This window comes from Diceros bicornis, chromosome 11 (assembly GCF_020826845.1).
Source record: "Diceros bicornis minor isolate mBicDic1 chromosome 11, mDicBic1.mat.cur, whole genome shotgun sequence".
NCBI classification, from domain to species: domain Eukaryota; kingdom Metazoa; phylum Chordata; class Mammalia; order Perissodactyla; family Rhinocerotidae; genus Diceros; species Diceros bicornis.
The window spans coordinates 51,546,380-51,618,468 of NC_080750.1; the positions used below are offsets into that span (position 1 = coordinate 51,546,380).

The 72,089-nt window shown below is 37.4% G+C and overlaps 1 long non-coding RNA gene across 1 annotated transcript; it reads right to left on the reverse strand.

Annotated features, from left to right (window-relative positions):
• Window positions 1-10,082: 10,082 nt before the first annotated feature.
• LOC131411153 (uncharacterized) lies at window positions 10,083-36,014 on the reverse strand. Its single transcript, XR_009221509.1, has 3 exons — window positions 35,952-36,014; window positions 28,982-29,018; window positions 10,083-10,512 (listed from the first exon to the last, which is right to left on the reverse strand). It is a non-coding gene; the product is annotated as an uncharacterized LOC131411153 (long non-coding RNA).
• Window positions 36,015-72,089: the final 36,075 nt, after the last annotated feature.

Genomic DNA, 72,089 nt, shown 5'->3' on the forward strand with positions numbered 1-72,089 from the left:
TCATTGTGAAGGTAATATTACATTAAGGAAACACATACCTAAAAAAAAAGTTTATAAAGTTCTGTATCTTTTAAAAAAGATTTACAACCACATTTCACAGAACCCAAAATCTTTATATTTCAAGTGATAGAGTCTACAGAATATTTATTTGTTTATTTGGATTCAACTCTCAGTAAAACCTAAAGAAGAAAGAATTCAGTTCCTCTTAGTAGAGATTCATGAGATATAAACATACCAATATGATATTATAATGACCAAGTGATCAAGGGAAATATTGTGACTATCAGAATGTATCAGGAATTATGTTCTAAAAATATTAAACCAATGTATTTTCCTTCTTATTAATCCAGTTATTTCCCTTACTCTTTCTGTCACTAAGGCTACACCATGAAGGTTATTATCTAGAAAAAGTATGAATGGAGGTTGCCTAGACCCCAGCATATAGTATAAGTAAAGAAGATGGTAAAATAACGTGGAAGAAGAGTTCTCAACAGAATAAGGTGGATATCTAAAAGAGAGAGGTATTTCTTTCTTGGGATGAGAAAGATGAAACTAAAAAGAATATATTCAGTATCCCCTCACCCTTGGCTTGGGTTGAGAAGATAGGGACCTCATTGAACATCTGATTCGGAGGGCTCCTGCATCCTGATCCCACCTCATAGAAGACACCTCTTAGAATGGTGCTCCATACCAATACGAGGTAATAATATAAGAGGAGTACTATGGCATATTTAGACAGAGGATGGGAGGTAACATTCCAAAATCTTTCTAGGTTCATGTGTGGTATGAAAAGTATCCAAAATCTCATGGATTCTAGGTGGAACTCTAGAAGAAAGCAGATGCTACTTGGCTAGTAAGCTTGCTAAGGGGTGGGGGTAGTTGTGGTCACCGTGGCAGAGATAAAATGATCTTATACTGAAAACTAGTGGGTGGGCCACCAGACCAGGACTAAATGGAAGTCCCATCCAGAACAAGAGGGATCTTTAGTGCCAGCCAGAGCCAAAATGGGATCTTACTTAGCAGAGGGCAAGGTCCAAACTTCCCAGGACTTTTACCAATTCAGAAAGGACAAGTCATGATTTTCAGTACTAATATATATATACAGCACATTCCAACAGCATGCCCAGTGACAGAGGGAGTAGGGACACTTCCACAGATGTAAGTGAAAAGTACACTAAGACTAACATGCAGACCAGCCTTTCTGTTGTCCCTTAATCCATCACCATAAACTTACTCCTACATTTAAATACCATCTCTTGACGAAGAGGTGAGGAAAGGGTAAAATTTTTAGAGAAACAAAACTGGTTATTGAACCTTGAATTTTATTAAATAGTTATGTAAAACATTAAAAAAACTATTCCAGGGCCGGCCCCGTGGCTTAGCGGTTAAGCGTGTGCGCTCCGCTGCTGGAGGCCCAGGTTCGGATCCCGGGCGCGCACCGACGCACCGCTTCTACGCCCATGCTGAGGCCGTGTCCCACATACAGCAACTAGAAGGATGTGCAACTATGACATACAGCTATCTACTGGGGCTTTGGGGGAAAAAAATAAATAAATAAATAAAAATTAAAAAAAAAAAACCTACCTAATAAAGACAGCTCTTTAAAAAAAAAAAAAAACGCTATTCTAAACTTGAAGAGCTCGATTTAAATTTAATTGTCAAGTTTTAGCTCTTCTTCCCTCCCCCAATTCCCATTAGTGGGGTGGTGGTTCATTAACAATAAGAGAACTTTTATAAACAAAAAAGAAAACTAAGTTTTTGCACATATGAGTATAGTGTGTAAATATTTTGACTTCATGTATCAATATTTTTAGAAAGATTTAATGAAAGATATTCAACAGAGATTAAGTGAAATTAAACAGTATGTGAATGTTAAATGGTAATAAAGCAATCTAAAAGTTGAGGTCCCAGTGAAACCCACTTGTATTAGTCAGGGGTCTCCAGAGAAACAGAGCCAATAGGATGCGCATATATATAGAGAGAAAGGGATGTATTGAAAGGAACTGACTCGTGATCGTGGAGACTGACAAGTCCCAAATCTGCAGGGTAGTTCAGCAGGCAGGAGGCCCAGGAGAGCCAGTGTTCCAAGTTGAGTCTGAAGGCAGTCTGCTGTAAAACCAGGAATTGCTGATGCTGCAATTGAAGGCAATCTGCTGGAGAATTCATTCTCTCTTGCCTGGGGGAGGCCAATCTTTTTGTTTTATTCAAGCCTTCAACTGATTGGATGAGGCTTGCCCACATTATGGAGAGCAATCTGCTTTACTAAAAGTTCATTGATTTAAATGTTAATCTCATACAAAAACACCCTCACAGAAATACTCAGAATAATGTTCAACCAAATATCTTGGCACCTCATGGCCTAGCCAAGTTGATACATAAAATTAACTATCACGCCACTGTAAAACACTTCTTGGATATAGCTACTATATTAGAAGGGGAAAGTTAACTAGGAATGAAAGAACGGAAATGAGCAAGTATCTGTTATGCATATTTAGGACCTATATAGTTATGGAGTAGCCCTGTAGGGGATCAGAGTAGATGGGATTGAGTGACCAGACTATGGCCTGGTGCAGAATGAGAATGTTTTGGGTCAGGAGGTACCAAGTACTTGCTCTAGGGAACTTTTTGCAGATATTCTACCAAGAATAATTCTTTAATTATACATTCCCTTCGGTCTTCACTATTCTTTTCAAATCCAATGAAAGTTTTAAATTGGGTAAAGATCGTGTTAATAAAATAATAAAAATTTAGAAGAAATTTTTTATCTCATTTCTGTAGTTGACAGAGGCAGTCGATCCTTTCTTCATGTTTTCATTATTACTGCTCTTAAACTGGGTGTCTCATACCACAGCACTTTGTTAATATCTAATGGTCAATCAGGTATCTCACTTGGTAAAGGTTTTTAGAAAAAGAAATGTTTTTTCTCCTCACTGTAGCCATTTCTATGGCACCAAAAGTCACACTAATTAAAATTCCCTTATTTTAGAAGTCAGATCACAGAAAGTGTTAGGCTAGTAAAGTTCTGATTGTTATCTAAAGTTGTGCCGTTAATAAAAAAGTTTAGGCAAAAATAGTCTGCCCTAAATCTGAAGGGAATAGAAGAGCAAAAAAAAAGAAAGGAAAACTGGCACATCCATAGTGAACAGAGAAGGAAGTGATTAGAAGGGAAAGATGAGTAGAAGGACGAGTCATTCCCCCCAATGGCAGCAATTTTAGCCCCCTTATTAATGTGTTTTTTTCTTCTTAACGTTCTATTTGAATAATTTACAATTAAAAGTGGTTTAATGTAAAAATGGTACATTTCTTTCACTAAACAAATTGATGATACATTCAGATAATGTCCCAGAATAGGAAGGAAGATCAAATGTTCCCAGGGTCAGAAGGACAAGGCCACTCTGAAAGTGTAGTCTGTGCCATTCATGAGACCATCTTCACCGGCCAGGGAAGGCCCACTCACGTACTTAGGATGACATCTGACTGTGCTGTGATCATGCAGACCCTCTGAGGTATTATAGAACTGTGGGTGTGTTTTCATATTCCTGTATTTAGATCAAATTTACAACTTAGAAAGTGAATGGCTCTTGTGAAATTTATAGGCAAGGGGACAAGTGAAATCAACTTACTGCTTCTGCATATTTTATTATTTATCATAAAAGTAAAATATGAGAGAACAACTAAAACTGAATGGTTAAATAAGAATAGGTCATTCTTACAAACTTGATTTTAGTCCCATATAATTGAGAAGCATATTTTCATGAAAGATTTCAGAAGGATTAGCCCAGCTGGTTGTTTCTGTTTCAGAGGAAGGTGTGATCTGCCTAGAGGTTTGAACTTAGAGTTCAGGGTACCATTGTCATTTTCATAGACACTGAGTTCATCTCCTCCATCAACCTGCATCTAAATATGAATAAACCTAAGTTACACTGGACAGATAAATATACGCGTATATTTCTCAAGCCTCCAGAAGTCTGGGTCAAAGTAGAAGTGAGGGAGGTAGGTTAGGAAACTTTACATTAAGCTTGACAGGAAGGTGACAGGAAGAAAGATGTACTGTGTGGGGGGCTCCAAGTAGATGAAGACCTGAAAAGGGAGTAAGGGCTACATGCAAATATTAACTTTCATCCCAAATGTCATTCATATATCCAGGTGATGCTGTCTTCTGAGATGGTGACCACCTTACAAGCCGTAGCTTACCTAAACCACAAAATCACCACTTGGAGAAGTCAATCATAAGTCCTTACATCTAGAAAATATTAACATTCCACCCATTTGAATACCAAATCCAGCATTCTTAGTTTGAGCTCACTTTTAACTTTCTCAGGTAAGGCCTCGTGCTATTTAAAAAGATGTGGCAAGGAGTGACAAGGAATCTCACCAACTATGCAAAAAGGAAAAAATCAATCCTTTTCATGCCTGTGTGGGCAGGAAAGAGCATAGATCTCAGAGTCAGGGATGACAGAGGCTTCAGGAGAGGACGAAAAGAAACAACCCTTCACTGACTCCATACTTTTTTTTTTTTTCTGAGGAAGACCAGCCCTGATTTAACATCCATGCCAATCCTCCTCTTTTTTGCTAAGGAAGACTGGCCCTGGGCTAACATCTGTGCCTGTCTTCCTCCACTTTATGTGGGACGCCACCACAGCACGGCCTGACAAGCAGTGTGTCGGTGCACACCCGGGATCTGAACCCGGGCTGCCAGCAGCAGAGCGCTCGCACTTAACCGCTACGCCACCGGTCCAGCCCCTTCCATACTTTTCTTTATTACAGAATTTCTCTCCATCATTCTTTGTCTACTGTTGCCTCAGGAGGTCTGAGTATTCCCAGTGAAGGCTTAAAGGTCACCAAGGACCTCAACCATACGGAGAGAGGCTAGTGTCGCTGAGAGATTGAATTTCCTATATGCTGGTACTATGTGAGTAAAGAATTCCCAGAAATAAGGTCTGTGGTGGTTTGTATAGCTGCAGAGTTGTTATGAAGTCCTAGAGGAGCCCTAGCACAGGAGAGGGCAAAGGAAGAAGAGCAAGCCTTTCCAGAATGTGCTGTGCCCACTAGAGTGACTGGCAGAAGATGCTGATCTTTTGAAAAGACGAAGTAAAGCTTGGTTACCAATATCTGGATCATGATTTATTTTTTGAAAATGAACTGTCACATATTAAAAGTGGCTGAAAATTCTAACAATCTTCTTATCAAGAGTTGGGGTCTATGTCTCTCCCCTGAATCTAAGTGGGCTCTGTGACTGCTTGACCCCAATAACATATGGGAGGAAAGATGCTGTGCCGAATTTTTGAGCCCAGGCATTAGGTGACCGGTAGTTTCCATTCTTGTCTTGTGGAATACTCACTCTTAGAACCCAGCACCCAAGCTTTGAAGAAGCTTAAGCAACCTATGGTAAGACTCATATGGAAAGCAAATTAGGCCCCTGGCCAACAGTCCAGCTGACCTCCCAGCCATCAGCCAGCACCTAACTTGGCAGCCCTGTGAGTGACCCATCATGGAAGTAGCTCCACCAACCCAATTGTAGGGGAGGAAGACTATCCTCTTCCCACCCTGGGTCCTTTCTGGCTGAGCTAAAAATTAAATTGACATGAGGCTGAATAGCAGGAGAAAATCAATCAAAGCTTTATAACGTGTATACACGGGAGAGACCTGGAAAAACTAGGTCACTTGACAAAATGGTGGAGGGTCTCATCTTAAATACCCTCTTCAGCTAAAGACAAAGAAGGCTGTTGGGGGTGGGAGGAGTCAGCTATGGGAGATTACTAGAAAAGCACAGTAAACAAGAGTAAGGTTATTATGCAGATTTAAGGCCTCGTCTTCAGCATTGATAAGTTTCTAGAGATGAGGTCATCTCCCCCTTCCCATATATAGAGAGAAATACCTTTACAAATGGAGAATTCCCTTACAAATATAAATGTTTGGTAAACAGAATTTTGATAAGAATGGGCTTAGCAAGGACCCTCCCAGTCTATCCATACCCAGAGTTATCTATGGTGATGGCCTGTCCTTGGGACAGGCCTTCTATCTTAAATGCTTTTAGGCAGTTAATAAGGGCGAGGTCTAAGTTTCTTTCAGAGTCTTCTGAGCCTTTATTGTCTTCTGCTTGAAATAATTCACATACAAGAGTGGCACATCTTGGGGCAGCCTGCCCTGAATTCCATCGTGGTCAAGATGCCCTATAGACACCACACAGAGATGCAGTAATAAATAACCAAATCAAAGATTTACTTAGTCAGTTATTTTGGGAAGAGGAGTGGGGTAAGCACAGCTGTTAAAAGAGGTTCAAAAATCTATATACACAATAAGCATTGTCCAAAGTTGGAATAAATAAAAATGAAACTTTTATCATGTGGAGAGGGTACTTAAAATTACTTGGTAACAAAAATTGATTCGTATCCTTGAAATGGCTGAAAATCACTATTTTGTCAGAGAAATATATTTTAATTTATATAGCTAATCAAATATAAAGTACTGTAACAATTATGTATATATACACACACACATATGTGTATATATAACACACACATTATTATTGTCATCTTCAAATACAACAAATGTTTCTAAACTGAATTCTGAGAGAAAACATTATATTTAGTTTGCCCTTAGCCCTTTTGTGAAAGAGGGCTGCAGGAAACCTGAGAGTCCTCATTGAAAGTCACTAGCACCGAGGCCACATAAGATTTGTTAAAAAAAGGACCAATAGGCCCAAAATGGAGTCACTTGCCCCCACAATGACAAATCAAAACTTTATCATAGTTTCAGCCACTCCTAGGAATGTGACCTTTAACCAGTCAATGTGGAATTACCTGATCAGCACTGGTGATGTAATCTGCATGATAAACTTCAGTCCTTCCCCCAAAGGAAGAGGACCTTGCCTGAAAGAATCCTTTCTTTTGTTTATGACTTTATCATCCCACCCCCCTTCAGCCTTTAAAAGTCTTCTGTTTTGCACAGCTCCTCAGAGCTCCTTTCTACTTGCTAGATGGGATGTTGCCTGTTTCATGAATCATTAGATAAAGCCAATTAGATCTTCAAATTTACTGAGTTGAATTTTGTTTTTTAACAGGTTTTAAAGATCAAAGTAACATATGCAAACTCCACTGACTTCAGATGTTAAATCAAAACAAGAAAACCTTTTTATTCTTGAAAAACTCCATTAAATTTTGTCAGAGAATTTGCGAAGGACTTTCCTGTCTCTGTTTTAATTATTAGAGGTATTTACATGAAAACAGGATGTCTATTTTTAAGAGTTCATCTGTTCCTGCTGTTTTTCCCTCACTTGAAGTCATAATCTGGTAAAAGATAAATAACAGCAGGAGGAGATAAACTCCTAAAAGACAAAGATCTTGTTTTCACGCAAATGATTCAAATAACGTTTTTGAAGTCAAACATAAGATTGATGGTATGCAAATAACATTGTCTGTAATGTATTTTTTTGTATATTCTAGCATATTTTTTCCAATATGCTTGCTGTTAAAGAAAACTTAGCATTCATATAAAGTGATAAACATTTTACTTTTCAAATGCCAAGATATATTAGCAAGCAATTCAGATATAATTGAAATATGGCAAGGTAAATCAAATGTCACTTTGAATAAGGTTCACATCATGTTTAACCAACACTTTCGAAAGTCAAATCTTTCTATTTTGTCTTTGGAAAATTCCCAAACTGAGCACAGGATCCCTTACAATAATGTGTCATTGTCTCATGCTTTTATATTTCCAGGTTTAAAGTTCTTTGTTCTGCAATCATATTCTCTCAAGTGCATTGAGAGAATGGTTACTTCTTAGCCCACTATCCATATGCTACCTTCAATGTACAGTGTCAAAAATTTACAATGCATAAATACTTAAGAACTGTTGAGAAGATTTTAAGGAGGGGTCTTTTAGTTATAATTTCAGATATTTTATTATTTACTCTAAATTGCCAGGTGTTATTAATAACAATTAATACTTTTTCATACATTGGTTCTTCAAAAATCCTTTGAAGAAAACAGAGAAGATATTACTAAGCCCATGTTTTAAAGCAAAAACTAATAAGAGATGTTAAATTATTTACTTGTAAGTCATGTGACTAGGCGATATTACATCTGGGTCTAGAGTTCAGGTATTCTGGCTTTTAGATTCAGTATTTACCCATATTATGCATATGGAAACGATCCTTGGAATACCTATAAAATATGAATTAACAAAGTAACAAAATTATAATAAAATATATACTTTACTATACAAGTGTCAGTGTTAGGGCCTGTCCAGTGGCTTAGTGGCTGTTTGCACGGTGCACTTTGGTGGCCTGGGGTTCGCAGGTTCGGATCCCAGACGCGGACCTATGCACTGCTTATCAAACCATGCTGTGGCAGGCGTGCCACATATAAAGTAGAGGAAGATGGGCATGGATATTAGCCCAGGGCCAATTTTCCTCAGCAAAAAGAGGAGGATTGGCAACAGGTGTTAGTAAGCTCAGGGCTAATCTCCCTCACACACACACAAAAAAAGTGTCAGGGTTATCATAAGTCTGAATCAAGATAAAAGACATTCATTAGGAGTGAGGTCATTTGTTTTGAGAATGATAAGGACAGTTAGTTTATAGCTGGGCTAGGGATTTTGAAATTATAGAATAAATGTCACTTAAATATAAATGACATTTACATTTTGTTTCTAGATGTCCTAAAAGTGCTTCAAGATGTAACACTAGGAAACACTGATATAGAAAGCGGATTATCATGATAGAAAAGCAAATGGGGACCCACTTCTTCCTGCTTCGCAAATTAATTCCATCTACTGGAAATATCTAGTAGCTTCCCACCACCATCTTTCACTAATGGAATAAACACCCGAAGGGAACTCTTAGAAAACAGGCAAATGGCCTGGTGAGTTGTATGATTGGTTCCTCAGTATTTGCTTCTTAAAAATATAGCCGGAATGACAATCTCATTCTCTCATGTGTGTGCTCGCTCTTGCTCTCTCTCTCATCTTAGATTTTAGCTTCCACTAAAGTACCTGAAATTTAAAAACAAAATACTTAACTTTTATTATGATACATTTTTCTATAATTTAAAAAGTGATATTACATGGATAGGCTCCTAATACAGTCAACCAAAGTGTCAGTCTCTGGTCCAAGTTTACACAGCGCACAAATCTAATTGTTAATTTTTTCCTCTAATTTCTAGCAGCCAAACACATAAAAGAGGAACTAAGTTTTTTGGCTAAGGTGATATTAAAGTTTAAGGAGAAAAGTAAAGCTTAGCTATCTTTTTATTCTATCCCTTACTATGAAAAAAATATATAATTCATACACATAAAAGAAGTTCATATATGAGTGTGTGTATCTGTTATCTATGGCTAAGTAACAAAATGACCCCAAAACTTACTAGTGTAAAACATAATGATTTATTATTTCTCATGACTCTGGTTCTTCTATTGACCTCACCTAGACTCACATAATCAGCTGTCTTTAACTGGATGGTTCCTGGGGGCTGGGCTCAGCTGGGATAGCTGGGAAAGCTGGGCCCTTCTCTCCATGTGACCTTTCATCCTTAAGGAAGCTAGTCTAAGCCTCCTGTAGTGGTAGCAGCAGCATTCAAAAAGAGCAGGGTCCAATGTGTAAATATATATTGAGTTCCTGCTTGCCATGTGTTTGCTGATGTCCCATTGACCAAAGCAAATTATCTGGCCAAACTCAGTGGCAATGTGGGAGGGGACAATCACCATGCAAGAGCATGGCTACCAGGAGGCATGGTTCCCTGAGGGCCACTAGTGTAATCATGTTCCATGCTGGGAAAAAATTGCTGCTTTGAAATAAAACAATTTGTGTGTTTAGATAAAATTATTCTAGAGAAGTATAATCAGATTATCTGAGTACCTTTACAGTGGGGCAGCTTTCAGCTCAGAGAAAGGACCTATTACACTACTTTGTAATGATATTTGTAATAAAAATAAGTAGCAAGAGCTTTATAAAGAAAACACCGTGCCTTTATTTAGGAGGATAATATAATTATTATTGAACACTCACTGTGTACTTGGCACTTAACCAGGGAAACTATATATGTTCTCATTTAATTTAATATAAAAGACAACACTGAATAATTTTTTATTAAATTTAGTTAATGCAAAATATAATCTTGAATGCTCACTTAAGTATTGTGCTCAAGTATTTTCATCATTTTGACTAATATTCTGAGGACATAAGTTCTAAATAAAACCAACAGTAGTTCATAGAGACATTCACACTCTTTGCTTTATAAATCAGTTAGGATTGGTTCACCCTTGAGTAAAAAAGGCCCAGAATAAAAGTGGCTTAAGCAAGACAGGAGTTAATTTCTTTCTCAGGGAGGAGGCTGGAGGTTGGCAAAGCAGGGTTGGGCGGTCTTGCTCTGAGGCTTCAGGTAACCAGGGTCCTTGCAGTTTATCACTCCCATCCCTACAGTATAGCTTTGGACATGTGACCACACTGTGCTGCACGGAAAGCTGGGTAATGCTGTCCTAGGCTTTTTCCTTGATGTTTATTTACTCTTCCTGTGGAGGAAATAGAGAATGGATATCAGGGAACAAGGGCAATCTTTGCTTAATCTTATATGCAATGGAATGCTCCATCCCTGGGGTCAGAGATATAATCCCTGATGGTACCCTTAGAATGGACGATTTCTCTGAGTGATACCAATTAACCTATACGAGGATAAGCCCACTTGGCCTTATTAACACCATATTCTAACCATCGTATTCCATGAAAGTTGATGCATTTGTAACTACAGAACCAGCTGCATGTTGAGCTGTTATAATAAGCACAGTCAGTGTGACTCATTGAAATTCACACGAAGAGGCAAGAAGGCATCAAGTGGAAAGTCAGTCAGGCAAGCAGTATCTCAGGGGATGAGACAAGAAAGCGGGGGAGGGGCGAGTAGTCAGCAGGGGAAGTTGGCTTAGAAAGGAAAGGGCTGTCTTAAATTTGGGCATTATAAAGGAGAATTTAAAAAAAAAAGAAAAAGACAATTTTCTAGCAAATTAAAAGTAAGGGAAAATATTATTATCTACCTTTGCGGTAAAGGTGGCCCGTTGGTTTTTAGATATTCATTTTACGTTGACTAAATTACCACATGACTCATTAACTTTTTTTTTTTACCCCCTTTCCTACACATTTCTTCTGAAATTCCTACAAACAGTGACACATTTGGTTCTCCTTGTGCCCGTATCCAGGGCTGGCTCAGCACCAGCATTCTTCCTGAGCATCCAGGATCCACCAGCACCACCGAAGGAGACCAGCTGGTGCTGACTCAGGCCACCTCAAGGACCCACTGCAGGGAGGAAGCCAAAACAATTCCAAGAAGTTGAGGTAGACCATCTTTTCAAGAAGGCTCTGCCGCAAATTACAGCTGTAGCATTTCCCAATTCATCTCAGCTACTTCCAAACTTTCTCTGGTCAACTTGATGTATTCAATACACTTGATTGGATCAAACTGGTTCCGACTGTTTTATTTACTCAAATTTTGCCCATAGTTTTATGAATACTGAACACTGGTCTCTGTCTAAATAACTTCATTTAGCCAGTTAGTGACATAACCGGGCCCTGAATAAGGGAAATTTAGCTGCTGACTCCAGATCCATGCACTGACTGATTCTAAAGAAAATACTTAGTTTCTACAATAAATCTCAGTTCTTCTGTCAACTACAATGACTGGAACTCTTGTATATTTCTTCAAAGCGGCCCTGTCACACACCCTGCTGTGCTGATTGTTTCAGATTAGAGATCTGCGGCTTCGCTGTGGGCATCCTGTTGGAACATATAGATTTTCTATTGAGCTGCTAGGGGTTCACTTCAGTTTTGCACAGTAGCCAATTTAAGCAGATTGGAGCAATATATGCAACCCTGCTGCATGGTCGGAATTGGAATTGTCTTACCAGAATGAATATGTTGAGGAAGAAGTCATATCCTCTGTCTCACAGAATGAACCAGAGTGACAGGCAAGAAAGAATGGAGGCTGGGGAGCTTACTACATTACCTGGCCATTCTAACTCTCACCTTCCTCATCTGTAAAACTGGGACAATAACACCTAACTTTCATGGTAACATGAAGTAGAGATAATGCATGTAAAATACCTACAATAGTATCTGATATAAAATACTACTCAGTTATTATTATTAATATAAAACGTGAAAGATCCTTGGTTTAGAAAATGTAGAAAATGAAACATTTTTCTTTAACACTGATATTCAAAATTGAGTTCCATTAAGGCCTTTAGTGACCCTAATATTATTGTGCCCTCTTAAATAATTAAAAGTAAAACCAATAAGAAACATTAAGATGAGTTTCAAGAAGTTTAAAAAATTTCTGACTTTTTCCATCAGGATTACATTTTTTTCTTTTCAGGAAATGTCAATATTCAAAATCTTTTGCCTGAAGCACATTTTTAATTTGCCTTCGGATAATCCAGCACTACTTAAATGTACTTTAATCTCTTTCACTCAAAAATGTCCATTCCTCTCTGATCTTTTTACTAAAGATTTCAAATAGTGCCTGAGAAATTATTACTAAGAAAAACTGAGATATTGCCTAAAAAGAAAACAAAATGTAAATGTCTATGTTGAACATATTGGCTATTCCTAATGGAGCCATGAGGCAAATATTGAATTTTTGTGACATGAAAATGAAATCAAAATGTGTCTAAAAGCATAATGGCACAGTGTAAAGAGCCCAGGCTTGGAACTGGAAGACTCGTGTAAGATTTATTCATCCACTTGAAAAACATTTATGGAGTGTGTGCATTACGATGGACAATATAAATATTATGGTGAACATGACTGTATTTCCTGCTTTCATGTAGTCTATGTCTTATGGGGAAGATAGTCAGTATATACATAATTGTGGGGAGTTAAAAAAAAAAGTAAAATGTGCTGTGGACTCATGACAGATATAGCTAAATGACTGTAAGAAATCAAGAAAGTTCTTCTGAAGAAGTGTCTTCTAAACTAAGACTTGAATGTTCAGAAGTATGGGGTAAGGCAGGAGGTAGCAGAGGAAGTAGAATGGGAAGGTAGGTGTTTATTCTATAGAAGGATATTTCAAAAGGAAGTGACATGAACATATTGGCATTTTTCTGGCTATAGATTGGAGCACAGGTCAGAGGGCAGCAAAGGTGGATATAAAGAGATACTTTAAAAGCCCCTTGAATAGATGCAGGAAAAATGTTTGACAAAATTCAACATCTCTTTATGATAAAAATTCTCAACAAAGTGGATATAGATGAGGAACATACCACAACCTAATAAAGGCCATAAATGACAAGCCCACAGCTAACATCATACTCAATGGTGAAAAGCTGAAAGTTTTTCCTCTAAGATCACAAATAAGACAAGGATGCCTACTCTCACCACTTTTATTCAACATAATATTGGAAGTCCTAGCCAGAGCAATTAGGCAAGAAAAAGAAGTAAAAGTCCTCTAAATTAAAAAGGAAGAAGTAAAACTGTCACTATTTGCAGATGACATATTATATACAGAAAATCTTAAAAAGTCCACCAAAAAACTGTTAGAACTAATAAAAGAATTCAGTAAAGTCACAGGACACAAAATCAATATAAAAAAATCTGTTGCATTTCTATACACTAATAACAATCAGAAAGAGAAATTAAGAAAATAATCCTATTTACAATTGCATCAAAAAGAATAAAATACCTAGGAATAAATTTAACCAAAGAGATGAAAGACCTGTATACTGAAAACTACAAGAAATTAATGAAAGAAATTGAAGAAGACATAAATAAGTGGAAAGATATTCTATGCTCACGGATTGGAAGAATTAATATTGTTAAAATGTCCATACTGCCCAAAGCAACCTACAGAATCAGTGCACTCCTGTCAAAATTCCAACGGCATTTTTCACAGAAATAGAACAAACAATCCTAAAATTTGTATGGAACCACAAAGATCCCAGATAGTCAAAACAATCTTGAGAAAGAACAGACCCAGAGGCATCACGCTCCCTGATTTCAAACTATACCGGCTATAGTAATCAAAATAGTATGGTAGTGGCATAAAAACAGGCACATAGATCAATGGAAGAGAATAGAGAGCCCAGAAATAAACCCATACTTATATGGTCAATTAATCTATAACAAAGGAGGTAAGAATATACAATGGGGAAAAGATAGTCTGTTCAGTAAATGGTGTTGGGAAAACCAGAGAGCTACCTGCAAAAGAGTGAAACTGGACCACTTTCTTACACCATACACGAAAGTTACCTCAAAATGGATTAAAAACTTGAATGTAAGACCTGAAACCATAAAACTCCTGGAAGAAAACAGTAGGCAGTAAGCTCCTTGACATAGGTCTTGGTGATGATTTTTTTTAATCTGACACAAGTGCAAAAATAAATAAGTGAGACAACTTATTAAACTAAAAACCGTCTGCAACAGCAAAGGAAACTATCAAAAAATGAAAAAGCAATCTACCGAATAGGAGAAAATAATTGCAAATCACATATCTGGTAAGGGGTTAATATCCAAAATATATAAAGAACACATATAACTCCATTGCAAAAAAACAAACAATCCAATTAAAAAAAGGGACAGAAGATCTGAATAGACATTTTTCCAAAGAAGACATACAGATGGCCAACAGGTACATGAAAAGATGCTCAACATCACTAATCCTCAGGGAAATGCAAATCAAAACAACAATGAGATATCACCTCACACCTGTTAGAACGGCTGTTTTCAAAAAGACAAGAAATAACAACTGATGGTCAGGATGTGGAGTAAAGGGAACCCTTGTGCACTGCTGGTAGGAACGTGAAATGGTACAGCCGCTGTGGAAACATGGAGGTTCCTCAAAAAATGAAAAATATAACTATCATATGATCCAGCAATTCCACTTCTGGGCATTTATCCAAAGAAAACAAAAATACTAACTTGAAAAGGTATGTGTACCCCCATGTTCATTGCAACCTTATTTACAAGCCAAGATATGGAAACAACCTAAGTGTCCATCAATGGATGAATGGATAAAGATGTAGTATATATATACAGTGAAATATTATTCAGCCACAAAAGAGAAGGAAATCTTGTCATTTGCTACAACATGAATGGACCTTGAAGGTGTGATCTTAAGCGAAATAAACAGAGAAAGACAAATACCATATGATCTCATTTACATGTGGAAACTAATTAAAGAAAAAGAACAAGCTCATGGTTACAGAGAAGAGATTGGTAGTCACCAGAGTTGGGGGGTAGGGAGGTGCTCAAAATAGGTGAAGGGGGTCAAAAAATACAAACTTCCAGTTATGAAATAGATAAGTCATGGGGATTAAATGTACAACATGGTGACTATAGTTAATAATACTAGATTGCATAATTGAATATTGCTAAGAGAGTAAATCTTAAAAGTTTCATCACGAGAATGAAAAATTCTGTAACTATGTATGGTGACGGATGTTAACTAGACTTATTGTGATGATCATTTTGAAATATATACATGTATTGAATTATTGTGTTGTACACTTGAAACTAATATAATGTTGTATGTCAATTACACCTCAATTAAAAAACAAAACAAAACAAAAAAAACAAGCTCATAGATAGAGAACAGATTGGTGGCTGCCAGAAGAGGGGGTGGGAGGTGGGAGAAATGAGTGAGAGTGGTCAAAAGGTACAAACTTCCACTTACAAAATAAATAAGTCCTAGTGATGTAATGTACAGCATAGTGACTATAGTTAATAATACTGTATTGAATATTTGAAGGTTGCTAAGAAAGTACATCTTAAAAGTTCTCATCAGAAGAAAAAAATGTTTTTGGTAACTATGTAAGGTGACAGATGTTAACTAGACTTACTGTGGTGATCATTTCACAATGTATACAAATATTGAATCCTTATGTTGTGCACCTGAAACTAATATGTTAATAAATCAATATGAAACTAATGTTATATGTCAAAAAAAAGCGTCTCTTGCAGTGGAACAGATAAGGTGTAAACCAGATGACAGCCATGGAGATGAAGAAGGGCAGGCCACTTTGCAAGCTATTTGTAGGCTAGAATTGACAGTTTTGTAAATTAGGGCTTGATGTTTCATCCATCAGGATGAAGAGAAAGAATAATAGGCCAAATGTAATGTCCAGATCCAAGATTAAGGAGCTGAGTGGATAGGGGTCCAATTTACTAACGCAGAAAAGTTTTGGGCTGAAGATGATAAGATATCTTCAAAACCCCTGAGGGAAGTTGTCCAGTAGTCAGATATACAGATTTGGATTTCTGTTCAGGAGTCTGGGCTGAGAAAAAGTCCTAAAAAGTTCTTAGCAGAATACATAGCACAAAGTGAACATTCAAAAGTGTCAGCTATATTTATTAGTAATAGTATTATGAGTAATATTATCAGTGCATAGAAATGTAACCATTACTAATGCACAAGAGACTGAGACAACTAAAGTCAATCAGTCAAAAAGAAAAGTTCTTTCATTCATTTTGAGATGGTGGTAAACACATACCCAATGAAAATATAAACATAATCCACTTTTTTTTTTTAATAAGGAAAAATCCTATACACATGCCTCAGAAGGAAGCATCAGTACTGATAGCCTGGTATTCACCTGTGGACTCCAAGTCAAGGGTTTCACTCAAGTAAGGTAATATACTTTTCTCCATTGTGTTTAATCAGTTGCTTTTCAAAGTTTTCCAGACCTTAGCTTAACTCTCTTCCAGTAATGGAGAGTAATGTCATCATCATGGGCAGAATAAGTGTTTTTTACCATCTTCCCCTAGAAGAACACTGATTTAGGCAATCACTGATGGACAGGAGAGCATTTCTGGAAGTCCAAGAGTCCAGCAGAGAAGTTCCACCACAATGTTGGAGAAAAAACAAATTCAATATTGGATGCTTGGAAGAGGGTAAGAGGGACAGTTTCATTTTACCTGTGTCACCTCTCCCTGGCAGCACTGCAGCACTGCCCTGATACTAAGGCCAGATAAGGATACTACAAGAAAAGAAAACTAGAGGCCAATATCCCTAACGAATATAAATACAAAAATTCTCAACAAAATTCTAGCAGACTGAACTCAACAGCACATTAAAAGGATCATACACCATGACCAAGTGGGACTTATTCCTGGGATGTAAGGATGATTTGATATACATAAACAATCAATGTGGTACACCACATTAATAAATGAAAGATAAAAATTATATGATCATCCCAATATATGCAGAAAAAGCATTTGACAAAACTCAACAACGTTTCATAATAAAAACTCTCAGCAGGGGCTGGCCTGGTGGTGCAAGTGGTTAAGTGTGCGCGCTCCACTGTGGCGGCCCAGGGTTCTCCGGTTTGCATCCCAGGTGTGCACTGATGCACGGCTTGGCAAGCCATGCTGTGGCGGCATCCCATATAAAGTGGAGGAAGATGGGCGTCGAGGTTAGCCCAGGGCCAGTCTTCCTCAGCAAAAAAAAAAAAAAAAAAAAAAAGGAGGAGGATTGGCAGATGTCAGCACAGGGCTGATCTTCCTCACAAAAAAAAAAAAACTCTCAGCAAACTGGTTATAGAAGGAATGTATCTCAACATAATAAAGGCCATATTTGACAAGCTCACAGCTAACATTGTACTCAATGTAAAAGGTTGAAAGCTTTTCCTCTAAGATCGGGAATAAGACAAGGGTGTCCACTCTCGTCACTCTTATTCAACATAGTACTGGAAGTTCTGGCCAGAGCAATTAGTTAAGAAAAAAAATAAAAGGCATCCAAATCAGAATGGAAGAAGTAAAACTGTCTCTGTTTGCAGATGGTATGATTTTATATATAGAAAATTCTAAATACTCCTCCAAAAAACTGTTAGAATAATAAACGAATTCAGTAAAACTGCAGGATACAAAATCAACATACAGAAATTAGTTGCATTTCTATACACTCACAGTGAAATATCTGAAAAAGAAATAAACAAAATAATCCCATTTATAATGGCATTAAAAATAATAAAACAGGAATAAATTTAACCAAGAAGGTGAAATATCTGTACACGGAAAACTATAAGACTTTGGTGAAAGAAACTGAAGACGACACAAATATATGGAAAACTATCCTATGTTCATGGATCAAAGTAGTTAGTTTTGTTGAAATGTCCATACTACCCAAAGACATCTATAGATTCAACGCCATCCCTATCAAGATTTTTATGGTATTTTTCACAGAAATAGAAAAAACAATCCTAAAATTTGTATGGAACCATAAAAGACCCTGAATAGCCAAAACAATCTTGAGAAAGAAGAACAAAGCAGGAGGCATCACACTTCCTGATTTCAGACTATTATTACAAAGCTATAGTAATCAAAACAGTATAGTACTGGCATAAAAATAGACACATAAATCAAAGGAACAGAATTCAGAGCCCAGAAACAAACCCTGGCATACACAGTCACCTAAAATTTAACAAGGGAGCCAAGAAGACTCATTGGGGAAAAGATAGTCTCTTCAGTAAATAGTGTTGGGAAAATTGGGTATTCACAATGCAAAAGAATGAAGCTGGACCCCTATTTTACACCACTCACAAAATTTAACTTGAAAAGGGTTAAAGACTTGAATGTAAGGCCTGAAACCATAAAAATTCTAGAAGAAAACATAGGAAAAAATCTTCTTGACACTGGTCTTGACAACAATTTTTTGGGTATGACACTAAAAACACAAGCAACAAAGGCCAAAATAAACAACTGGGACCACATCAAACTAAAAAGCTTCCACACAGCAAAAGAAACAGTCAACAAAGTGAAAAGGTAACCTATGAAATGGGCAAAAATATTTGCAAACAATCTATCTGATAAGGGATTAGTATCCAAAATACACAAGGAGCTCATACAACCTGATAACAGAAAAACCAAATAATCCAATTAAAAAATGAGCAAAGGACCTGAATAGATATTTTCAAAAGACATACAAATGGCCATTAGGTACATGAAAAGATGCTCAATATCACTAATCATCAGGGAAATCCAAATCAAAAGAACAATGAGATATTAACTCACGCCTGTTAGAATGGCTATCATCCAAAAGGCAAGCAATAAGAAACAAGTGTTGGCGAGTATGTAGAGAAAAGGGAATCTTGGTGCATTCTTAGTGGGACTGTAAACTGGTACAGCCACTATGGAAAACAGTATGGAGGTTCCTCAAAAAATTAAAAGTAGAACTACCAGCAATCGCACTTCTGGGTATACAACTGAAGGAAATGAAGTCACTACTTTGAAGAGATATTTGCACCTTCATGTTCACTGCAGCATTATTCACAACAGCCACAACATGGAAGCAACCTAAGTGTCCAACAGTAGATGAATGGAAAAAGAAAATGTGAGATATACATATATATATATACCTTTTTATTCAGCCATAAAAAGAAGAAAACCCTGCCATTTGAGACAACATGGATGGACCTCGAGGGCATTATACTAAGTGAAATAAGTCAGACAAAGACAAATACTGTATAATCTCACTTATATGTGGAATCTAAAAACATCAAAATCATAGAAACAGAGAGCAGAATGGTGGTTGCCAGGGGCTGGGGGGTGGGGGAAATGGGGAGATGTTGACCAAAGGGTACAAACTTCCAATTATAAGATGAATAAGTTCTGGGGATCTAATGTGCAGCACAGTGACTATAGTTAACAATACTGTATTATATACTTGAAAGTTGTTAAGAGAGTAGATCTTAAATGTTCACCCCAAAAACAAAGGTAATTATGTGAGGTGATGAATGTGTTAACTAATCTTATTGTGGTAATCACTCTGCAGTAAATCCGTGTATGAAATCATCATATTGTACACCTTAAACATACACAATGTTATATGTCAATTATATCTCAATGAAATGGGAAAAAATAAAATTTTAAAAAAACTCTTCCATTATTGACAGCCATAAGTGACAAAAAAAAATCTTAATTAACTGAAACAGACAGACTCAAGTGCAATATATGAAAACACTTGGAAAGGTTGGTTACTATAGCCAGGGTTAAACCATATATAACTTTTTAAGATCAACGGCATAGTAGGACCAAAACAGTCTCTCCATCTCTTCAGACACTGAGGGTGAGGTGAAACGCATCTAAACAGTGGGCGTGCAATGACATGAAGGATTTCAGCTTCTATATACTTTTCTGCTGTTGGAATTTGTGTTTCTTTTCCTACTAACTAAACTCCTTTTCCAATGATCTTTTGTTAAGGGTGCTACTAGGGCAGTACTGAGTAGATCATACCAGCCCATATTTCAGACATTACCCACAGTGCTGGGAGAAGAGATATAGATCAGCAAAGACAATAATTCTGGAACTAATTACCCAGGGAACTTGTAAAGTACATTGACACGGGGGTTACATTGTTATAACATTATTTAGAAAAAGTGATGCTCTGGGCATCCGCCATTTGTTTTCTCCACAAAATAAGACCCTCAGCAGAAAATTGTGGATTGCAGGATAGACGAGACTCTTCATTCAACATAGAACTTCTTACCTTTCTATACGGTAGGTCCATGTATTTATTTTTAGTTAGCAGTTATAATTGATGATCTTAGTTTCATCATCTATCATTTATATAGCTAACTCACAAAAATCATATTTTGGTATTGGTAAAAAGCCCGCATTTTCTAATGCTTTACCATAAAATTCGGCGTTTGATATGCACTTTTTTCATTGGTTCTACCCTAAAACCATGACTTTCCTATGAAGGAATTCCATATCCCTTGTAAAATATTTGAACTATCAGGAACACTGAAGTGTAACTTGGGGATTTTTTGCCATACAGCATCCATCCCTCCTTCTTATGATAACTATTTGATAAATTTTATTTGAAGACCTACTAATGTTCATCATTAAGCCACGTAGATTGCACAGGACTGCCCACTCCCCTCAACTCCACATGTTACATGAGTGGGCATATGACCCAGACATATGGACAAGTACAGCATAACATTTCCCTAAGCACAATGATTAGCTTAAGAATGGCCACATGACAAAATCAAACTCAGGAGAATTACTTCTGGTATGTGGGTGGATCTGCTGAAAGAAAAGCAAGTTTTCTTTTATACGTGAAAACCTGACACTGATGGCAGCCACACTGCACCACATAGAGAGAAATATGGTCCTGATGACACGACTAGAGCCTCTGGATCAAGCTGTCCCTCATGCTATTCCTGGACATTTTAGTTACATATGCCAATATTTTACTACTGTTCTTTCTGCTTAAGCCAATTTAAGTGCTTTCTGTCTCTTGTAACTAAAAGAACCCTAACTGATATTATATAATTTAATCTGAAGACAGATATATGAAAAAATTTTGAGAATTAAACAAGTTCAATAATATGTTCTTTTGCTGCAAAAAAAAAAAATATATAGTCTCCAAATTCTCGGGTAGAATACATCTATTTATAGTAAATACACTCATAATTTCTGTACATAATTCTTTGAGAATCGATGATTAGATAGATAGATAGATAGAGACAGCTATATTAATTATTTACTGGCTATCTGCCTGAATTGCCAGATACATGGCAATCCTGATTTCTTCTATGTTTTGAAATGTCTAATTTCAAACCTCAGCTCTACCACTGCTAAACCTCAGTTTCCTCATATATCAAAGTGACAAAATAGAATCTACCTCAAAAGCTTGTATGAGTTTAAAGTAGATAGTGATTGTAAAACTCTATATAAAGTGAGTGTTCTGTAAACATTATCTGTTAGGTATTATTCATAGATGGCATATGTTTATTTTCACTGGAGTTACAGAAAAATAGAAAGTTAAGTCATAAGTAGGCAAATCTCAGTTAGACTTCTGGTCTTGTGTCATTCTGATTTCACAAAGAGCCAAATTTTAACAGATAAATGTAAGTTTTTTAAAACAAATATAATCTAGTTCTAACCTAGCTGTATATCTGGCCTTAAATATTTGAATTTGTTATTACTTCTACAGGATGAATTACTTTTTTTTTTTTTTTTTGCTGAGGAAGATTATCCCTGAGCTAACATCTGTTGCCAATCTTCCTCTATTTTGTTTGTGGGTTGCTGCCACAGCATGGGTCCACACCCAGGAACAAAACCTGGGCCACAGACGTGGAGTACGCTGAACTTAACCATTAGGCCACGGGGCCAGCCACAGGATTAATTAGCATTTGGTCAAACTAAGAATGACTAGAAATGTTTGGAGAATTCTGAGAAGTTTCCACATTTTCTTTGATTTAATTTGTTTGGTGCATTAAACAGCCAATGTCTATTTGCAGCAAGATTAAGCTTTTTCCGATTGAGAGGGGAAAGATATCAATGATAAGAGCATTTGCCCATTTAACTGGAACTAGTATTTTGGGACAGGCAAAGGGGAGATGGTTTAGAATGTGAGTCCTCTTGCTGTTGTCCTGAGAAATTTCACCACCACACCTACTGGCGCATATAGAAAAAGAAGCCAACTCTATATGCCATCCTTATCTAATGTGTGAGACAATAGTCATCATAGCTCATCTCATATAAAGCTCGCTTAGACCTAGGAGAAAGCTAATCAATACTCTTAAAAAGATAAATACAGGGCCGGCAGGTGGTGCAGCGGTTAAGTGCGCACGCTCTGCTGTGGCGGCCTGGGCTTCGCAGGTTCGATCCTGGGCACCCACCGACGTGCTGCCTGTCAAGCCATGCTGTGGTGGCGTCCCATATAAAGTAGAGGAAGATGGGCATGGATGTTAGCCCAGGGCCAGTCTTCCTCGGCAAAAAGAGGAGGATTGGCATTGAATGTTAGCTCAGGGCTGATCTTCCTCACACACACACACAAAAAAGATAAATACAAAATAAAATCAAAATTCCATTCTGTCACTTTAAACATGAATAATCCATTACTAAAATTCTGAGATTTTAACAAATTCAATGAAGTACCTTGCATTGCAAAAAAGTACTCTCCGCTCTCCTCAGGTTGATTTCCACTTTAAGACAGTTTGTAACTGAGGGAACATTTAAATCCAGATGATGCAAAAGAAAAAGATTCCCATTAGCATGGATGGAGGCTTAATGTTTTAGCAGTCCCACCTCAGAATTATATGAACTATAATAGAAATAAATTAGGAGCTAAGAAATGCAGAGATATTTCACTAAAATGAAAGAAACTGAGAGCTTTTTGTTGGATTTACTTTCATTCTTACTGTACCTGTAATTTGTATCTCTCCATGTTTCCAATTCTTTCCAGAAGCAAGTTGAAAATCTTAGATATGTAGCTTTATGAAGAAATCTGATCAGTCAGATGAGAATGTTCTGCTTGCTTTTTTTTTCCCCCAGTTCAATTCATTTTTATCCTTATTTCCCCAGGAGATTGAAAATAGGAGTTTCTTCCTTTCATCCTCAGCTAGAATCTCACGGCTGGTGCTGCCAATATTTCCGCAATGAAGATTCTTAACAAAGATGAATTAACTCCAAGCCTGCTCTCCTTGATTTTTTCTCTCATTATCTGCCTCTTTGCCAAGCCTAGAATCTTTCTAACCATTGATCTGAAAGAGAGTGCCTGATTCACAAAGTGCTATATATTTGCCTTTAAGTATACATAATGAGACTTAGTTTCTGGAGCCACTAGTGACAGAGACAGCAGGATGAAACTCTCTAGTTCATCTGGTCTACTCAATACACAGTCACTGAAGCACTGACTTAAGTTTATGCACTTTTCTGTGCATCAGCCATGTCAGACAGTTGAGTTTCCATTCCGTTATCAGACAAAGAGGGGTAAGGGAGAGATAGGTAAAGTGCAATGTAAAATGTAAATGAGGAAAAGAAAAAATAAGGTTCTTTCAGTGCGAATATTCTGTGGGCAGACTATCATAGAAGGAGAAAGAAGATTGCCCCTTGTAGCTTTTGAATTAGACTTTCAATTCATTACTACAACTGTCGTAATAATGACTGTCACTATGTATTGTAAGTACTTTGTACCAGTATATAGTACAAATATATTCTTTGCATTACACGTATATGAGTAGCAACTTTATATAAAATAAAAAGCAATGACATTTTATATTTGTGCTGTACTTTTTCACTTTTGGAATGTTTCACATATATTATTGCCAGGAGCCCACTTGTTCTTCATTCCACTCTCTTTGAGGGGTGACAAAGTCTATGACTGTGAGGGTTCTGGATATAAAACAAACTACTGAGAAATCTTGGGCCTGACCTAACAGATTCTGAGTTTGCATAGGCACATGTCTCAGAGAGCTGAGATTTAACATAAAAATTGGCCTCAGACTGATGATATACATAAGAAACCCAGCAAAAGCAAACTCTAAACCTCTCTGGAGGAATTTTTTCTTATAATAAGGGATTATCGCAAGGAAAAAAATCTTCACTAAAGATGAACATACAGTCAACACTTACAAAAAAAATTATAAATGAGAATCATCAAACACCAATGTTATAAAAAACTTTGTGATAAGGGAACATAATATGAAAGAGAATATAAGCATGTTTGAAGACATAAGAAAATAAACACAATCTTAGCAATAGAATAAGACTTCGATGGAACTTCAAAACAAAAATTTAATTTTCGATGGAATGATTTAATAGCAAACTAAATATGTCAGAAGAGGGCAATAATAAATTGGAAAACAAATCTGAGAAAATTACCCAGAATTCTGTGTGTAGAAATAGAGAGATAGAAGTAGGAATGAGAGGGCCAACATACAACTAATAGGAGTTTCAAAAAAGTAGAATCAAGGGAAATTAAATCAGTGTGATATTGGCACAAGGACAAACAGACCAATGGAACAGAACAAGAGATCTTGAAATACACCCATATATGGACACATGATTTATGAAAAAAGTGGATTATACAGCGGTGGGGAAAGGTCAGTCTTTTCAAGAAATTATACTGAGCAAACTGGAAATCTTTACATGAAAAAAATAGTGAATGCCAATTCTCCACCTTACATTATACACAGAAAAGCAATTCCAGGGGCTTATAGAGGGAATATCAAAGGTGTAACAATAAATCAACTAAAAGATAACATGGGAAAATATCTTCAAGACCTTGAGGATAAACAAATATTTTTAAACAGAGCACATACACATTAAAAAAAAACTACAAAAAACTAACCATAAGGAAAAAATTGATACATTGGACTACACCAGAATTAGGAACTTCTAGTGTAACTTCTAGTGTCTTTTCATCAAAACACACCGTTAAGAGTAAAAAGTCAAGCTACAGACTAGACTAGACTAGAACATACTTGTGATATTTGTAACTGACAACTCATCCAGAATGCCTAAAGAACTCTTATCAATCAATAAGGAGAAGGTAGACAAGCCAAGGAAAAATGTGCAAAAGCATGAACAGGCAGTTCAAAAAGGGACAATACAAAATGCCAATAAGAAATATGAAAAATGTTCAACATAATTAACTCTCAGGAAAATACAAATCAAAATCACAGTAAGACCCCAATACATATGTTCCAGAATAGATAACGTTAAAAATTCTGGTAATACTCAACTTTGGTCTGAATGTGGAGCACGTTACATACTGCTGTTAGCAGTGTAAATTGGCACAACTACTTTGGAAAGCTAACAGCGTCTACTAAACACATGTATATTTCATTACTTTATTTCACTTCTAGGAATACACCTAAAAGATATGGCATATATGTGCATCCAAAGACGTGAACAAGAATATTCATAGAAGTATTGTTTGTAGTTGTCCAAAACTGAAAACGCCCCAACTGTTCATCAATATTGGAGCAGATAAATAAATGGTGACATATTCATACAAAGGAAGACCATACATCAATGAAAAGGAATGAACTATGCAAAACAACGCTGATAACTTTTACAAACAAAATCTTGAGGGAATAAAAGCCAGCCCAGAAGAATATATTTATATATAAAGTTCGAAAACAGGCAAAAATCAATGTATGGTGACAGAAATCGGGATTATTATTGTCGATGAATGGGAGGTAAGAGTAGTGACTTAGGAAGGACCCAAGGGGGAGCTTCTGGGGTGCAGGCAATAATCTATTTCTTTATTTGGGTATTGGTTCCATGAATGGTTCACTTTATGATAATTCATCAAACTGTACATGTATTATTTGTCTCCTTTCTGTATGTATATCATACTTCAATAAAGATTTATTTAAAATGAAATATGAATAAAATAAAATAAATTCTAATCAGGGCTTTAATTTTGAGAATTAGCTTTGTGAAGACCCGCCTTCTAAAGGAAGTGCTGCCCGTTGCTCATTGAGAGTGCATCAACAAAGTGCAAAATTGGGAATCAGGCTACCTAGGCTCTAGTTCTACTCCTACATAACTAGTTCTCTTACTAGAGCAAGTCATGTAACATGCCTGGTCTTCATATCTCCTTTGGGAAAGAAGATATTTAAGCTAAACTTTAACATTTCTCCTAACTCTGAAAGTCTCATGGTTCTAACAATTCCCCTAATCAGATGTATACCAATTGCTGAGCCATATGAGACATACTCTTTCTTCTAACCTAGTTACAGTAAAATCCCAATTATAGAGGGGAGAATGTCAGTGTTAAGAAGAGCATATTAATGGGCCGGCCCCGTGGCTTAGTGGTTAAGCGCGCGCTCCGCTGCTGCCGGCCTGGGTTCGGATCCTGGGTGTGCACCCACGCACCACTTCTCCGGCCATGCTGAGGCCGTGTCCCACATACAGCAACTAGAAGGATGTGCAGCTATGACATACAACTATATACTGGGGCTTTGGCGGAAAAATAAATGAATAAAATTATAAAAAAAAAAAAAGAAGAGCATATTATATGGTATGTTGGCGAAGGACTTATTTACAAAAGCACATGACATGTCTGAGACATATGAAGTACATGGATGAGTTTTTTCTTTCTTCTCATGTGACCTTTTAAAATCAGAAATGTTATTTACAGAACTCCCCCCTCCCAATGCCATTTATGTGCAAAACATTCCTGACCTTTGCAAATGCAAGGCATGGAATTCTGAATGTGACTTTAAAATCAATTAATAAAGACTACAAAGATATTTATCCATGTAATTAAAAGGAAAAGTTTCTGAAAAAACTTTTTAAAGCAGCCAGATAAACAACCTAATAAACAACAGTCATGTTGACTGTAGAATAGACTCCCTTTCTAACTCTTCTAAACAATCATTGCTGTCTGGCTGTTGTCCGATAACAGAGTTAATTATCCCCTAGCTCATTTTTAAAAGCAACCTAAGATCACAATTAAATGCTCAAGATGGGGGAAAAAAATGCCATTTTTTGTTGTTTTCATCCATTTTCTTTGTGACATGAATGTGACAACTTGGTGAGAGAAAACTACTTGTCCTTCTTGCTCCTCTCTGAAGTCCATGCCCCCTGCTGGGCTACTCCTCTGACTCCTAACTCTTGCTGCAGCCTCACACGGTTGGAGGAGAGAGCTAATTAATTTCACTCCTGTCATAAGTTTTCACAATGGGATTATTGCCTGCCACCGCAGGTCCTGAAGACCAGGTCCTGACTCCTTATACGTACTGTCGCTTGCCCTTTCAAATCTTTGAGCCAGTTTCCTGAGTCACAATAATGGGTGTGAAATGAATTTTACACTTTGTCAACTTACCCCACACATTTCCTTTTCAGTCTAATTCCCCTAAAAATGATAATAATAAAGAGATATTCAAAAAAGATCAGACTTTCAGCAACTGACTTACCTCTCTCATTCTGCATGACACAAAGCATTCACACAGCCCTAAATTTAGAAAACTACGGCTCCATTGTTCCTTGTTCTTCATACAAATTCCTCATTAATTTTCTGTTCTTCTCTTTTCTTCCCAATCCCATTTTTCTTTGCTTCATCGAGAGGTCCTGTCATAAATGTTTTTAGTCTAAGTATTGCAAAAATGAGCCTGGCTAGAAAAGACTTCTGCCACAGTTACCCTATCTTTTCCTTACTAGGGTTGTTCTGACATTTAGAAGGCAGTCGCAGCAATTTCAGCCAATGTGTGGGGGGAATTCCAATATTGAATATTGCAGTTTTCAAGTACACTTGGAACCTGACTAAGATTTGAAAACTGGAATGAAAATATTGTGGGAGATCAAGATTTGGCCACCCTGAAATCTATCTCTTTACCTTGATTGTTTTCTCTGAGGGATATTTGACCTCCCCCACTAACTGCCTAAAGAATTTGACATGGTAACTCCTTTCTGGAACAGATCTTCTATCTGATGGCTGTAATATAATGTAAAATAGATGTTACAATAGGAAAGGCACCAACAAGTCCATCTTATTGGAAGTTCTGTCTCTCTGGCCACATTCTCTGGATGGTCTTGCAAGGAGTTGCCAGACAGACATTTACATTTATAAGGAAAATCTCCATTTGTAAAAGTATCTCCCTCTCTGTATTGGGAAGGGTGGGATGGCCTCATTTCTAGAGACTTATCAATGTGGAAGGTGAGGCCTTAAATCTACATAATAACCTTACTGTTGTTTACTGTGCTTTGGTGGTAATCTCCTGTAACTGACTCCCCCCACCCCCAACATCCTCCTTCGTCAATGGCTGAACATGGTATTTAAGACGAGAATTTCTGCTATTGTGTTGAGAAATGCAGTGTCCCTGGTTTCTCCCATGTATACATGTTATTAAACTTGGTATTATTTTTTCCTGCTAACCTGTCTTGTTAATTATTTGGCCAGCCATAAGAACCTTAAGGGAAAGGGCAGAGGGGGATTCTCCCTCTTCCCCCACAATATTAAGCCAACAATAGCAATTGAAATATCCAATGAGTGTCTGAGTAGGAGTTTCTCATGGCTTCTTCCTATCCTATTTCCATGGGAAAAGAGACTGACTCAGAGACTCTGAATTTAAAAGAAACATTTAACATACAAGTGTTTCAGAAGTTTTATTAAAGTTCATATTGTTAAACAATAGAAAAGCACTCTGGCCAAGAGTTTAATGCTGCTTGTAAAAAATAACTTATTTACACACAATTCAACTGACTATATACCCCACTCTTAATTCTCATGCTAATGAGAAGTTAAAGCAGACTTACTTGAAATCCACAGACATCCGTAGGTCCACAACTAAATCTGTGAATAGAAAATGTGAACAAAATGTAACTCTCAGCTAACTATTAGATGGAGTAATTGGTTATAATAAACTGAATTTTGATGCTTTGAAAAACAAGTCAGTTTTTTGTCAAGGTTATTTTTTTGGCAAGGACTATGACATTTATAGAAAAACAAACTCTCAGGAAAAAACGGAAAACTTTCGATGGCCAAATCTTTGAACAGATCATTCAAGAAAGTAAACCCAATCCTACATTCATTCCGGCCGGAAAAGTGAGTGAAGTTGAATCTTCCTATGTCCTTGAAGTCACTAGCTATACTGGCTCCTAGGATATTAGCATTATCTGACAGGTTCCTACTAAATTTGAAGTTGCTGTGAGATACCAAGCCCTAACAGGCAGATGTGGAATGAGAATAGGTAAGTGAATCAGCATACAGACCAGGATGAGACTGAAAGCTATGTGGAGACACCTGCCCACCGGTCAAAGATCAAGACAATCACTCAGCATGTTTGATGGCCTGGGTGGCTGATGGATATCACTGTAGTAATGAATATCAATGAACCGTTTCAAGGACAGAATTGAGTTTAAGTACCTGACCAGAACTGTGTGGATAACATTCTGAAGTCAAATAGTGAGTATAATTCAGTCATTAAGATCCCCATAGCCAACCAGGTGGGTTTTCTTTCACCCCTGAAGGTCTGTCTATGTTGCATAGCTACTGCCTGTGTTTGAGTTTCATCTTCTTTTATTTCCATTTCCCACCCTCTGAGGGAGGCACTAATTAGCTGCAAAAACAGCCAAGAGGCAGACAAAATAAGGGTGGAGAAATAAAGGGCAACGATAACCTAAAAACAAAAAAATTACTGCCATAAAAATTGAGTTGGTTAGTGATGCCGTGAAATGATGAAATTATCTCCAAAAATACTGGTGGTCGTGGTGTTTTTAGTGAGGAAGATTGGCCCTGAGCTAACATCTGTTGTCAATCTTCTTCTTTTTGCTTGAGGAAGGTTGGCTCTGAGCTAACATCTGTGTCAGTCTTCCTCTATTTTGTATATGGTATGCTGTCACAGCATGGCTGGATGAGTGGTATGTAGCTCCGAGCCCAGGATCCAAACCCGCAAACCCAGGGCTGCCAAAGTAGAGCATGTGAACTTAACCACTACACCACCAGGCCAGCCCCCCCCCCTCGTTTCTTAATATGTCATACTTTAGATCTTTTTATATTGTGTATTCATTAACAATTTTTTGTATTTACAGCTACTTTTAATACCTTTGTCTTTTAATTTTTATACCACAGCTAAAAGTGACTTATACACTATTAGTATTTTGTATACTTATTGACTGATTTCTATTTTTATTATCAAATCACAGAAGACTACACAGAATGGAATAAAATTATCTATGTTCTCAGTATAAAAGTAAAGGTACCGCTGACAGAGGTTGAGAAGTGGAGAGGGAAGAGAAGAGCTTCCTGTAACTAATGGAACAAGGAGCACAGCTTAGGTAGTTTGAGTTTGCAGAAGTGGCCAGCAAAATCCCAAGGATGGTGGTAATCTAGCTATTGGAGAGAGGCAAGCGAGATGAAGGGCTGTATATATGAGCAAATTCTCATCTATTATTACAGAAAGTCAATAAATAGTATCTAACTTAAATAAAGTATAAGCATGTATTATTTAGAGCCACATGGCAACCATAACAAAAACGAAAACAGTGTTTGATTCTGGGAAGCAGAACTGGCAGGGTTGGAAGGATGGTGCAGGTCAACATGGCTTTTCATTATTACCTCTTTCCTGCTATTTGATTTTTAACCATAAGCATGTTTGCTATTTAAAAAAAAAACATTTTGAGAGTAAATGCTTACATTAGTTTGGGAATATTCTATGATTTTCTCATATTCAAGTATTGTTTCTTATCCTTGAATCAATGAATCGTTTTTCAGATTAGGCAGGCATAAAATATTTAAGAGTCTTCAATCCTCATTGGTAAGTACAGTTGGATTCTCTTATAATAGAAACCAACGAATCAGAGTTTTCTCCCCCTTAACAAGTGTCCCACACTCTGTAACATCACAAGTTAATGAAGCTTTTCCCAAAATGGATTTCAATAAATTCTAGTTCCAGGATATGATAATAGGTGATTCTTTTAAGGGGACTGTGATCAAATGAATGTCTTGAAAATCTAAATTATATGTACCTATATGTACCTTTCTTGGAGTGCACATTAACATATCAAAATTCTCAATGTTGCACTCAAAATTTTCCCTCACTTATTTTGTATATGGAATTCTATGAAGGGATAGTCCATGAGATACAGTTTGGCAAAGACTGGATTACAGACACTCTGGGATAGTAGCGATTGCATCATTAATGGCTTTAGACTTGTGATAAAATTGATTTCACAATCTAAAGTATAAATTATTCTGTTCAAATCTAGTAAAAAGTCTGTTACTTTGTGTTACATAATCAACACAGTAGCACAGTGGAATTACCATTTGCAGAAGAGCAGATTGAAAAAAAGAGAAAAAATATTACTCCACATTGTATTTTAAAATTTTATAAGTTAGTTTGGTGACAACAGTGAGCCTGATTTTGAATAATGTTGGACATGGAGGGAGACAAACCTCAATAAATGAAGACATAGTGTCTAAGTTTGTTATTGAAGTCTCTTCAGATCTCGTTATTATCAACAATAGAATAAAAAAAAAAGGCACATAATAAGTCCAGTCTATATGCACAAATATACTTAGAAGATAAATAGGAGATTCAAAATCAGTATAAGAATTTGGATTCAGTTATAAGGTAATTGTTAGAGTAAATCCTTGCAAAAGTCTCCTGATAACATTTTACATTGATGATTCCTATCTTGAAGCACACTTTTAAAAAAAAAAAAATCAAAAGAACAGTACCCTGGACAAATTTCAATAAAGCCTCAGACATCATTTATGTTTCACCCTGGGGACCATTAAGTTCGCCAACAGGGAATGTAGTTCAATGAGAGTGTTTTGGTGCTTCCTAAATTTGAAAGTTTTGCTATAGCAATTTAATAAGAGGTTTAACCCAGAAAAATTTTCCTGGCCATCTCATTAATCATCTCCTCATTCCCCACCCAATTTTGTTTTGAATTTTGTTATTACTGCTATTATAGTCAGCCGAGTGTTGATACACTTAATTAATCTTTTCACAGGTCACTTTACTTTCTGTTTCTGCGCCCTTTATATATTGGCTTAGTTTTAAGTTGTGGTGACTAGACTTCATATTCTGGATTCTGAGGAAGGAAACTCATGGGAACTAACATGTGATTAGTGCCTACAATATGCTATGCCTTCTTCTGAGTCTTTCACATGCATCGCTTACTTACTTCTTACAACCATTCTGAGAAGTTCATAATGTTACCTACGTTGTATTAGTTCTATATGGCTGTATAACAAGTGATCACAAACCAAGCCACTTAAAACAACCATAATATATTTATTATTTTATAACTTCTGTTGGTGAGAAGTCTGGGCACAGCCTAGCTGGTTCCCTGTTTCAGGGTCTGACCAGGCTGCATATTTAGATACTGGGTATGGGTGTGATCTCAATAGAGGCTTGACTGGGGAAAGATCTGCTTCCAAGCTCCCTTGAGTTTTTGGCAGAATTCATTTCCTTGTGGCTGCAGGACTGAGGGCTTCAGTTTACTGCTGGAGACAGCCCTTAACTCCTAGAGGCCACCCACAGCTCCTTGCCATATGGGCTTCTCCAATATGGCCACTTATCCATGGCAGCTTGCTTCTTCAAATCAGTGAGGATCAGCCTTTCTAATGTGTCTGTTATCAAGAAAAAGTCTTATATATAGTGTAATATAACCACAGTAGTGATATCCCATCAGCTTTGCCATATTCTATTGTTAGAAACAAGTAACAGGTCCCACTCACACTCAAAGGAAGGGATTATACAAGGGCATGGACACCAGTAAGTAGCAATGATGGAGGCCACCTTAAATCTGCCCAACACACACCTTTTATATACGGGTAAACTGAGCCTCAGAGTGATTCATCCACATGTCCAAAGAAAATCAACACAAAACACATATCTATCCCTTCTGCATAAATGGAGTAGCTGAATTCACAGCATAAAATTAAAACAAAATAAGATCTGGGGATCTACTGTACAGCACAGAGGTGGTAGTTGATAATACTGTATTATATACTTAAGTTCCTAAGAGAGTAGATCTTAAATGTTCTCACCACAAAAAAGAAATAGTGAATATGTATTGTGATGGAGGTGTAATCATTTTGCAATATATAAGTGTACCAAATCAACACATTGTACAGTTTAAACTTACACCATGTTATATGTGAATTCTATCTCAATAAAGCCAGAAAATTTTTTTTAATTTAAAAAAAGAAACAAAGGCAAAAAAATAGAGCTTAAAAAAAATGTCAACTTCATATTCTTTGTTGAACCAGGTACTTCCAACGTCTAAGCAAATTCCTGATTAAAAAAAAAAGGCAGCTATGGAAATTGTAAAATTTCTTTCATGCCCTTGGGGTAAAATGAGTAGGTTTCTGCACATTGTTTTATTTTTATATATTTTATATTTGAGATTTCTGTGTTTAAATAATAAAAATAACCTTTTTTTACAATTAACCTTACAGATCAAATGGGAAGAGGAGATCATTATTATAAAATCTATATATATTTGTCTCAAGGTTAACTATAGAGGAAAGCAAAATATTATTATATATGAAACATCAATGAATGTAGTTAGTTAATTATTTAATGAACTCTGCTGGGATAGTAGACTAAGCACTGACATGTTTATGGTTTATGTATTTTTTGGAATGGAAGTTGCTAGAGTATGGGATAGGTAAAATAAAAGTAAGATTTTCTTCCTTTTGACACTTCTGACATTTTACCTGAATTTTTTCATGATAGCCATTTTTTTTACAGCTTGTATTATTGTGTATATATATATATACACACATACATATATATATATACACATATATATATATGTGTATATATATATGTATATATATATATATATGTGTGTGTATATATATATATATATATCTCCTTCTCTACCAGAGTGTAAGCAATTTGTGGGCTGAACACATATCTATATCATCTTTTCTGTTTTACAAATAGCATCTGTTATGGGTTGACTTGTGTCTGCCAAAAGGATATGTTGAAGTCCTAACCTCTGTTACTTGTGAATGTGACATTATTTGGAAATAGGGTCTTTGCAGATGTAATCAAGTTAAGATGAGGTCATTAGGGTAGGCCCTAATCCAATATGACTGGTGTCCTGATAAGAAGAGGTAAAGGCCGTGTGAAGATGCAGATGCACAGGGAGAATGCCATGTGACAGCAGAGGGAAAAATTGAAGTGATGCAGCTGTAAGCCAAGGAATGCCAAGAACTGACAGCCACCACGAGGAGCTGGGAAGAGGCAAGGAAGGATTCTCCCTACAGGTTTCAGTGGGAGCCCCCAGAATTGTAAGACAACACATTTCTGTTGTGTTAAGCCACCCACTTTATGGTACTTTTTGTGGCCGCCCTAGGAAACTAATTCAGCATCTAATACATTTATTTTCTTACCTATGGGAAGCACTGAAGTAATATACCTTGAGGAAATTAAAATCTGTTGCTGCTATTGGCCAAATACAAAATATTTTGCTTTATTTCAGTGGATCTAAGATGACATTGGTTGTATGACGCATCATTATTTTATGTGTCAACCTACAAAAACAGAAAGAGTTTAAGAGGCAAAGAGTTTCTTTGGGATCAAAGAATTGCAATTCAGGGAGCACAGATTTAGGGAGAAATCCAAATAGTGTCCCAATTACAGGAGAGGGGCTCAAGGTTTTTGTAGGAAAGAGGGAGGAAGATGAAGTCAGTTATATTAAAGAAGAGTCCATTGGTGCTAGATGAGCAAAGGCTAGACTGGTATTTCGTTGATTGGTTAGCAATTCAGTCGTCAGCAAAGTCCAGTTCCATCAGTCCTTACAAACAGGATGTTGTTGTCCTTACTGACTTCTTGGAATGCTGGCGGTTTGGTCCAGTTTGGAAGATAAAGAAAACAGGACGTGCAAGGCAATTCCTCTGAAATGGCTGCTCCTGCTCCATTTTAACATGGCCCCACTCATGTCATCTTTCACATATCTATCATTTATTAAACTAAATAATACTAATTACACTATGACATAATTTTTTCTTACCACTTAGAGTTCTTTTCACTTTATGCTTTTTGAAATACTTCTTTTATCCCTCCAGTTGCTCTTTGCCTGCAAATTTTACAAAATGTAATCTGAAGATATTTACAATTTCTCTTACTTTCAATTGCAGCACAGTGAAAGATGCAATCATTCTGAAAATAGTTCACTAACAAAATCTAGCACAACTTCTTTTTCTTGTGAGTCTCTACACTTAGTTTCCACAAAGAACTTGGATTTGCTTTCAAAGAAAATAATGCAATTGTGGTTATTACTGCAATGACGAATATTTGTTTCACTGATATCAAAATTAAACCTTACTGCTCTGTTTCCTTTGTTTTCTCCCTAACATTTTTTTAAATGCCAAATCATAGATTAATATATTTTAGACATTTCAAATCACAATTAAACTGAAAATAGGTGGTCTCGGCAATGCATATAACTCCAGTGCAGGGATGACAATACGTACAGCTATGACTAAATTTGTGTACACACAGACAATGACAGCCACTCTATGATGAATGGCTGACAGTAGCTAGCAGACTTTATAGACTGTAAAATGCATCTTGGTTTCAGAGATGTTGAAGTGTGAAAAAAACATATGTCTTACAATAAATAAAGTAGTAGAGATAATAATGTGATAGATGCCATAGTCCTGCTCAGCATGAAAAAAAAAAAAAAGAGTTCTGTATGGAAAACAGAGGATAACCCAAATCTTAATGTAAACATCATCTAGGCATGATTTTAATATATTTACCTGCTTATTTAAGTTTGCTGTATCTTCTTTCTGCAGGTTATAAGTGCCCTTTTTGTAGTCTCCTAAAAAACATTGAACCAATTTCATATGTTTCAATTTAATATAAAGTAGATTAGGAAATTATTATAGAAATAAACAGCAGTTAAGGGAATACTACTTTGAAAGAGAGAAACAAAGAAGGAAGGAAGGAAGGAAAGAAAGAAAGAGAGAAAGAAAAAAAGAAAGAAAGAAAGAGAAAAAGAGAAAGAGAGAAAGAAAGAGGGAGGGAGGGAGGAAGGAAGGAAGGGAAAGAAAGAAAGAGAGAGAAAGGAAGGAAGGAAGGAAGGGAGGGAGGGAAGAAGGAAGGAAGGAAGGAAAGAGAGAGAGAGAAAGAAAGAAAGGGAAAGAAAGAGGGCAAGAAAAAGAGAGGGAGGGAGTGAGGAAAGGGGAGAAGAAAGGGTAGTTTTCAAGAGCTATAGAAATATTAAATAACACTAGGGAGTAGGTACATTATAACCTCTGTTTTCCGTGGAGGAACTGAAGCAATGAGAGCTATGCAGCTTGCCCAGAGGTTAATGACTTGGGAGGTACAAAGCGAAGATTTGAGCTCAGGCAGCCTGACTTCAGAGTTCACCCTCTTGGATCTCTATGTTAATTGGCCTTTTGCCAAATCCCAATCACAATGCTTATGATGATTAAAACTGTGGTTTTAATTTTTGAAAGACTGGGAAACTAGACAGATACTAAGGCCCTGGTGTCATCATCTAAGAATGAATTAAGGGTACTTTCTGACATTTTTATTCTTTAACACATCTTTGAAATTGTGTTCATTCATTCATTCAACCAACATTTATTGAAACTCTATCACGTGCCAGACATTGTGCCAAGTGACGAGCAAGCAGCAGAAAACAACACAGCCAGATGCCTGTCCTCATAGAGTTTACAACCTCATCTAGTAAAGACAGACATAAAACTTTACAAGTAAGTACTTAGGTACTTATGAAGAGAGTGATTTTAAACATTTACCTTTGCTGATATTTGGACCCAAAAATCATTCTGAAAAAACTAGAAGGATGAAGTTTCTCAACAAAGCATTAAACAGATGGCTGTAACAAGTGCCATATCTTAGTTTTGATCTTATGGCAACTGTAAAGATATTGAGTAACATCTGCAAGTGATTTCAAAGTAATAAAAACTGTTCTTATTTAAAGATCTTCCATAAATAGCTACATTGCCTCCTCAAATTGGCAATGTAAAAAAGCTCTCTGTAGGATTACGTTATTTTCCTATTGAATTTTATGAAGGGATAAGATTTCCAAAAAGAGAAACTTATTAATTAGAGCCAAGTCATTTTTGTAACACCTGTCACCAGTACTCTTAAATTGTAGCCAATTGAATCTTAAGAATCTGATCATTTTAATGAGGGAAAATGCTCCTCAGAGGTATTTTAGTGGCTTTGCTCCTGAGAGAGAGGAAGGAGACGATAAAAGAGAGGTGGCAAAGACGCATAGCTGAATGTAGAGAAAGCATTTTAGAACAAAGATGTCAAGTATTCAATTTTTAAGTTTTCACATGGTGTGAAGTAAAGCCCTTTTAATTTCCCAAACCTTTATTAAAGTTGCTAGATATTCAGAGATATGATGTGAGTGTGTATATGTGTGTATGTATGAATGTATGTTATCAAAAGGGGGCCAAATTTCATGTTTAGATTGACTCCAGGAGAAATAACCATAAGCCACATAATAGAAAGTAAAACTTCGAAACAGAGAAGTCAAGATGGCGGCGTAAGCAGACTCTGAACTCACCTCCTCCCGCGGACACAGCCAATTTACAACTACTTGTGGAAAAATTACCCCTGAGACAGAACTGAAAACTGGATAAGAGGAACTCCTGCAACAAAGGACAATCCTAATTGAGGTGGAAGAGGCAGAAACTCCCTTCTGGAGAGAAAAAACGCCACCTTCACAAGCAGCAGCCCCTCACGGCCGCCCGGGAGCAGCCCAGAGGTCCGCAGCCCTCCCTGGAGTTGAGGGGCCCTGAGCCCGAGTGCGCCCCCGCTGGGGGCATTTTGTGGACCCAGCACAATCGAGATGAGTGGCATAATATCTGACTTTGCCTGCTACTAAAACATTGGGGAGTGCCCCCAGAAAAGTTGGTTCACAAACAAATTAAAACCGGCGCTTCAAGGGCCCATGCGCAAACACACCCATTTCAGAAAGCAACCAAAAATCACCAGAAAGAAAGGTGCACAGTGCATTGGTGACAAGAGACTCACCTGATAGGCGCTGAGTGCATCTCGGTGAGGGGTGAGACCTCTCCAGGGACTGGGACATTGGCGGCGGCCATTGTTGTGGCCTGGTGTGGGCGTGCTGACACAGATGCCATTGGAGTTCTCCCTGGGTCCTGCTAGCCCAGGTTCTGCCCCACCCACCTGCTAGAGCACCGATTTAATCTAGCTCAGCCGGGGAGGGCAGCCCACCCTAGAGACTGACCCCACCCAACAACAAGCCCTCAGGCAACCTGTGGACCTGCATAGATTGGTGACTGTATTCTCTGCATCCTGGCAACTGAGCCGACTTCAGTGGGGCAGGGCATGCACAAGGAGTGGGTGGAGAGTGTGGGGTGGTGGAGGAGTGTGTGGGGCTCCCGCCGTGGAGAGACTGGGTCCACTTCAGGAGGCTGGGGAGCGCACATGGGGCAGGACTGTGTTGACTGTGTGTGTGGACCTGTGGGCAACAGGGCTTGTCAGCTGCAGAAGACTTGTGCTTCTCAAAGACCCACATAGGGGGTTTGCCCCACCTTCCAAAGCCTAAAGCAATTGGGTGCTCCTGTGCCTGAGGCCAGCCTCACCCAGCTGCAATCCTCAGAGAGCTGACCTCTCTGACAAAGGACAATCCTAAGAGAGACCTAAGGCTGGAGGCTTATAGCAATTTTAAGCACCTGAGCCTAACAACCTGCCACACTAGGGGCCTACTCACTTAAAAGAAATACTGCAACACAAATGTGGTATTAGAACTTGTAGCCAACTGTGCTGGGGCTCCCCACACCTGATAAAGAGACTGAAGGGCCCAGAACAACTACAAGCAGCTGAGCGTTACAACAGCTGGCCAGGAGCATAACTCAGCTTCCCTGGACGCCTACAGGGAAAACAAACAGGCCACAATAGAAGGACACACATAGCCCATATAGAGGTCACCCCTGGAACATTGAGAACTGAGGGAAGCACACTGCAGGCCTCCTAAGGCACCAATTATATAAAGTCACCTATCCAAGAGCAAGAGATGTAGCTTCATTTCCTTTTCTGGAAATGAAAAATTCACTAGAGGGACTCAAAAGCAGAGTAGAGGTATCGAAGAACGGATCTGCAAGCTGGATGAAAGACTAGAAGAAATTACCCAAGCTGAACAGGTAAAAGAGAAAAGAATTAAAAAGAGTGAGGACAGTCTAAGGAACCTCTAGGACAACATCAAGCGCAGTAACATCCATGTTATAGGTGTCCCAGAAGGAGAAGAGTGAGACAAAGGGGGCAGAGAATCTATTTCAAGAAATAATCGATGAAAACTTCCCTAACCTAAGGAAGGAAACAGACATCCAGGTACAGGAAGCACAGAGAGCCCCAAACAAGATAAACTAAAGAGGCCCACACCAAGACACATCATAATCAAAATGTCCAGAATTAAAGATAAAGAGAGAATCCTAAAAGCCACAAGAGAAAGACAAGTTACATACAAAAGAAACCCCATAAGGCTATCAGCTGACTTCTCAGTGGAAACCTTACAGGCTAGAAGAGAGTGGCATGATGTATTTAAAGTGCTAAAAGGAAAAAACTTACAGCCAAGAATACTCTACACAGCAAGGTTATCATTCAAAATGGAAGGAGAGATCAAAAATTTCCCAGACAAGCAAAAATTAAAGGAGTTTGTCAACAAGAAACCAGTGCTACAAGAAATGTAAAAGGGACTGATTTAAGGGGAAAAAAGAAGACCACAATAGGAAAAATTATCTATTTCCATGATAAGAGGGTAATGGATACAAATGCACAAAAAAGAGGTTAGAAATGATATCAAAAACATAAAAGGAGGGAGGAGGGGAGTTAAAGAGTACAGCTTTCAGACAGATGTCAAACTAAAGACACCATCAATTCTGTATAAAAGGAGAAAAGAACAGAGAAGGACTACTAAAACACTGAGAAAAAAAAAGTTAAAAAATGGCAGTAAGTACATACTTATCGATAGCTACTTTAAACATCAATGGACTAATTGCTCCATTAAAAGGCATATGGTGGCTGATTGGATAAAACAAGACCCATATATATGCTGCATACAAGAGACACACTTCAGACCTAAAGACACTCACAAACTGAAACTGAAGGGATGGAAAAAGATACTCCACGCAAATGGCAACGAAAAGAAAGCTGGGGTAGCAGTACTCATATCAGACAAAATAGACTTTAAAACAAAAACTGTAAAAAGAGACAAAGAAGGGCATAACATAATGATTAAGGGAACAATCCAACAAGAGGATAGAACACTTGTAAATATCTACTCACCCAATGTAGGTGCACCTAAATATATAAAGCAATTGTTAACAGACATAAAAAGAGTAATAGTAACACAATGATAGTAGGGGACTTTAACACTCCACTTACACCAACGGGTAGATCATCCAAACAGAAGATGAATAAGGAAACTTTGGCCTTAAATGACACACTAGAACAGATGGACCTAGTAGATATATACAGAGCATTCCATCCAAAAACCGAAGAATACACGTTCTTTTCAAATGCACATGGAACATTCTCCAGGATTGATCACATATTAGGCCACAAAACAAGTCTCCCTAAATTTAAGATTGAAATAATACCAAGCATCTTTTCTGACCACAATGGTATGAAACTAGAAATCAACTATAGGAAGAAAATCAGAAAAGCCACAAATACGTGGAGATTAAACAAAATGCTACTGAACAATGACTGGGTCAACGAAGAAATCAAAGAAGAAATCAAAAAATACCGGGAGACAAATGAAAATGAAAATACAACATGCCAGAATTTATGGGATACAGCAAAAGCAGTTCTAAGAGGGAAGTTTATAGCGATACCGGCCTATCTCAACAAACAAGAAAAATCTCAAATAAACAATCTAACAATGCACCTAAAGGAACTAGAAAAAGAAGAAGAAACAAAGCCCCAAATCAGTAGAAGGGAAACCGTAAAAATCAGAGCAGAAATAAATGAAATAGAGACCAAAAAAACAATATAAAAAATTAATAAAACCAAGAGCTGGTTCTTTGAAAAGATCAACAAAATTGACAAACCTTTAGCTAGACTCACCAAGGAAAAAAGAGAGAAGGCTCAAATAAGTAAAATCAGAAATGAAAGAGGAGAAGTTACGACACCTCAGAAATACAAACGCTTATAAGAGAATACTATGAAAAGCTATATGCCAACCAATTTGACAATCTGGAAGAAATGGATAAATTCTTAGAATCATACAACCTTCCAAAACTGAATCAAGAAGAAATAGAGAATTTGAATAGACCAAGCACCAATAAGGAGATGGAAATAGTAATCAAAAACCTCCCCCAAAATAAAAGTCCAGGACCAGACGCCTTCCCTGGTGAATTCCACCAAACATTCAAAGAAGACTTAATACCTATCCTTCTCAAACTCTTCCAAAAAATTGAGGAGGGGGGAAGCTCCCTAACTCATTCTACGAAGCTGACATTACCCTGATACCAAAACCAGACAAGGACAACACAAAAAAAGAAAATTTCAGGCCAATATCACTGATGAACATCAATGCAAAAATCCTCAATAAAATACTAGCAAATCGCATACAACAATATGTTAAAAAGATTACACACCATGATCAAATGGAATTTATTCCAGGTATGCAGGGATGGTTCAACATTCACAAATTGATCAATGTAATACACCACATTAATAAAATGAAGAATAAAAATCACATGATCATCTCAATAGGTGCAGAGAAAGGATTTGACAAGATACAGCATCCATTTATGATAAAAACTCTGAATAAAATGGGTATAGAAGCAAAGTACCTCAATATAATAAAGACCATATATGAGAAACCCACAGCTAATATCATCCTCAATGGTGAAAAACTGAAAGCCATCCCTCTAAGAACAGGAATCAGACAAGGATGCGCAATATCACCACTCCTATTAACGTAGTACTGGAAGTCCTAGCTAGAGTAATCAGGCAGGAAAAAGAAATAAAAGGGATCCAAATTGGAAAGGAAAAAATGAAACTGTCACTATTTGCAGATGACATGATTTTGTATATAGAAAACCCTAAAGAATCCACCAGAAAACTTTTAGAAGTAATAAACGAATACGGTAAAGTTGCAGGATATAAAATCAACATACAAAAATCAGTTGCATTTCTATACACTAACAACGAAGTTACAGAAAGAGAAATTAAGAATACAATCCCATTTACAATTGCAACAAAAAGAATAAAATACCTAGGAATAAACTTAACCAAAGAGGTGAAAGATCTGTACACTGAAAACTATAAAACATCGCTGAAAGAAATTGAAGAAGACACAAGGAAATGGAAAGATATTCCGTGCTCTTGGATTGGAAGAATTAACATAGTTAAGATGTCCATACTTCCTAAAGCCATCTATAGATTCAATGCAATCCCTATCAAAGTTCCAACAACATTTTTCGTAGAAATAGAACAAAGAATCCTAAAATTTATATGGAACAACAAAAGACCCCAAATAGCTAAAGGAATCCTGAGAAAAAAGAACAAAGCTAGAGGTATCACACTCTCTGTTTTCAAAATATACTACAAAGCTATAGTAACCAAAACAGCATGGTACTGGCACAAAAACAGACACACAGATCAATGGAATAGAATCGAAAGCCCAGAAATAAACCCACACATCTATGGACAGCTAATCCTCGACAAAGGAGCCAAGAACATACAATGGTGTTGTATGTTGGTCTCTTCAACAAATGGTGTTGGAAAACTGGATAGCCACATGCAAAAAAATGAAAGTAGACCTTTACCTTACACCATACACAAAAATTAACTCCAAATGGATTAAAGACTTGAATGTAAGACCTGAAACTGTGAAACTTCTAGAAGAAAACACAGGCAGTACACTCTTCAACATCGGTCTTAGCAACATATTTTCAAGCACCATGTCTGACCAGGCAAGAGAAACAATAGAAAAAATAAACAAATGGGACTACATCAAACTAAAAAGCTTCTGCACAGCAAAGGAAACCATCAGCAAAACGAAAAGACAACCTAACAATTGGGAGAAGATATTTGCAAACCATACATGGGATAAGGGGTTAATCTCCAAAATATATAAAGAACTCATGCATCTCAACAACAAAAAAACTAACAACCCAATTAAAAAATGGGCAAAAGACCTGAACAGACATTTCTCCAAAGAAGATATACAGATGGCCAACAGACACATGAAAAGATGTTCAAAATCATTAACTATCAGGGAAACGCAAATCAAAACTACAATGAGATATCACCTCACGCCCGTCAGAATGGCTATAATTAACAAGACAGGAAACAACATGTGTTGGAGAGGATGTGGAGAGAAGGGAACTCTCATACACTGCTGGTGGGAGTGCAAACTGGTGCAGCCACTATGGAAAACAATATGGAGATTCCTCAAAAAATCAAGGATAGAACTACCATATGATCAAGCTGTTTCACTGCTGGGTATTTATCCAAAGAACTTGAAAACACCAATGCGTAAAGATACACGCACCCCTGTGTTTATTGCAGCGTTATTCACAATAGCCAAGACTTGGAAGCAACCTAAGTGCCCACCAAGGGACGAATGGATAAAGAAGCTGTGGTATATATACACAATGGAATACTACTCAGCCATAAGAAACGATGAAATCCAGCCATTTGTGACAACATGGATGGACATTGAGGGTCTTATGCAAAGTGAAATAACTCAGAGGGAGAAGGCCAAATACCGTATGATTTCCCTCATTAAGTAGTAGATAATAACAACAATAAACAAGCACATAGGGACAGAGATTGGGTTGGTGGCTACCAGAGGGGAAGGGGGGAGGGAGGAGGGTGAAAGGGATAATTCGGCACATGTGTGTGGTGATGGGTTGTAATTAGTATTTTGGTGGTGAACATGATGTTATCTATGCAGAAATAGAAGTATAATGATGTCCACCTGAAATTTATACAATGTTATAAACCAATGTTACTGAAATAAACAAAAAATTAAAAAAAAATAAATAAAAAGAACTCTAGTTGCTCCTAAAAAAAAAAAAAAAAAGAAAAAGAAAGTAAGACTTCAATGGAGATAAAATGCCAGAGCGTGAGATGGCAGAGAAACACAGCTACACCACACAAACACCACACACAACCACACACACATGCACACACATTCTTTCAACCTCCACTCCCAGAAATTTACAGAAATTAAACATTGACTTTTTTCAAAGGAATGGATTCAAATCAAACTTATCTGGATCTATTCTTGCTCTGAAGGATTGAAGTTACGTAAGGAATGGTTGAAGAGCATGAAAATAGTAGCTAACGTCTGTTGAGAGCTTGCGTTGTTATTTAATTCTCAGAGAAGATGTATAAGGTCTGTTGCTTCATAGCTACTTTACAAATAAGAAAACCAAGACTTAGAAAGGTTCAATAAGGTCACACAACTAGGAAGAGGCAAGGAGGAATTTTATCTCAGCTGGGCTCCAAAGTCTGTGCATATAGCTACTTAGCAGGAGCAAGAAAAGATGGAGAAAAATATAATAGCTTTCCTAAAGCTATTGTGATGTTTTACCGAATAAAAGCTCATCAGTAAACAAAAGGAACAAATCTTCTCTCCTATTCAAAGGCAGATCCAGGAACAATTAGCGAGCATTTTGGGATGAGCTTCTTCTTCATATAAGTGGTTCCAGCAGCCACACGTGTCCAACAGTGGAATTGCTGGGACATCAAGGCAGAGGTTGAATGATCATATGACAAAAACACCATGGGAGATACAGGAGATGGTCTTTTAATGTGATGGGTTTGGGGCTGGTGATTTCCAGGTTCCATTAAAGCCTAAGATTCTCTGAACTGAAAATCTTCAAAGTAAATTTTCCTTATCTTTTTTCCCCCAAGTTCTGTGGATACAAGACTAGATTTGCTAGACTATTAAACATTTGGTGGTAACCCAAATTTCTACTGATTTTCTCTAAGCTGCAAATGGTGTTATTGATGTCTTATTTTATTATTTTAAATACAGCAGGAAACAATTTCTGATAAATAATATACTCAAATTTTCTTACATAAACTATTGCTAAGCAAGATCACTCCATCCCTGAATGTATTCAATTTTGCATCTGTCCCTAGAATTTCAGAAAACAGCCCCTATGATTTTTGGAAAAGAATCAAATGTCTAAATTTCTAATTGAAATTTTATTTGTCCTTATGGTATAAGAATTCTTCTTAAGTAACCATGATCTGTGCAGTTGAAGGTAGCCTTAAAATTAATGAAGCATGGGATAGCTCCTGGAAGAAATCCTAGTCTCTCTTGGATTGTTGTAGGGGAACATAAAATTTTGCTCAACCATAAAACGATTATGCATAGATCCAACCTACTCAGTCTTTCTCCTCAACCAAAAACATTAAGGGAAATTTTTAGTATCGTTAGGAGTATCAAGAAGGGGGATAAGGCCATGATTTACTTTAAAATATATATTTTCCTCATCATTTTTAGTCATTTCTGGATCAAGAAGAGTTGTACAATAAAGGCCCTTGTGTACCTCTTTCTGGCAAAGCAACAATCAAAATGCATCCATGTATGTGTATGTGTGCATACATGCGTGTGTATTCCTTGTAAGGTTTTTATTGTGGATTCTATTAGCATTTAATGCATTTTCTGCATTTTGCCTTTTACAATCCAAATCATAAATCTCATTGATGGATATGGAATTGTAGTCACTCTTGCTGCTCTGTGTAACAAAGCCAACCATACCCTGAGGCTCAGCTAATGCTGTACTTCATGTCTTGTTCAGGAGAGCTTAGAAATAGACATCCACCTCTCCGGAATGTCAGCATTTTAGGCATAAAGACTTACTTTTTCATCACCAGCAAGGATACAGACCTGGGAGTGTTATTTTTTTTTTTGCTAAGTACAGTGAACTCTTCATGGTCTACTGCATTTCTGTGTGGTGCCTTCCCATAAAGATATTTTCTGTAGATCTTCCATTCACTGCCTTCTGTATCTATTCAGAAAATAGTTGTCAGCAATCAACTAAATCAGTGGAAGTCTCTGATCAATGGAGAAAGTTGAGCCATCCATGACTGGTCTATTCATCTTCTACTATAGTGCTAACAGAAAAGAAAAAAAGCTTCAGTATCATTGGATTTTTTTTTTGGCTAGAATTATTGCAATACCTTTTGGTTGACAGTTTAGTTTGTAGACCTCAAATCATCTAATGTTGATTTAACCATATATCTAACATTTTAAATATGTTAAACATTTTAAATAAGCATTTGTTAATAATATTTTTAATTAATAAACATATCACTTATTGAGCACATACTATATGCCAGAGAGCAGTCTAAGAGCTTCAAATGCATTATAGGGTTTAGCCCTCATTACACTCTAGGAAAAAGATAGATGTATTATTTGGACCACTTTACAAATGAGAAAAATAAAACATAGTTAAGCTCTGAACTTACTCAAAGTCACATAGCTAGAAACTAACAGAACACTTGCAGCCATATAAGAGTATTTTCATACTACTTCTCTTAGTAAGTTGTGAATTTTAAAATGAACTTCCCAATCATATGTAAGAAAAAAAATCAGATATCAACAGAGATGAATAACGATATACATGCTTACAATTTTTGACAGGGCTAGTTATTAAAACCACGTAGTCACAAGGAAAATATTCACATCAATTCTTAAGCATGGAATTTAAAAGGGTATATGCAATACAAACATAACTATGCAAAGTAGGTGTTCTTATGGAAAAGAACTGGAAGAGAATATTAATAAACAAAACTATATGCTTAACACTATTTTGGTGATTTTAGTTTTTTTGAATTTCCCTTAATGTTGTTATTACATTATTTACACAATAAAAATTGCCCAAGTTAAAATTAGTCAAATACATCTCCCAAAATGAAATTCTTAGGTATAAATATAACAAAATATGTACAAGATCTATATGAAGAAAATTACAAAATTCTGATGAAAGAAATAAAAGAAAAAGAAAAAACTAAATACATGGAGTGTTCATTGATAGGAACATTCAATATTATCAAGATGTCAGTTCTTCCCAACTTCATCTGTAGATTCAATGCAACCCCATTCAAATCCCAGAAAGTTATTTTTTGGATATCAACAAACTGTTTCTAAAGTTTATATGGAGAGGCAAAAGACCCGGAATAGCCAACACAATATTGAACAAAGTTGGAGGATTGACACTACTTGACTTCAAGACTTACTGTAAAACTACAGTAATCAAGGGAGTGTCGTATTGGCAAAAGAAAACAATGGAACAGAATAGAGAGCCCAGAAACAGACCCACATAAATATAGTCAACTGATCTTTGACAAAGGCAATACAATGGATAAAAGATAGTCTTTTCTACAAAAGTGTTGGAATTGGACTTGCACATGCAAAAAAAAAAAGAAAGAAAGAAATTTAGACACAGACCTTATACCCTTCACAAAAATTGACTCAAAATGGATCACGGACCTAAATGCAAAATGCAAAACTATAAAATTCCTAGAAGGCAACATAGTAGAAAAATCTAAATGACCTTGGGTACGGCAATGACTTTTTAGATACAATGCCAAAGGCATGATTCATGGGGAAAGAATTAAGCTACACTTCATTAAAATTAAAAATTTCTGTTCTGTGAAAGACACTGTCAAGAGAATGACAAAAAAAGCAACACACTGGGAGAAACTATTTGGAAAAGACATATCTGCTAAAGGACTGCTATCCAAAATATAAAAAGAACTCTTAAAACTCAACAATAAGAATACAAACAATGCAATTAAATAATGGGCAAAATACCTGAACAGACACTGCAAAAAAGAAAATATACAGATGGCAAATAAGCATATGAAAATATGTTCCATATCAAAAGTCATCAGGGAAATTCAAATTAAAACCACACTGAGATACCGCTACACAACTATCAGAATGGCCAAAATCCAGAATACTGACAGCACCAAATGCTGGTGAGGATGTGGAGCAACAGGAACTCTCATTCACTGCTGGTGGAAATGTAAAAAAGTACAGCCAGTTTGAAAGATAGTTTGGCAGTTTCTTATGAAACTAAACATATTCTTATGATCCAGAAATTTCACTCCTTTGTATTTACTCAAAGAAATTGAAAACTTGTGTTGACACAAAAACCTGTACATGGATGTTTATAGCAGCTATAGTCACAATTGCCAAAACCTGGAAGCAACCACGATGTTCTTCAGTAGCTGAATGAATAAATTGTGGTGCATCCAGACAATGGAATATTATTCAGCACTAAAAGGAAGTGAGCTGTCCTGCCATGAAAAGACATGGAGGAATCTTAAATGTATATTACTAAGTGAAAGAAGCCAATCTGAAGAGACAACATACTGTATGATTCCAACTACATGACATTCTGGAAAAGCAAAATTATGGAGATAGATAAAGATCAGTGGTTGCCAGGGGTTAGGGAAGAGGGAACAATGAATAAACAGAGCACAGAGGGTTTTCAGGGCAGTTGAACTACTCTGCATGATACTATAATGTAGATTTATGTCATTATAAATTTGTCCTAACCCATAGAATGTACAAGACCAAGAGTGAACCCCACTTAAACCATGGACTCTGCGTGATCGTGATGTGTCAATGTAATTTCGTTAATTGTAATAAATGTATCACTCCGATGGAGAATGTTGATAATGAGGGAGGCTATGCATGTGTGCGGGGTAGGGGATATATGGGAAATCTCTACATCTTCCACTCAATTTTGCTGTGAACTTAAAGATTGTTCTGAAAAATAAAGTCTATTAAAAAAATTACTCCAGTGAAAAATATAATGCTTAACAATTGTTATCATATGATTCAAATTGTTTTATGTATATTTGTGTACATATGTGGGTATGTGTAGGTATACACACATGCTATGGACTAAATTGTACAACCCTAAAGTTCATATGTTGAAGTCCTAACCATCAATGTGATGATATTTGGAGATGAGACCTTTGGGAGGTAATTAGGGTAAGAAGAGGTCATGATGGTGGGGCCCTCATGATGAGATTAATGGCTTTACAAGAAGAAGAAGAGAAAAAGATCACTCTCTCTCCACCATTTCAGGACACACTGAGAAGGCAGCCATCTGCAAGCCAAGAAGAGAGCCTTCACCAGGAACCAAATCAGTTGGCACCTTGATATTATACTTCCCAGCTTCTAGAACTAAGAGAAATAAATGTCTTAAATGTCTGTTGCTTAAAGCGTTCAGTCTATGGTATTTTGTTATATCAGCCTGAGCAGACTAATTATACACACACACACACACACACACACAATGAAAGGATGCACAACAAACTGTTAAGAGTAGTTACTTCTGAGGACTGTTAATGGGAATTTTGGAGGTAGGAAGGAGATCTTTACTTCTCATTTTATGCTAATCTTCTGCAATGTTTGAAATTTTCATGAAGTGAGTGTATTAATTTTTATCTTAAAACCCAGAGAAAATTAAATGTATGTATTAATGAGGGGATAATGACGATCCCATTTCCTTTTGTTGAGTAGTAGGTACAACGGAATATTAACAGTTTAAAACTTTTTGATACGTAGTAGATATTCTAAAAATATTTGTTGACTGAACAGAAATATGTCATTTTGAAAAGAAATGTTTTGATGTGGTGACTTACACCTATGTAGCATTTCTGATGATTTTTTTATATAAGACCCTACATATTGTATGCCATATCCCTGTTGGCAAAGACACATCTTGGAAAACATCCTGTCACTCCCTTTCTTAATAAAATCAGACTTCCTTTGCAGAAAAATGCTACAGTAACACAAATTAGCTCCAGGATGCAGAAGGATAGTTATGGGGAAGGGCAGCCCTGTTGGAAGAGAACAATGTTGGTTCAAGTTACGCCCATAAAAGGGTCTTCTCACTGTATAATTTTACATATATGGCCACGTGACGCAATACAGATAGTATTTCTTAACCAAAAATAAGAAGAAAAAGGAGGAAAAAAGGAGAAGAAAGACTAGAATTTACATATGTATGAATATATGAGCAAGAGTACATTATATAAAACCAAAAGTTCTTAACAAATACATGCAAATCTATATATTTCAAATTCAGAGATACATGGTCACTTAGCACATGAATATGGCACAAAGACTAGTGTCCGACTGCACACCCCATGACAGACAAAGTTCAAATGTACAGAAATTGATAGATTTGAGTCACAGTCACTCCACACTCTTCCAAGCTTCCAAGCTGTTTGTGGTTGAAGTAATGATGATGTCTTGATAGTAACACGTTTGCCTCATTTTCCTTGAAAAATACCTAAAAACTTTTCTCAGAATAAGTCAGCTCTTGGGCCGGCCCCGTGGCTTAGTGGTTAAGTGTGCGCACACCGCTGCTGGCGGCCCAGGTTCGGATCCCGGGCGCGCACCGACGCACCGCTTCTCCGGCCATGCTGAGACCGCGTCCCACATACAGCAGCTGGAAGGATGTGCAGCTATGACATACAACTATCTACTGGGGCTTTGGGGGGAAAATAAATAAATAAGTAAAATCTCAAAAAAAAAAAGAATAAGTCAGCTCTGTTTTCTAGATTTGATAATATAGAAAAAAAATAATGTTTGATACCAATATAACCTTGTTAAGTTTACAAGGAGTTTTCACGCACATCTTCCGATTCAGAGATCACAACCTTCCGAGGAAGTTTTTTATAGACCAAAAAAACAGATCTAAGGGAAATTAAATGATGCCATTTTTGCACAGCAGGTGAGTAGCAGGGCTGTGATATAAATGTAGATATGTTGACTTCAAGTCCAGCCTTTTTAAATTGTTATAGTGGAAATTTAATAATGGTTTTAGACAATGAGAGACTAAAAATATTCCAAGAAGAGGAGTATTTCCTGGGCCTTTTGCTGTTGTATTATTTATTTCTCACAGTTAGCCAACTGAAGCTATAGCTAGCTTTATCTTATTCTACAAAAGCAGTATTTTATCTTTTTTCCCTCTATATTGCATGCACTTGGTAATTAGAAACTTCATATTTGAGCCAATTAACCTAATAAAACCATTCCAGCCATAGTTCAAAGTTTAGAAGCCGTCGGATAGGATACTAACATCATTTTGCATGTTTAAAAGTTCATAGAATTGACTTTAAATGACCTCAATGAATCTCCTAGCACATAGAGATCTAGGAGACTTCATTAGAGCAGGCACGTATATTGGTTACTGAAGCAACATTTTTTAATAGCTGAGGCTTATATGATTACAAGTCACTTTCTTTTATTAAAATGACCAATTAGAAGGCAGCAGTCTATTTTATCAAGCTGGAAATGTAGGCTGGATTTTTCTTTTTTAATGAAAAGGACAAGATAGTGCTGAAATTTGAGTTTAATGGTCTGCAAATTCCCACCCTCATTTTGCAGCACTGAAATTTAGCCCAAGAAAGGATAGGTGTATTTATAAAGACTGGTGTCATTCTCTTTATACAACTAGAAGGCCCAGGGAGGATGAGCAATAACAGTAGTTCTCCAAAGAAGACTGAATTACTACAGTTTCTCTTTAATTTCTACATTTCTAGTGAGAAATTGGAGGTCAGAATGAAAAACAAAAGCTGAAGGTGCACTTTACAACTCTAGAGTGGCAGTTGGGTTCTGACTTCAGGAAGCAGACACTGAGACAGAATTAGGAGTACAGAAAGTTTATTGGGGCATGACATCTGTGAAAGCAAGAGAGAAGAAGCAAGATCAGGCAGTGGCAGCCACGAGAGAGCACTGCAGATCTAACAAAGTCTGTTTGCCCAAGGGGGAGCACAAGAGCAAAGATTATCCACTAGAGTAATCACATTTGAGTGGAGATGGCTGGGCCCTTGTTCCACTGTCTTGCTCAGTCATCGACTGGCTCACCTCAGGACTAGTATGACCTTGACTCAAAAACAGAAGTGGACTTGAAGGGGTTAACAACAAGAGGCTATAAGCTAGCCACTCTCCTTTCTTTCTTTCTTTTTATTTTTTTTGGTGAGGAAGATTGGCCCTGAGCTACTATCTGTGCTCATCTTCTTCCATTTTTTTGTATGTGGGACACCACCACAGCATGGCTTGATGAGCAGTGCATCAGTCCATGCACGAGATTTGAACCTGCGCACTCTCACCCGCCAAAGCACAGTGCGCAAACCTAACCATTACGCCACCAGGCCTGCCCCAGCAACTCTCCTTTCTTGAAGGGGGATCTGTGTGGCACATCTCCATGTTTGCCATATGTGGGATACATCTATAGGTTACATATATGGATACGAACTTGTCATGCTTAATGTTGAGTATACATTTATTATGTATAATATATAAGGACAAAAGTCTCCGTAGATTGAAGAAAGACAAGTGTTCATTCAGTTCATCATAAGAAATCACTTAATTTTCTCATAATCATAAAAGATTATAAACATACAGTAACATGTATCTTACCCTGAATATGTCAAACTGCTTAAGAATGAAAACATCACAGTGAAAAAGGACTAGAATGTATGTACCCAGAGCTTTGTCTAAATACACTCAATAAATTATAGACCAAGTTAGAATGAAGCTTTTATAAAGAACTGCAGAGTAAAAAGCCTTGCTGGGTAGGAAGGCTGACTCTCCAGAAAGCCACACTACAGTAGGTGGCATGTAACCTGTCCACACACTGTATGGATGGCCCTGTTCCACGCACAGGACAGGACAAAGCAATTTCCTCAAACTATCGTCTGACACAAAGACTGTTCTAGTGTTGATCATTGTCAATTGCAAAGGACTCTATAGAAGTCATTTCTCTGCTGCTTCAGTGTAGTTTGTTTACACTATACTCAAATTTTTAAACATGTAAAATAACTTTAAGTGTTAACACTTGATGGTTATCTAACAAATAGGTTTGAAAAGAAATACTAGTATAAATGTTATTTCAAGATCAGGACCCATTTTTACTGGGAAGCCGAGAAAGAAATTTTAAATCTAAGCCTAAATCAACAAAGAATTAAAGAGGGTATCATAAAAGTAAATGACTATAAGGGAAATTCAGGAACAAGAGAAACCTTGTTTGGGTTTAGGATGTGTGGAAATACCCAAAGAGAGTTACAGATGTGGTTTATAGCAGAGACCCCTGGAATTCAGCTGAGGACAGAGTTTAAGTGTGGTAAAATACAGAACCAAGCATCATGCACACTTCCCTCTTTTGTCCTTCATCTTCACCCCTTCTTCTGACCATCCCACCACCCCAGACACTTGGTGTCTCCAAGCTACACACACTGCAACACACCGTTCATTCAAATCTGAATAGTCTACCTCTCCCTTACCAAAACCCTCTCCCACTGCTTCCATGACTTGACACACTAACTGTGTACCAATTTATTAACACAAGGGAAACTAGCTGCATAATAGCAGAAGAACCTGAGCTAAAAGGGCCCCTTCAGTTATAATTACACAGAGGTATCTAGATTGAGGATACTATATGATAATTGTGGGCAATATTCTGGGGCAAAGAGTTATACTTCCCAGGTATGTTTATAGAATAGTATCTGAAATCATCTTTTCACAGCTGGCCCTGACACCAGGGCACCCGTGCAACTCATATCTCAATAAAGTACAAAATACTCACACCTCCCTTCCTGCTCCACACTTTTAGTTCTAATATATTGACACTAGAATGTATTAGATGGACAAATTGTTTTAAACAAGGGGATCAGTTGAAATAGGATTAGTAATATATTTGAAAAAAAAACATTTTCCTGGTTCATTATTCTATTCCAGAGTTAGGCACACTGCAATGAGTTTAATTTAAGCAGATGTATGTCTATGTCACTTTGAAGCAAAAAAGATACCAATACACTACACATACACACACACAAATATTATTTTTATAATCTTCAAGTATAATAATATCTAAATAGTCAGCATTATCAGCAAATGTAAGTATGTGTATATATTTGTATATATATAGGACAATATATGAAAGGTCTAAAAATGAAACAATAATGTAATCACCTGTCCAACCAGTATAAGATACAAGAAATATCCAGTTGTTTTACTGAATCCTCAGTTTTCATCCAGATATTTAGCCTACATAGCTCCATCCACAATCTGACAATTTTGAGAGGTATAATTTTCTTAAAGGACAACCAGAAGAGAAAGGTACATAAAAAATTTATATACAAGTATTCAAAGTGGGGTCAAAATTATAATCAACTTAAATCTTCCTAGAGTTTACTTCCCCTTTAGAGTCGCAAAATATCATAGCAAGACTAACATAGTTCTGATCCCGGCTCCTTTACTTCCTGGCTATGGAAACTCAGGCACGTTGTGAGATGGAAATATGAATGTGTCTAATGCATAACATCGTTGTGAGGATTAGATAGGTTAATACATGTAAAGTGCTTAGAACAATGGATCATTATTGATTCAGAAAGATAAGCAAACTACACAATCTAAATGTAGGAAATGGCCCATTTATTGATATATATTGATTTTTCAAAAATAGAGTTAATTATCCCTGGTTTATTAGAGACTGCAAATTTTATGATGTATTTGTTTAAAGCTCGTCTGGTATCAATTTTCTAAAAATACCTAGATAATTTGAGTTGTTGATGGGAATAGCGTCCAATCTCTTTCAGTACACAAATTTTATACTTTAATACACATGGAGGGGATTATTTTGTAACTAAAGAAGGAGGTAGTAGCTTGGTTAGGTCAAGGTTCCCTAGGGAGAAAGGAAAAAGAATGATTAAGAGAATTTATTACATCTATTACCCATCAGGCTCCCTTAGACCAGTTTGAATCACAATGATTAGAGAAATAAAGGCTAGAAGCTGATGGGACTATTTTCATAAAGTACTTGATGAAATTCCATGTGAAGAATGAATGCCAGAAATTGACCTATTTTATGAGCGACTTTGGGAGAAACTCCAAGCAGGTTCTCCTTGCCTCTGCACAGAAACCAACACCATGCTACCACTCTAAGAATCACGAAGCAATGTCCTTGGCAAAGACTGTGGTATTTTCACCATGAGTGCCATCAGCCATGTCAGCAGAGAGGCTTTATGGAGTGACTTTATACACAGTGGATGTCAAAAATGGTGGATGCTATATGATGAACTGCAGGTGATTCATTGGTATACGACTAGTTTATAGGCATATATGAGATATGCCTTTGGGGATTCCCAGAAATAGCTGAGAAATGCTTCAAGACACTGTTTGAACATAAAGAGTATTAAAGCAATTTCACTTGCACCCCAAAGCTAGTATTTCCTGGAGAACTTTAGGATTATATATGGTTACACACAATTGATCCAGGCATTTTGTTTAGAGTATATAACTATCTACTGTCAACTAAATCATCAATCAATAGTTTTACTGGTTTAGAATATAGGGAATATGATTAGTACCTAAAGGAAAAGTTAGTAATAAAAAAATATAATTAATTAAAACATTTTTAACTTATGGAATTTTTAAAATACGGGATTAAAAGATATGAAATAGAAAAAAATAATTACACATTATCTTCAGTTCTTCAGTTAATAACAAATACTATGAGGAAATGCTAAAACAGAAAATTAGAGTTACTTAATGAGGCAAATAATTGCCAATTATAACCTTCCTAACAATTCACATAAGATATGAGAGTCAAGAATCAATATATTTGAAAAACATTAAAATTGATTCTACTTTTAAAGGGAATTGCATTATAGAACAATCTTACCTCATGTCCTAGATATAAAATTATATCACAAAAAAATCTCCTCCTATATCCCATCAAAACCTCTGCCCCAGAATTTCTACTTTCCTCCATTAAGGAGTAACAGGAACTAGACTTGCCTCCTCCCACCTAAAATAACTAAAAGACTAGACAAAACATATGAAATAACAGTTTTCCAACATTGGACAATAGGCAGTTCCCTAAACAGAGACTAAAAACCAAATGAAATATTCATAAAAACAGCATGTAGAATCTGTCAAACTTTTCTTATATTTGATTTTAGTTTTGTTTTTTTTTTATTTGGCAGACTGCCTGGTTTTCCTCAAGCAACTTTGTCGGCCAACGCTTATTCATTTACCAAGTAGTATTATATAGTCTTAGCAGTAAATTCAGAAAAGAAACAGTATGTCTCAAAAATAGGAATTATCAGGGGCCAGCCCGGTGGTGTAGCAGTTAAGTTCGTGAGCTCCACTTTGGTGGCCCCGGGTTTGCAGGTTCGGATCCTGGGTGCAGACCAACACACCGCTTGTCAAGCCATGCTGTGGCGGTGTCCTATATAAAGTAGAGGAAGATGGGCACGGATGTTAGCCCAGGGCCAATCTTCCTCAGCAAATAGAGGAGGATTGACAATGGATGTTAGCTCAGGGTTAATATTCTTCACAAAAAAAAAAGAATTATCATTAGTTTTTTTTTTTTTCAAGATCTAAGATGTCAGTTCTAATGGCAAGTTATTCTTCTATTGGCCAAGATGCAAATGAGACTATCAATAACTAGAGAAGTTCTCACAACACTAGCCAACTCGTAAATTAACGGGCTAGATAGTTCATTCTGTTTAGTAGACTTCCAGACTGTAGTGATCTAAATTGATCACTTCCAACTTTTGGCATTGACAAATCAGCTACATTTATTTTGTAATCTCTGCAAGTGTTAGTTTTAGACTCCCTTATAATTTGTTAAATGAAGAGAATGATAGTAGGTTTTTTCCATTTACTTCCCACCAACTAACTTTAATATATCTTCACATACCCTACGAATTGAAATAAATTTACAAATAGCTGTTTTTCAAGACTCATTCTATGGAATACTCCTCCCAGGAGTTTAGCAAGAAGATTTTTAAAGCTTAGGGATTTTTTAAAGGGTTTTTCTCACTCCAAACAGTTTACTAAAATCTAGAGTTTGGCTAACTACACCTCGCAGACCAAACCCAGCCCACCACTTGATTTTGTAAATAAATTCGTACTGGAAACAGACCTGCTCATTAATTTACCCACTGCCTGCGGCTACTTTTGGACTATAACACCAGGGTTGAATAGTTGTAACAGAGACCACATGGCCTGCAAAGCCTAAAATAGTTGTTATTGAGCCCTTTGTAGAAAAAGTTTGCCAACCCCTACACATCACAAGAGTAAATAGGGAGAATTGTTATTCAGCCGAGATAAGAGACAGACACCCAATTTTAAGATCTGGGTGTATTCTCATTGTATTGGACCAAGTGACAACATGAAGGTGACAGAATTGAGAGTAAAATGTCCCACCAAAACTTACCTGTCAAAAAAACATTTTCCAAGGGCCAGCCCTGTGGCATAGTAGTTACGTTTGGTGAGTTCCGAATTGGCGGCCCAGGTTCATGGGTTCAGATCCTGGGCGCAGACCTACACCGCTTGTCAGCCACACTGTGGCGGCAACCCACATATAAAGTAGAGGAAGACTGGCACACATGTTAGCTCAGGGCTAATCTTCTCTACGCAAAAAATGAGGAATATTTGGCAACAGGTGTTAGCTCAGGGCTAATCTTCCTCAGCAAAAAAAAAAAAAAAACATTTTCCAGATTTAAAAACCACAAAACTATTGCATCATAGAAATGCTCAGAAGGTGACAAGAAAAAGAATTTTAAATTGACATTTGAGCAGATTACTTGGAGCTTTGAAGATTTTTAAACCACTGACTTTGCAAGTCAACCTCCAGATAATATATTTCTTCAGACATCATGCACCCAACTGCAATCAGAATCATATTAAACAGTAAGTATATATTCATAGTTACTGGGCATGCAAGCCACTAAAAATGGAAAGTTTTAGTCAGAAAGCAGCTGAGATTTGCAGCTTGACTTGACAGGATGTTGAGGCCAAACTCTGTTCCCAACAAGTAGTGACTACAAGAACTACTCTTTATTGAGAAGGCAAAGTATAAGTTAGGCCCATCACTCTTCTGTGGTGTCTAGTGGTTCTACTCAGTATCATTTCTTGCTAACCAACTTTTATGTGCCAAATTTGTCTCAGTCCATCTGACAAGGCAAGCTTGAACTCAAGCTCTATCAAATAACATGTTTGTGATTGCAGGGAAAATACAGGCTGGAATCCTTGCCATTAGCACTTATCTACTTAGCTCCAAGTGACTGTGGGCTATTATATAATTTTGGTGTGCATTTGCAAACTCTTTTAAGTACATTTAAAACCTACTGGCACCAGCATTGTTATTAAGACAATTCACTGAAAAGACACTGAATTTTAACTAAATGCATTTCATGTTTCATTTTAAATATGCTAAGCTTAATAAAAAATGTTTAAATCGCTGCTTAATCTTCTCGATGTTTCTATATAGTGTAGCACCTGTGGGAACGAAAAAGATGGTCAGACTACGGAAATTACTTACCAATCACGTCCAAGTAGAGAAAGAGCCACAACCTTGGCTCTAGTTCAGCTCATCATTTCCCTAATAAGACTTTTTAAACCACTTTCTGTTGTATCTTTTAAAAAAATGGAGATACTGACAGCTTGGGTTCTGTTGTTTGGCACTTGCAGTAAAAGCAAGGAGAAATTTATAAAGAATAAAAATGTTTTTATTTATTTAAAAGCAGCAGGTGTTAACTTAAGCTTCCAAAATCATTTGGAAAATATGTCCTATGAAAGTCCACAAAGAGTCCAGAAAATCGCAATGTTAATACTTTTATATTTAGTTCACACAATTAAAACAAATTCTGATGCCTCAATGGGGTGCTGTGAATGCACTGGGCTAAGAACCAGGAAATCTTCTCTTTTGTGTCAGCTCTGATACTATCTGTCTTCAAGACTTGAGGCAAATCACTTTACCTCTCTGGGTCTCAGATCAATAGTTTATTGATTGCTAAGATTCCTTTTAAATATAAAATGTTATATCTGCATTTGTATTTATATGGAGTAAGTGTGGGATCTCAAAAATACAAATCTAGTGTCATCTCTGCTCATCTTCCACAGAGCAAAACAAGGCGGAGACAAGCAGTCTGTAATTATATCACTCCGCTAGTTAGTGACAAGATGAAATTATCTGACCAATGAAAAAAGATTAGGAGATTCTCTAATCACACACTGGCAACTTTTCCACCATTTTAATTGTCAATTTCTATTGAAAATATTTTCAAGACAACTTCACAGGCAGCAGAGTATGTGGAGAAGGTTGGAAAAGGATATAATTATTAACTTTTAGAATAGGCTGGCTAATGGGGCTGGCCCCGTGGCTTAGCCGTTAAGTGCGCGTGCTCCGCTGCTGGCGGCCTGGGTTCAGATCCCGGGCGCACCACGCACCGCTTCTCTGGCCATGCTGAGGCCGCGTCCCACATACAGCAACTAGAAGGATGTGCAACTATGGCATACAACTATCTACTGGGGCTTTGGGGAAAAAAAATAGGAGGAGGATTGGCAGTAGATGCTGGCTCAGAGCCGGTCTTCCTCAGCAAAAAAAAGAGATGGATTAGCATGGATGTTAGCTCAGGGCTGATCTTCCTCACAAAAAAAAAAAAAAGAGTTAAAAAAAAAAAAGAATAGGCTGGCTAAGAACCTTGATTGATGAATCTTATTTCTAAGTCCTATAACCACTATATATGCATATCGTGTCCACGGCTTGTTACCTGATCCGAGGTTACTAAATGATTTCCAAACAATCTGATGATTATTTCAATTTCCAAAAGTTTTTAAAAGGAAAAAAATATTTATGTGTGGTCTAGAATTACATTTAATTTGATGTTGAAAGATATGTTTTTCTCAAACTCAGCAAATTTTCTCTTGAACTATTTTCTAGAATTATATCTAATCTTTAATTCTCCTTTTCAGTTTATGAAATTACTTCTCCCTGAGTGTTACATAGAATGAAAATTGATCTAAAATAGTAAGTAGACGGGTTACCAATAAATAAATTTGGTGGGTCAGTTTCACACTGTAAGCCATTATACTCTGTTATATTCAGGCACAGCAGGCTAACCACAGCTAACTGTTTGCACTTGTTCTTATTCTCCTGCCCATTCCGTTTACCTTCTTGATGCTTTTAATCTCCCAGCAACATAGAAACCTACCGGGGCAGAGAATGTGGGTAGATATTTTTTGAGTGGCCTGTCAGGTTCACTTTTGAAGAAGAGCTTTAAAACAGCTATGCCTTATTGGTATGCCACCATGTCAAACTGAGCAGTTTTAATTTTTTTTCTTTTACTACCAGATAGCAAGATAGTGTCTAGAGCTATTAGCCGCATATGGTGCTGCTCATAACTTAAAATTAGAAGAATATTGGCATTTTTACTCCTAGCTTCTAATCAGAATATTTGATTCCTCAATTATTAGTATAATAATATTGAAAATTAGCAAATACAGTAGCAGCTTCTCTCTTTCAAAATCTTATCCTTCTTATATTCCCTAGATAAAATTTTCCATATAATTTCCAGTAATTTACACATCTGGCCTCATGTAACATTTCCTTTGTGGGCAGATGCAGAACTTAAAATGGCTATCTTTTTCCTGTAGAAAGTTATAAATTTAAGCCCTATTGAGATTGAATGATAATTAGAAATCTAGTTCACATAGTTCTTTCTTAGTATGATACAAATGACTATGGCAAAATCATGATTCAAACCATTGTTTTGAATATTACATTTTAACTCTTTTATGTTGTATTAAAGAATACATTTTTTGTGTGTGTGTGTGAGGAAGATCAGCCCTGAGCTAACATCCATGCCAATCCTCCTCTTTTTCTTTTCTTTTTTTTTTTTTTTGCTGAGGAAGACTGGCCCTGAGCTAACATCCGTGCCCATCTTCCTCCACTTTATATGAGATGCCGCCACAGCATGGCTTGACAAGTGATGTGTCGGTGGGTGCCCAGGATCCAAACCCAGGCCACCAGCAGCAGAGCGTGCACACTCAACCACTATGCCACAGGGCCAGCCCCTAAATAATGCATTTTTTATTCCGTATTTATTTGTATTGTATTTATGATTCTAGGTATAAGATCTGCTTAAACTATTGCTGCAATCACGTGAGAATTTTTCCAAGACAGGACTTAACAGCTTGAATTAACAAGCTTTAATGTAGTCACTACAATAATGAATAAGATATTGTCCCATCAGCACAGGCCTAGACTCACAAGCAAAGATATATATGAAAGGGACATCCCAGACAAATAGAAGATATAAAATAATTACACCTAGAAAAGAAGACATAAAATCCACTTGAAATATTTTTCGTACAGTAACTAACAGCAGAAGAATTAGTGGCATACAGACTATACACAAGGCCAATCCAAAATAATATTGTCTTCATTTTTCAGATGCCTTTTCTCTTCTCTTTTAGACTTTAAATGAGGCTAACCAGGGTCGTGTTACCAGCCACACACCATTGTTATGTAACAATATTTCTGTAGACCGGAACACTAGTTATTATTTCCTCCTTGGCCCATCCTGTTTCTCCTTCACACTTTCGCAAGTAAAATATCCCCAGAAAATCCCTGAAGAGATTCTAACTAGCAGTCCCATCCGACCTCGGGAGACCGCTGCCGTCTGACCCAGCAGATTGGAGGCCTGTGCTCAGCGAGCCTACTCACCAGGACACCGGAAGAGGAAGCCGCCTACAAAGCCACAGAGGAGAAGGCATGGATCTAAAGGGTCTGTGAAGGTGCTTAGAGTCAAACTGTATCAAATCATTTTAGCTAAAATTCCAGACACCTGAAAATAGAACTGTGTTTTAAAAGTATGACTTGAACCACAGTATCTGTATGAGAATGCGATCATTTAAAGGAATAATACAGAGTCTGATGATGTACTGAGAACGAGTATTAAAAAAATGCTCTGAGGGGGCCGGCCCAGTGGCTTAGCGGTTAAGTGTGCGCACTCTGCTGCTGGCAGCCCAGGTTCGGATCCTGGGCGTGCACCAACACACAGCTTCTCCAGCCATGCTGAGGCGGCATCCCGCATACACCAACTGGAAGGATGTGCAACTATGATATACGACTGTCTACTGGGGCTTTGGGGAGAAAGGGGGAAAAAAGGGAGGAGGATGGGCAGTAGATGTTAGCTCAAAGCCGGTCTTCCTCAGCAAAATGGAGAGGATTGGGACGGATGTTAGCTCAGGGCTGATCTTCCTCACCAAAAAAATAAATAAATAAATAATGCTCTGACTTTTTCTTGACTTAGTGCGCAGGCGCAGTCTAGACGGGAGTTGGAGACCCTGTAACCTTTTAGCCAGGCCGTTCTTGAATGGGTTTTTTGCTAGCTTGCCCAATATCCCTCCAGCTTCTCACGTTTTGCCCAGACTCAAACATTCTGCCGATTTCAAAGGAAGTTTCATATGCAAACAAGACAAAAACAGCAGCGGAAAAAAGGGATGAATTTTGAATTGAACCTCTGAGAATAAAATATTTTCAGCGACACAAAATAATGGATTTTTTTTTATTTGAGAGGAATGATATTTTTTGTTTATTCTCACCAACATAAAGCACCATCTCTGTTCCTGCAGTGAAGAGTCTTGAACATGTCTCTTTTCTAAATAAGCACAGTGAAAGGTCGTGGTTTCCCTAGCAACAGATGACTTCTTTCTATTTTTCTTTTTGGGGAAAAAAATGTATTTTGGCTTTATAAAGAGCCTTTCATCACAGATATCGAAGCATTCTACGGCCAAATTGTCACCCTGCCCCAACAAAGTAGATAAATAATATTCTCTCCACTTAAATGGGGGAGGAAAATGGCGGCTGGGACCATCAGGAGCAGCAGGAACTTCATCTCTTGTGCTCTGAGCAAAATTCTTTTCTAACCTTCATCAACAGCCCTGTGAGAATTTGGTAAGGGAGTGTGGTAGAAACACACTAACGTGACCCCCAATAATCTACTACCTGTAGGATCCCCTCCCCTTGAGTGTGAGCAGGACTTGTGACTTGCTTCTAACAAATAGAATATGGCAAAGGTTTTGGGATATCACTCCTTTGATTAGGTTAAGTTTATAGGACTCCATCATAGCACACTGGACAGAGAGATTCTCCTGCTGCCCTTCAAGAAGCAAATAACGATATTGTGGACTGCCAGTGGAAGTGGGAGATGGGCCTTTAGGAGATGAGAGTGACCCCCAGCCAATAGCCAGTAAAAAGCCAGGGCTCTTGGCCATACAGCTGCAAGGAAATGAATTTTGCTAACAGCTTAGAGGAGGACATCAAGCTCCAGAAAGGAAAGAAGCCCAGCTGACACCTTGATTCCATTTTCAAGACCTTGAGCAAAGGAGCCAGCTAAGTCATGGCCAGACTTCTGACCCATAAAGTGTGAGATAAATATGTGTTGTTTTAAGCCACTAAGCTTGTTATGCAGCAGTAGATAACTAATACAGGGGGCTCTGCAAATGAGTAGTTGCTAGACTGAGGTGAGTAACTAGAGGACAACAGAAAGGGAGGTAATAGGATATAGGCTTGAAAGTCACACCTGTAGGTTTATATCCGGATTTGTCACTTCAAGTCTCACCTTAACCTCTCTAAGCCACAGCTCCATTTTCAGAATGGAGATAATGCCTACCCCTGCACGCAGCAACAAGGATTAAAAATAATGACTCTAAAAGTATCTAAAAGACTCTAAAAGACAAAGAGCTTTGACTCTGTTCCTGGAGCTCTAGTATTGTGACATGGACACAGGACATCTTGTAAGTTAGCATTCCCCTAGTGAGAAACCATCTCCACAGAATGAGGTCAATGGAGAGGCTTAAGAAATCAGCTCAACTTTCATCGCACGAGGACAAGGATCCTACAGTACTTGGAGCAAAGGGGGTAGAACTTAAGGGCTTGATCTATTTGGAAGCTTGACAGTGGAAAGCCTCCCAGTTGTTTGGTGGCTTCTCTTGTGTTCTGCTTGTCTTAATCTATCGTAAGGGATACATTGAGGACATTGTCTAAGAAGATGGGGCAGTAGTATGCCTGAAGATTGAGCCAGTGCTGGTGCACTTATCCTGGATGATGCCCAAGTGGATTATCGATCTGCAGGAGCTCCTTTGAGGAAGCGGGGAAGAAGGGTAAGTAAAGGAGGAATAGGGAATCAAACCAAGTGATTCCAAATTCCGAGGTCAAATGAGAAGGTCCAGAGGCAGATCAAAGATGGGGTGTAAAACCCTTCAATCAGTGCAGAACCATAGAAGATGCAGTATGAAAACAAGGTGTTAATTTTGTGGATAGAGAGTGTGCCTTGAACGGGTGACTCTCGCTACCTTAAGCGTGAGATGTGAGCATAGACAGACATGGGTCTGGGTTATGGAAAACTGAAGAGATATGGCCCATCCAATAAAAAATTTGAACAGTTCCATGGTCAGTCAGAAGCCTGCTGCCATTGAAGGATAAACTCTTTGGGGTTTTCTCTGTCTTTGAGGTAGGTTTTTTGACAGGATGCCCAGCAAGCCAAGCTCACAGTTCTGACTGGGTCCTGGAAGTGGTCCGACCTCCTTTAATACACAGAAAATATCAGAGCCTCTCACACCTCCCTGGACCAGAATTTGCTCCTAGAGTGGCCAAGTGCAAAATCCCTACGGTAGGCATTGCCACCTAGCAACTCACCAATGCACTTCTTTTGGAAGATTCATATGTAGTTATGAGATTTGCACATGGTTAAATCTGTGAATTCTACAATTTATATGTGTTTTTCCTTTCATGAATCCACAGAGGCATGCAGTTTTGAATGAATGGAAGACAAACAGAAGTGAGCAATAGATTCCATTTCCTACTACCAATACTTGATTAAGACCTGTAGAGTAACTAGGCGCTCAAGAGATTAGGTGACCTGCCCAATGTAATTCAAAATAAAAACAATATGAAACTCTAAAAAAGAAGTCAAAACTCTGATTTTCTCCAAGCTGAGTGCTTCAATGCTATTTTTTAAAATTTGAAATACCGAATTCTTTCTGCAGAAAATGTCTCTCCTCTCTTTTAGGTTCAATGCTTTGCTGGTTCCCTAAGCTTATGCTCAGGGCCTTCGGTCATGTCTCCTATAAGCAGAGCCTCATGCGGCATTTTTGTGCAAGTGATTTTAAGCAGTGCTCTCAGGAGAGCCCTATAAGGAAGTGAAAGGAGCAGAGTAGGGATAGGGTAGACGCTAGGCACAGATGTGGGTTCAGCTGAAACCATCTTTAGGCTGAACACTTGAGGCATTCTGGAGCCTAAATGGTAACCCACAGTGGTTCCAGCTTTAGGTGAGGTGGCTGGGATTTTGTCCTGTATATCAGTCAGCCATTGGCCATGTCTGTGGGCTGCACCTGAGGTGAGAATAACTGCCCAGAAGTTTTCAAGTTAGGTGGTTTCAACTGGTGGATAGGAAGTCTACTGAGAAGGTTTACAGCTGTGTGCTGTAAACAACTGGAGGGTGATGACACCAGCACCATTGGGGGATCAGAGTGGAAAACGAGGAGCTTCCAATACATTCAGTGTGCTTAGCAGGAAACCAGCATGATTTACTTCGTGGTGAGACTTTCTTTAAAGACCCCAAGACAAATAGAGTATGTAATTATCTATATAATGTGGTTGAAAGGACACACCATCCATTCCAGGAGCCTGGATATTCAACTCATATTTCTTTGGGTTGAATATTGCTCTCTTCACATTGCCCTCATATATAATGGAAATTAAGAGGTAACTTGAGATCCTTAACTCCCAAATGAAAATTAGCTTCTCGGGGATAGAAGGATCTTAAGACAGAGGAAGATCATTGGCTAAGAGAATGGAAAAGGGAGGGACACAGCTTCAACAGTCAGAGGGGTGGGCATCCAAGAGGAGGGACAAAGGGCACCCGTCACCTCACTTTCTCAATTTGCCCAATTGTGCAGCTACCCCAGCTGCCCTACCCTCAACCCTGGCAGGCTGACCACACCAATCCCCACCCAGGACGACTGCCATTGCAGTGTGAGCAGAGGTCTTTGTAAGATTAGCTATTAACAAGGCTGAGAAACAAAGAACACGGGACAAAAGAGAAGCAGCAGAATAATGCTTTTTCCTACCAGAAGCAGCAAAACTGTCTGCATGGGGAATGAGCTCCCATATGACACAAGAGGACAAAGAAAGCAATTCGAAGTCTGTGGAAAAACAAAAGTGCTGAGAGTGTTCATAATAAAAGATAGTAATTTCAGACCCTGAAATAAATGGGAAGTCAGAAAAGTTGTTTGAGAAAAGAGATGCTTTATTAAGGAATCTGAGTATAGAGTTCCTAACAAATTATGATTTAAAAAAAAAAATAAGCTGTGACAGAATTCACAATTAATGAAGAAAGAGAGAACATCATCACTATCATAGCAGAAGACTGCTGATCTCTGAACTTGGAGCTTCATTTGTCAGATCAGCCTACAGGCAGCAGATGCCAAGCAGCAGAGAATCCTACAACGAAATAGGTGCGCAGAGGGAAGGCCAGGCTACAGCCTTGTGCGCTCATGAATGATTTGTCGGGTGGAAGGCCAAATCCTCTTGGGAACTGCATATCTTTTCGTAACTTTTCTGTTTGTAATGAACTTCTCCATTTGGACTAAGTGTGAATAATGTAACTATGCTGCTGCCTAAGATTTTTATGAAATGGGCTTTTATTTTATACTGATACCCCAGCAGTAGCAAAAAGGAAAGAGACAGATAAAAGAACAAACTAACTTTAAAAGGAAGCATGCTGCTTTTCCTGATCAGATTTGAGGAATTGAGCTTTATCTAGTCACTGGAAAGAAAAGAGCTGTATCTCTAAAACTGCCAAGGCAAGCAATGTAAAAGAAATTTTTTTCCAGTGTATTTACCTTGGGATAGATACATAAATGTATTTCTCTTCGCAAAAGTTTGATTTGAGTGAGAACATCCGACAATTTACTAGGAAGCTCTTTATATATATATAATGGTTTTGTTTTTATTGTGGTAACATTGGTTTATAACATATATAAATTTCAGGTGTTCATCATTATACTTCTATTTCTGCATAGATTACATCACGTTCACCACCCAAAGACTAATTACAGTCCATCACCACACACATGCACCTAGTCATCCCTGTCACCCTCCTTCCTCCCCGCCTTCCCCGCTGGTAACCACCAATCCAATCTCTGTCTCTATGTGTTTGTTGTTGGTTTTATCCTCTACTTATGAGTGAGATCATACTGTATTTTACCTTCTCCCTCTGACTTATTTTGCTTAGCATGATACCCTCAGTGTCCATCCATGTTGTCACAAATGGCTGGATTGCATCGGTTCTTAAGGCTGAGTAGTAGTCCATTGTGTATATATACCACATCTTCTTTATCCATTCATCCCTTGATGGGCACTTAGGTTACTTCCAAGTCTTGGCTATTGTGAATAATGCAGCAATGAACACAGGGGTGCATGTATCTTTACACGTGTGTGTTTTCATGTTCTTTGGATAAACACCCAGCAGTGGAATAGCTGGATCAGATGGTAGTTCTATTCTTAATCTTTTGAGGAGTCTCCATACTGTTTTCCATAGTGGCTGCATCAGTTTGCACTCCCACCAGCAGTGTATGAGAATTCCCTTCTCTCCACATCCTCTCCAACAATTGTTGTTTCCTGTCTTGTAAATTATAGCCATTCTGACTGGAGTGAGGTGATATCTCATTGCAGTTTTGATTTGCGTTTCCCTGATAGCTAATGATGTTGAACATCTTTTCATGTGCCTGTTGGCCATCTGTATATCTTCCTTGGAGACATGTCTGTTTTAGGTCTTTTGCCCATTTTTTAATTGGGTTGTTAGTTTTTTTGTTATTAGATGTATGAGTTCTTTATATATTTTGGATATTAACCCCGTATCATGAGACGGCCCCGTGGCTTAGAGGTTAAGTGTGCGTGCTCCGCTGCTGGCGGCCCAGGTTTGGATCCTGGGCGCGCACCGACGCACCGCTTCTTCGGCGATGCTGAGGCTGAGTCCCACATACAGCAACTAGAAGGATGTGGAGCTATGACATACAACTATCTACTGGGGCTTTGGGGGAAAAAAAAAAATAAAATAAAATTATTAAAAAGCCCTTATCAGATATACAGTTTGCAAATATCTTCCCCCAATTGGTAGGTTGTCTTTTTGTTTTGTTGATGGTTTTCTTTGCTGTGCAGAAACTTTTTAGTTTGATGTAGTCCCGTTTGTTTATTTTTTCTATGGTTTCCCTTCTCCAGTCAGACATGGTACTTGAAAATATGTTGCTAAGACTGATGTTGAAGAGCATACGGCCTATGTTTTCTTCTAGAATTTTCACGGTTTCAGGTCTTACATTCAAGTCTTTAATCCATTTTGAGTTAATTTTTGTGTATGGTGTAAGATAATGGTCTACTTTCATTTTTTTACATGTGGCTGTCCAGTTTTCCCAGCACTATTTATTGAAGAGACTTTCCTTTCTCTATTGTATGTTCTTGGCTCCCTTGTTGAAAATTAGCTGTCCATAGTTGTGTGGGTTTATTTCTGGGCTCTCGATTCTGTTAGGAAACTCTTATCCACATCATGTTGGCTCTGTTAAGAGCACCTGTAAAACATGAATTTTATTCCATGGACAAGAAATTTACTAAGAGGTTGTTTACTCCATGACAAGTTTGTTTATTCCAGAGTTGTTTGTTTAGTTTGAAATTTACTAAAAGCAATTATATACTAATGGATTTGTCAGTTTGATTGTGTGTCATCGTGAAAACCTAGATTCTGCAATTCTTTTCACTTTTCACCAAAGTTGTATTCTCTAAAATCGTCCCCTCCCAAGTCTGCCACGATTAACACTCCCCATTAAGTATTTGAATTGTACAATTCAAAATTTTACAATTTTGAAAATAGGTTTTTTTTTGCTTTAGTGTACCATTGACAAAGCTTCCTTTAGTTAAGTAAAAGATTTCTATGAGAAATCTGTGTGATTTTCTTATTTATAGATTAGTCTTGAGGTAAAAGGCAGAAAAAATAATCTTCATCTTACTTTTTATTAGAGAATAGATATATTAAAAAGCATATTAAATTTGATACACGTGAAAAATTTTTAAATGATTCCAAGTGCTAACCAGGGCTTTTATTTTATTAAAATTTCTATTAAGTTTTTTCTCCCTGCGTAATTTTTACAGCCTATTTCCCACCATTCTATAACTCTCTCACCAGAGAGAGAGAGAGAGAGAGAGAGAGAGAAAGAAAGCCTAGACAAATTAAATACTTAGCATCATCGAGCCTGTTCAAAAATAAAGACAGGTTGTATTACCAGTTTTTTTAAAGTACAGTGTCTTTTCCCCTCTTAGGGACTCAGCTTGGCTCAGAGGTATTACTTGATTATTGATAATAGCATTTCCAAAAAGAAGGTAAAATGTACTCTTATAACAGTTTTGTCAAAAGAAGAAATGAAATTGTTAAAGTAAAATGTCTGACCCAGGACACCTGGTGCCACGTTAAACAGCATTGTGTTTGAGGGTGACTTTCAGGCTCGCTAAGTGCTTTTGGGAGATTAGGACAGCGGCCTCCTTCCTCTAGATAATGTCACCCACGGAAGGGGGTGCAGCTTGGAAGCTGGCCCTGGCATTAGAGTTAACAGAGACCCATGTTTCGATCTTGATTGTTCTCCTTCCTGGTGTTTGGGACCTTGGGCTAATTACTTAGCTTGTCTGATTCGATTTGTTCACCTGCAGGATGGGAATATCAATACTTGCCTCATCATTTTTGTTATTCATTCTATCTATCTCCACTGCCACTGCTTCAGATCAAACATCATTTCTCTCAATAGTCTCCTAACTTGCCTTCCCACTCCACTTTTTACCACTTTATTCCTTCCTCCATTTTACTCCAGGGAGATAATTTTCTTTTTAAATTTTTATTTGATTTTTTAATTTTTTTTTAATTTTTTGTTTATTGCAGTAACATTGGTTTATAACATTGTAAAAATTTCAGGTGTACATCATTGTACTTCTATTTCTGCATAGATTACATCATGTTCACCACCAAAATACTAATTACAACCCATCACCACACACATGTACCGAATTATCCCTTTCACCCTCCTCCCTCCCCCCTTCCCCTCTGGTAACCACCAATCCAATCTCTGTCTCTATGTGTTTGTTTATTGTTGTTATTATCTACTACTTAATGAAGGAAATCATACGGTATTTGACCTTCTCCCTCTGACTTATTTCACTTTGCATTATACCCTCAATGTCCATCCATGTTGTCACAAATGGCTGCATTTCATCGTTTCTTATGGCTGAGTAGTATTCCATTGTGTATATATACCACAGCTTCTTTATCCATTCGTCCCTTGGTGGGCACTTAGGTTGCTTCCAAGTCTTGGCTATTGTGAATAACGCTGCAATGAACACAGGGGTGCATGTACCTTTGCAAATTGGTGTTTTCAAGTTCTTTGGATAAATACCCAACAGTGGAATAGCTGGATCATATGGTAGTTCTATTCTTGATTTTTTGAGGAATCTCCATACTGTTTTCCATACTGGCCGCACCAGTTTGCACTCCCACCAGCAGTGTATGAGAGTTCCCTTCTCTCCACATCCTCTCCAACACATGTTGTTTCCTGTCTTGTTAATTATAGCCATTCTGACGGGCGTGAGGTGATATCTCATTGTAGTTTTGATTTGCATTTCCCTGATAGTGATTTGGAACATCTTTTCATGTGTCTGTTGGCCATCTGTATATCTTCTTTGGAGAAATGTCTGTTCAGATCTTTTGCCCATTTTTTAATTGGGTTGGTAGTTTTCTTGTTGTTGAGATGCATGAGTTCTTTATATATTTTGGAGATTAACCCCTTATCAGATGTATGGTTTGCAAATATCTTCTCCCAATTGTTAGGTTGTCTTTTCGTTTTGTTGATGGTTTCCTTTGCTGTGCAGAAGCTTTTTAGTTTCATGTAGTCCCATTTGTTTATTTTTTCTATTGTTTCTCTTGCCCGGGCAGACATGGTATTTGAAAAGATGTTGCTAAGACCGATGTCGAAGAGAGTACTACCTATGTTTTCTTCCAGAAGTTTCACAGTTTCAGGTCTTACATTCAAGTCTTTAATCCATTTGGAGTTAATTTTTGTGTATGGTGTAAGGTAAGGGTCTACTTTCATTTTTTTGCATGTGGCTATCCAGTTTTCCCAACACCATTTGTTGAAGAGACTTTCTTTTCCCCATTGTATGTTCTGGGCTCCTTTGTCAAAGATTAGCTGTCCATAGACGTGTGGGTTTATTTCTGGGCTTTCGATTCTATTCCATTGATCTGTGTGTCTGTTTTTGTGCCAGTACCATGCTGTCTTGGTTACTATGGCTTTGTAGTATATTTTGAAATCAAGGAGTGTGATACCTCCAGCTTTGTTCTTTTTTCTCAGGATTCCTTTAGCTATTCGGGGTCTTTTGTTGTTCCATATAAATTTTCGGATTCTTTGTTCTATTTCTGTGAAAAATGTTGTTGGAACTTTGATAGGGATTGCATTGAATCTATAGATGGCTTTAGGAAGTATGGATCTTAACTATGTTAATTCTTCCAATCTAAGATCACAGAATATCTTTCCATTTCTTTGTGTCGTCTTCAATTTCTTTCAGAAATGTTTTATAGTTTTCGGTGTACAGATCTTTCACCTCTTTGGTGAAGTTTATTCCTAGGTATTTTATTCTTTTTGTTGCAATTGTAAATGGGATGCTATTCTTAATTTCTCTTTCTGCTACTTCATTGTTAGTGTACAGAAATGCAACTGATTTTTGTATGTTGATTTTGTATCCTGCAACTTTACCATATTCGTTGATTACTTCTAAAAGTTTTCTGGTGGATTCTTTAGGGTTTTCTATATATAAAATCATGTCATCTGCAAATAGTGACAGTTTCACTTCTTCCTTTCCAATTTGGATCCCTTTTATTTCTTTCTCTTGCCTGATTGCTCTGGCTAGGACTTCCAATACTATGTTAAATAGGAGTGGTGACAGTGGGCATCCTTGTCTGGTTCCTGTTCTAAGAGGGATAGCTTTCAGTTTTTCACCATTGAG